This window comes from Coregonus clupeaformis, chromosome 6 (genome assembly GCF_020615455.1).
Source record: "Coregonus clupeaformis isolate EN_2021a chromosome 6, ASM2061545v1, whole genome shotgun sequence".
Classification (NCBI taxonomy): Eukaryota; Metazoa; Chordata; class Actinopteri; order Salmoniformes; family Salmonidae; genus Coregonus; species Coregonus clupeaformis.
Window position 1 is genome coordinate 49,553,570 of NC_059197.1, and position 72,089 is coordinate 49,625,658.

A 72,089-nucleotide genomic window follows, 5' to 3' on the forward strand; every position below is an offset into this window, starting at 1 on the left:
GTGTGATGGGGGAAAAAAGGCAGGCAGGCATATGCTTTTGAAAGCCTGGAAAGAGACAAATATGTTATGAAATATGGGTGAGCGAGAGAGAGAGAGAGAGAGAGAGAGAGAGAGAGAGAGAGAGAGAGAGAGAGAGAGAGAGAGAGAGAGAGAGAGAGAGAGAGAGAGAGAGAGAGAGAGAGAGAGAGAGAGAGAGAGAGAGAGAGAGAGAGAGAGAGCGAGAGTAATTTCCACAAGGCTGTGAACAATCAAAGAGACAAGGGAAGAAGGACCTTCTATACCATCAAAAGGAACATAAAATTCGACATCCCAATTAGGATCTGGCTAAAAATACTTAAATCAGTTATCAAATCAAATCAAATTTTATTTGTCACATGCGCATGTGTAGACCTTACCGTGAAATGCTTACTTACAAGCCCTTAACCAAAAATGCAGTTTTAAGAAAAATAAGAGTTAAGAAAAATATTTACTAAATAAACTAAAGTAAACAATAAAATAACAATAACGAGGATATATACAGGGGGTACCGGTACGTGGGTACAGGTTAGTCAAGGTAATTGAGGTAATATGTACACGTAGGTAGAGGTAAAGTGACTATGCAGTCAAAACTGTTCGCTGCTCTGGCACCCCAATGGTGGAACAAGCTCCCTCACAACGCCAGGACAGCGGAGTCACTCACCACCTTCCGGAGACACTTGAAACCCCACCTCTTTAAGGAATACCTGGGATAGGATAAAGTATTCCTTCTACCCCCCCCCCCTTACCCCACCCCAAAGAAAGAAAAAAATACATATTGTAAAGTGGTTGTCCCACTGGCTATAAGGTGAATGCACCAATTTGTAAGTCGCTCTGGATAAGAGCGTCTGCTAAATGATGTAAATGTAAATGTCAATGTAATAATAAACAGCGAGAAGCAGCAGCACAAAAAAAAAGGAGGGGGGGGGGTCAATGCAAATAATCCGGGTAGCCATTTGATAAGCTGTTTAGGAGTCTTATGGCTTGGGAGTAGTAGCTGTTAAGAAGCCTTTTCGACCTAGACTTGGCGCTCCGGTACAGCTTGCCATGCGGTAGCAGAGAGAAGTCTTAGTCCCAGGGTCCTTAGCTTTGTGATGAGCTTTGAGGGCACTATGGTGTTGAACGCTGAGCTGTAGTCATTGAACAGCATTCTCACGTAGGTGTTCCTTTTGTCCAGGTGGGAAAGGGCAGTGTTGAGTGCAATTGAGATTGCATCATCTGTGGATCTGTTGGGGCTGTATGCAAATTGGAGTGGGTCTAGGGTTTCTGGGATGATGGTGTTGATGTGAGCCATGACCAGCCTTTCAAAGCACTTCATGGCTACAGACGTGAGTACTACGGGTCGGTAGTCATTTAGGCAGGTTCTAGGGCACAGGGACTATGGTGGTCTGCTTGAAACATGTAGGTATTACAGACTTGGCCAGAGACAGGTTGAAAATGTCAGTGAAGACACTTGCCAGTTGGTCAGCGCATGCTCGGAGTACACGTCCTGGTAATCCGTCTGGCCCTGCGGCCTTGTGAATGTTGACCTGTTTAAAGGTCTTACTCACATCGGCTATGGCGAGTGTGATCACACAGGAACAGCTAGTGCTCTCATGCTTGCTTCAGTGTTGTTTGCCTCGAAGCGCGCATAGAAGTCGTTTAGCTTGTTTGGTAGGCTTGTGTCACTGGGCAGCTCGCGGCTGGGTTTCCCTTTGTAGTCCGTAATAGTTTGCAAGCCCTGCCACATCCGAGGAGCGTCGGAGCCGGTGTAGTAGGATTCAATCTTAGTCCTGTATTTATGTTTTACCTGTTTGATGGTTCGTCTGAGGGCATTGAGGGTAAATGCCTAAATTGCTACCGACCCGTAGACTTCCTTAATATTTGAATTCGCGCACACAGCTGTTATTGACAAATAGACACAGACCGCCACCCCCTGTCTTACCGGAGGCAGCTGTTCGGTCTTGCCGATGCACAGAAAAACCAGCCAACTGCATATTTTCCATGTTCAGCCACGACTCAGTGAAATATAAGATATTAAAGTTTTGAATGTCCGGTTGGTAGGATAGTCTTGAACGGAGCTCATCCAGTTTATTCTCCAATGATTGCACGTTGGCCAATAGGACAGATGGTAGAGGCGGATTACCCACTCGCCGACGAATTCTAACAAGGCACCCAGACCTGCGTCCCCTGTATCGGCGTCTTTTCTTCATGCAAATGACTGGGATTTAGGCTTGGTCCGGTATCTGGAGTAAATCCTTCGCGTCCGACTCGTTAAAGAAAAAATATTTGTCTAGTTCGAGGTAAATAATCGCTGTTCTGATATCCAGAAGCTCTTTTCGGTCATAAGAGAGGGTGGCAGAAACATTATGTACAAAATAAGTTACAAACAACGCGAAAAAACACACAAAATAGCACAATTGGTTAGGAGCCCGTAAAACGGCAGTCATCTCCTCTGGCGCCATTCTAAAAACCTATTGCCCTCTAGAACCCATTGCCCTCTATGCTTGTGAGGTCTGGGGTCCACTCACCAGCCAGTAATTCACGAAATGGTACAAACACCCAATTGAGACTCTGCATGCACAATTCTGCAAACATATTATAATGACCCGGGCTGGACCCGGACACCAGATGTGCAGGGCAGAACACAAGTTTATTCCTAAACTGGGCTATTGTTCAGGCCACAGCCCACGCCGCTAAATTCCGAACGTACACAAATACACAATGTAAAGTTAAGCGGCAGATTCATAGGAGCCGATCAAGATCCCAAATCGAAATAGAGAGATGAGACAGTAGCATTTCAAAACCCTGCGGGATTACCCATCATACCCCCCCAACCTTTTCGTCTGTCCTGGCATATTTAACCCCTGCTAGCACCCATGAGAACAATAACACACCCACGAACACAGAACACAATACCGGGTCATTACATAGCCCCCCTATTTCTAAACCCTAGCCCCTAGGGTTACACAAAAAAAATCCTTAAAACGACCCGGAGGTCGCATCAGTCTCTTCGGCCTCCCCGTAGCTCTCACCGGTGGACCCCCAGAACACTCATCGGCCCCAATGTCATTTCCAGCTCCCTCCGAAGAGGCAGCCCCCTCCCCAGGCTCAGGTTGCACTTGAATCTCTTCGTTAGACTGTTCCTGTGAGCTCACAGCAGAGTCCTCACTCCCATTCTCCACCGTTTTCCTCCCTCTGTAGGGCGCCAATCGATCCCGGTAGACCACCACCTTCCTGCTCCGTGGGGGAACCTCCACACGGTACGTCACCTCACCCACTCTCTCATCACCAGGCACGGCCCACCCAGCCACTGTCCAGCTTTGGGCACCGCCCCTTCTTGCGCGTGGGGTTGTGAAGCTACACGCATTCTCCCACTCCAAAGTGCCTCCCCCTAGCACGCGAGTCATAGTGGCGCTTTTGGCGCACCCCTGTGTTCTCGAGTTGCTCTCTTGCGAAGGTGTGAGCTGCTTCTAACCGGTTCTGCAGAAAGACAAACATAGTTCGGGCCGGGCAAAACCGCGTCGTCATTATCAGGAGGGTGGCCAAACGTCAGTTCGGCTGGGGTGCGCAACTCACGACCTAACATTAGTAGCGCTGGGGAGCGCGCAGTCGATTCTTGAACAGCCGACCTACATGCCATAAGAATAAACGGTAAGTGGGTGTCCCAATCTCTCTGGTGTTTTGAGGTGACGATAGCCAGCTGCTGCGCTAATGTTCTGTTCAATCTTCTCCGCGCCTAACCGTCTACACAACTCTGAGAACACCCGTGACTCAAAGTTTCTCCCCTGGTCGCTGTGAATAGACTGTGGCACCTCAAACTGACTGATTATTCCTCCTATCAACACATCAGCTACTGTCTCTGCCTCCTGATCTGGGAGAGCGTAAGCCTCTGGCCACTTGGTGAAGTAGTCCATAGCAGTTAGAATCCACCTGTTACCGCTGTCTGTGGTTGGAAACGGCCTCACTATGTCTACCCCCAGTCTCTCCATGGGCTCCCCTACTGGGAACTGTTGTAGGAGGGCGTGTGACTGACCCGGAGGTCCTTGTTTAGCATCACACTCGTCGCACTGCCTACAAAAGTCCTCCACATCCCTCCTGTGCATGGCCCACTAGAAGCCTTTACGCACACGCTTTAACGTTTTGGAGACCACAAAATGCCCCGCGCCTACTCCCCTGTGAAGCTGCTGTAACACGCTCCCCTGCAGCCTTTTGGGCACCACTACATGCAACGTAATTTCTCCAGTAGCTGGCTTTTTCCACCCCCTCTGGAGCACCCCCTCAGCCACTCTAAGGACTGTAAATTTAGCCCACAGGCCTTTGGTGACTGGTGATAGAGGGGCTACTTCCCCCCATGGCAGACGTCTTCTCTCTTCCACCTACCGCAGCACAGGACGCAGCTCTGCATCCTCCTCCTGGCGACGCCTCCACTCCCCGACGTCCACAGCCTTGAGGTCCCGGCACTCTGTCACCCCCAGCTGACTCACCGTGGCCGTGACTCCCTCCTCCGTGCACAGTTCTCTCTCTTGCTCCACCCATTTGAAGCAGTACCCACAGCCGTCCTCAGCACACGGGCGGCGGGACAAGGCGTCTGCATTGCTGTGGTGAAGGCCATCTCTGTGCTCCACCTGGAAGTCGTAGGGTTGCAGCTCCTCCAGCCAGCGGGCAATCTGACCCTCTGGCTCCTTGAAGGAGAGAAGCCACTGCAGGGTGGAGTGATCCGTCTGGACCACAAACGGCAGGCCCCCCAGGTAGTACTTGAAATGGCGTACTGCTGCCATGACAGCCAATAGTTCTCTCCTTGTCACGCAGTAGTGTTTTAATAAACTACTATGTGTTCCCCATCAGGACCACGCTGAGCCAGCACAGCCCCCAAGCTCTCATTGCTTGCGTCGGTGTCCAGGATGAACGGACGGTTAGGGTCTGGTGAGGCCAGGACAGGGGCCTCGACCAGGGCATGTTTGAGGGCTTCAAACACCCACTGGTGCTCTTCGGTCCACTGAAAAACAATGTCCTCCTTGAGAAGGTGGTTTAAAGGAGCCGCTACCCCCGCAAACATTTTTTACATTTACATTTTAGTCATTTAGCAGACGCTCTTATCCAGAGCGACTTACAGTTAGTGAGTGCATACATTTTCATACTGGCTCCCCGTGGGAAACGAACCCACAACCCTGGCGTTGCAAGCGCCATGCTCTACCAACTGAGCTACACGGGGTCTAAACCCCTTCACAAACCCCTTCACAAACCTACGATAGTAAGATGCCAGCCCCAAGAAGCTCTTAATCTCTTTTTTTTCCCCCTGGAACTGGCCATCCCCTCACACCTCCACTTTGTCTGGCATCGTGCTGATGCCCTCACCACCCAGCTGATGACCCAGGAACGCCACCTCCCTTTGCATGAAATGGCACTTTCCCGGATGTAATTTTAGCCCCGCCCCCGAGATCCTCTCCAACACTCGCCTAAGTGCCCCCAGTGCCCACTCGAACGATGTGCCGTGCACAAATATGTCGTCTAGGTACACGACACACTCGTCTCTAGGAACCCCAGCCAGCACTCTGTCCATGAGCCTCTCAAAGGTGGCAGGAGCATTACAGAGGCCGAAGCACAGCACCTTGAACTGCCAATGCCTCCTATCCGTGGAGAAGGCAGTGTTTTCACGTGCCCCTGGCGAGAGGGGCACCTGCCAGTAGCCACTGCGCAGATCAAGGGAGGAGAACCACGGGACCCTCTCACGTGGTTTAGCGACTCGTCGATCCTCTGTAGGAGGTAAGATTATTTAGTGGTGACAGAATTTAGGCCCCGATCGGGCTGATGGGGTGAAGAAGCCAGTGTGTTTTGGGCTACTGGGCTGCTTGCACCGTTATGGGGAGTGAAGACCGTCGCCTCCAGAGACAGCTGCTGGGATGGCACAACGACCAACGGAGCAGCCGGGACGACCGGTGGAGTTTCGGCAAGCTTGGAGGAAGACGGAGGGACAGCCCTGGCCATCCCGAAGGCGACATCCCCACTGTGGGCCCCCCTGACAGCCTCAAAGTGCCCGAAGCTAAGTCCAACTGAGCCCCACAGAGTTCATTCCCAGTATATAGGGGTCCTGCACCGCTGCTATCCACACCGGACACCCCACAGTTCTCCCCCCGCAGTCACAGACAGCTGACACTTCCCTAACATGGGGGCTAGCTCCCCCGTGACAGTCCGCAGCTGGACAAGGGTCGGCTCCACCCGCACCCCAACAGGTAGTATGTCTGGTCTCACCAGGGTTACTGTAGAGCCTGTGTCGACCAGGGCCGAACATTCCACCCCTTCTACCTTGACGATGACATTACAGAAGTCCCCCACGGTGGTACAGGTACCTCCCACCACAACTACCAGACTAGGAAACGTGGCGGCAGCTACACCCTGGGGGAGCAGGTCCCCACCCTCTTGCCTGCACTGCTGGGTACATCTTATGCTAACTGCGGGTTCGGGGTGGGGGGTGGCCCCTGCGCGAGAACCCACTGTCGATTCCCTGGTGATGGGAGAATCTGCCACACTCCCGCTGAATGTGGCCAAGCTGGCCACAACCCCAGCAGACAATGGGAGTTGAGCTAACGCTGCAACGTTGCCTGGAGCACCTCTCAATGACAAGCAAAGCAGTCTTGACTAAACCGCCCAACTCGTCGACCCACTCTGGTTTGGCGACCCCCGGCACCCCGGCCGCCGCTGCTCTCACCTCCGGTTGACTGGCAACCTCCACTCTCACTCCCTCACCCCAGATCAGCTCCCTCTTCCTGGCTATCTCCACTGCAGCCCGCAGAAACGGTGGGTCCGCCATCTGAACATGCTTACCCAGTTCGGTGGAAGAGAGCGCTCTAATAAAACTGTCCCATGCCAGCTCGTCTTGCACCCCAATCGACATAGTTGCATAAGCCCGCCGGGTCAGGCTCAGAATACCACTCGCCAGCGCCTTTAACGATTCCCCCAGAAGTCTCTTTCTGTTACTCAGTTCAATCCGCAGCATGTTGGGCTGCGCGTCGCTGCCGAAACAGCCCCCCAATGCCTCCACTAGCGCATCGTAGTCGCCCCTCTCGTCCGGGGCTAGCATTAGCAGGCATTCCGACGTCTCCTCTGCCAGGCTCAGGGCAAGCTGTAACGATTTCGTCTCGTCAGACCACCTCCCGGCTCTAGCCAACAACTCGAATTGAGTGAAAAAAACGTCCCATTTACCTTGTCCATTGAACTTCGGTAGTTTAGCCACTACCGCTAATGGCAATAGAGCGCTGCCATCTTTGTTTACATAAGCAGGCCCAGCCATTTCCACACCCGGTGACGTTGACATCCCCGTTGCCGTGACATCTTCTCTGGTCGAGCGGTGCGAAGGAAAAGCCGCCAGTTCTGCCATTTTGCTGACAGACACCAGATGTGCAGGGCAGAACACAGGTTTATTCCTAAACTGGGCTATTGTTCAGAACGTACACAAATACACAATGTAAAGTTAAGTGTCAGATTCGTAGGAGCAGATCAAGATCCTGAATCGAAAAAGAGAGAGATGAGACAGTAGTCCCTATTTATGCATTTCAAAAACCCTGCGGGATTACCCATCACACCCCCCCAACCTTTCCGTCTGTCCTGGCATATTTAACCCCTGCTAGCACCCATGAGAACAATAACACACCCACGAATACAGAACACAATACCGGGTCGTTACAAAATACTTTGTGTACAACGCAAAGCTCCAAACAATGCATGCAGAGCAGAATTTGGACTATACCTGCTAGTTATCAAAATGCAAAAAAGAGCTGTTAAATTCTACAAACACCTAAAAGGAAGCAATACCCACACATCCCACTACAAAGCCCTCACCTACAGAGAGATTAACCTAGAGAAGAGTCCCCACAGCCAGCTGGATCTGGGGCTCTGTTCACAAACACAAACAGACCCCACAGAGCCCCAGGACAGCAATACAATTAGACCCAACCAAATTATGAGAAAGCAAAAAGATAACTATTTGACACTGGAAAGAATCAACCAACAAACATAGCAAATTGGAATGCTTTCTGGCCCTAAACAGAGAGAACACAGTGGCAGAATACCTGACCACTGTGACTGACCCAAAATTAAGAAAATCCTTGACTATGTACATACTCAGTGAACATATCCTTGCTATTGCACTTCCTAACCTCTTGCCAAATGTACAGTATCCACATTAGAGACACATATTTACCACAGATCACACAGACCTACAAAGAATTTGAAAACAATTCAAACATTGATAAACTCCCATATCTGTTAGTCAAAATACTTCAATGTGCAATCACAGCAGCAAGATTTTTGGCCCGTTGCCATGAAAAAAGGGCAATCAGTGGAGCACAAACAACATTGTAAATACCACCAATATTTATTTGTTTATTTATCTTTCCCTACTATTCGTACGCACAATGCACATTGCTAAGAAACAGTACATAGCTGATAATATAACACTTGAAATGAATTTATCTTTTTGAAATCTTTGTGAGTGCAATGTTTACTAATAGTTTTATGTTGATGTTGTTTTTGTTTATTCTCACTTTTGTTTATTGTTTATTTCTCTTGCTTTGGCAATGTAAACATATGTTTCCCATGCCAATAAAGCCCCTTTGAATTGAATTGAGAGACAGAGAGAGAGAGAGAGAGAGAGAGAGAGAGAGAGAGAGAGAGAGAGAGAGAGAGAGAGAGAGAGAGAGAGAGAGAGAGAGAGAGAGAGAGAGAGAGAGAGAGAGAGAGAGAGAGAGAGAAAGAGAAAGAGAAAGAGAAAGAGAAAGAGAAAGAGAGAGAGAATTAAACAAAAAACAGAGCAAACTGGAATGCTATTTGGCCCAAAATTAAGGAACGCTTTGACTATGTACAGACTCAGTGATCATAGCCTTGCTATTGCCGTAAGCAGACCTGGCTCTCGAGAGAAGACAGGCTATGTGCACACTGCCCACAAAATGAGGTGGAAACTGAGCTACACTTCCTAACCTCCTGCCAAATGTATGACCATATTACACACATATTTCCCTCAGATTACGCAGACCCACAAAAAATTTGAAAACAAATCCAATTCTGATCAACTCACATATCTATTAGGTGAAATACCACAGTGTGCCATCACAGCAATAAATATGTGTGACCTGTTGCCACAAGAAATGGGCAACCAGTGAAGCACAAACACCATTGTAAATACAACCCATATTTATGTTTATTTGTTTTCCCTTTTGTACTTCAACTATTTGCACATTGTTACAACACTGTACATAGCCATAATATAACATTTGAAATATCTCTATTCTTTTGAAACTTTTGTGAGTGTAATGTTTACTGTTAATTTCTGATTGTTGATGTCACTTTTGTTTATTATCGATTTCACTTGCTTTGGCAATGTAAACATACACTGAGTGTACAAAACATTAGGAACATCTTCCTACTATTGAGTTGCCCTCAGAACAGACTCAATTTGTCGGGGCATGCTCTACAAGGTGTCGAAAGCATTCCACAGGGATGCTGGCCCACAGTTGTGTCAAATTGGCTGAATGTCCTTTGGGTGTTGGACCATTCTTGATACACACGGGAAACTGTTGGGCATGATAAACCCAGCAGCATTGCAGTTCTTGACACACTCAAACCGGTGCGCCTGGCACCTACTGCCATACCCCGTTCAAAGGCACTTCAATTGTTTTGTCTTGCCCATTCACCTTCTGAATGGCACACATACACAATCCATTTCTCAATTGTCTGAAGGCTTAAACATTTCTCCTCCCCTTCATCTACACTGATTGAAGTGGATTTAACAAGTGACATCAATAAGGGATCATAGCTTTCACCTGGATTCACCTGGTCAGTCTGTCATGGAAAGAGCAGGTGTTCCTAACAGGGGCGGCCTGTTCAATAGGGCGATATGGGCGACGCACTGCCAAACGGGAAAAGGAAGGGATTTTTTTTCTAATCAATTATATCACGGCAACAGTAGTTATCAGTGTTGTAATCTATACGTCTGATCTGCCACAGTGCCACACTGCCACTAAATGTCGAATCAGGCTAAAGTCGTGCTTCAAATGGCTCCCCCCCCTTTTGGGGCGATTTCAGTCAGGTTGAAAATCGCCCAGGCCAGAAGTCTGTCATAGACTCCCATGTAAAATCTATTTTTTTAAAATTTCAGAGCCTTCAATACAATCTCAATGGGTGTCTGTGGGCTTGCACTTACGCGCTTTCGTCATACGTTACGTAACCATGAACGTAACTGAGAAAAGAGTGGATTGTTTGAAAGAAGTTCCTTTTTGTCGGCGAACAAATGAAGATAAATTGGCAACGAAACAATTAGGACCTCCCAGACCAAATTTAATAATTCAACAGGTTTCTACTAAAGGCGGAAAGTCCTACACCCGAGGATTTTCCAAAAATTGGTACGAACGAAAAAAGACATTGCCACTCACTCAACTGGATGACGAGGGATACAGGCTAGCTGTCCGCCGCCACAACGATGAGGTTAGTGTTGATAATCACAAGTTTACTGGAGAACCAACTGAGACCAAGTAGAGACTTTGGACAGGGTGGATATGGTGTAATAAAGGCAGTTTATTCAGAGGTAAATATATCTGGAATCGCGTTCACGGACCCGTTCGTCAAACTCTTAGGGAGCTATAAATTAAGCCCCATTACTTACCATATCAGATAAGAGAAATTGCTGCAGCTACATATATTTTACATCCTGGCCCTACATAGTTCACTATTTGCATCACTTACCAAAATATTACATGTGGTCATATATGCTTGGAAAGTGGAGATGCCATAGAACGTCAAAAAAGTAAACATTGCTGGAGACACATTGCCGTTTTGGAGAAGACATCGCGTTTGCTAGCGAAGAGATTTGTTGTGGCAAATGAACTTGGGCTGGGAATTGCCAGGAACCTCACGATAAGATATATGCATCAGCATTGCGAGTCTCATGATTCTATACGTATTGCGATTCGATACTGTGATTTTATTGCGCACCATATGTCTGTTGCAGAGGGATCAGAAAGCCATGAGAACGAGTTTTGATCAGTCATGGAAATAAAAGTGCTGAAAACAAATTGGCTCCCAATGTGAAAAGATTGAGAACAAGCTATGAAGGAACAATAATGGTGTTTTGGTGCAGGTACAGCCAACTAGCGCTAAAATATTGCGATATTGTCAATACAGTATATCGTAAAGTATCACTATGTAACTCGATTTCTTTCACCCCAATCCCTCAAATTAACGGTAAATAACTGAATTGTTTGCCCCACATTTAGCTAAGATGATTAGCTAGCCAGCTAAAATGTTTTATTTAGTTAGCAGTCACATCTACAATAGTTTACTATAACATGTCTCCAAAAATGACGTGGTGTCTCCAATTGTGTTGACATTTTACAATTGCGATGCGCATCCATGAGTATCCACTTTCTGTAGCTCAGCTGGTAGAGCATGGCGCTTGTAACGCCAAGGTAGTGGGTTCGATCCCCGGGACCACCCATACACAAAAATGTATGCACGCATGACTGTAAGTCGCTTTGGATAAAAGCGTCTGCTAAATGGCATATTATTATTATTATTATTATTATTATCTGAAGAGAGCCCCGAAACATTGTGTGCAGACATTTTATGCAATAAATGAAGTAGGTTCAATCTAGTAGTTCTGATCTTCTGATTGGTCCTGATGAGTTGGGCGAGGTCACCTCCAGGCTACTGTCACTGTTGCATTGGCTCTGAGTCGGGTTCTCTGTCTTCAAATGTTCAGCCTAAGAGAGGGGATTTTTGTGTGTGTGTGTGTGTGTGTGTGTGTGTTTAACAGTGATGATGTGTGTGTGTGTGTGTTTAACAGTGATGATGTGTGTGTGTGTGTGTTTGTGTGTGTGTGTGTCCTCAGAGCAAGAACTCGTGAGTTGGAAGAACTGAGAGGCCTATGGCGTGGGTGTTGTCCTTGGCCACCTGCTGACAAGATAGGACCCTTTTGTCCATTGTTATTGGATAGGAACAGAACTTATAACCAGCTCCTGACCTAAATAGATCTTAGCACAACATTTTACTCAACATATCATATTCCATATTCACTATAACAAATATATTTACTACGACATTAGCAAGAACCGCCACATCCTCAGCCGGCTAATCCAGTGTGTGAAGTTTTGCGGAGTGTTTGAGTTAGCTTTGCGAGGCAAAGATGAAACTGAGGGCTCCACCAACCCTGGTAAGCCAACACTTTTGAGATCAGTCAATAAATGCTTCTGGTATTGACTTATATGCTGCCCCTGTCTTCATGTTGTTGCTGGACATATATTTTTTAAAATGTGTGTAGGTCACCTAAATCATCAGAAAAATTGCCCCTCCTGAGAATTTTTTCAGGAGCCGCCACTGGTTCCTAATGTTTTGTACACTCAGTGTATGTTTCCCATGGCAATAAAGCCCTTTGAATTGGAGAGAGAGAGGAGAGAGAGAGAGAGAGAGAGAGAGAGAGAGAGAGAGAGAGAGAGAGAGAGAGAGAAGATGGTAACGTGATGGAAGAGATTTGCTTGGTGCATGCCCTGCATTTAGCTAGTTTCCATGGAGATCCTCTCATCTGCGTTCTTATGTCTGTATTGCAATATTTACTTCGGGTAGAAAAATTAAATATCCAGTTCACTCACTGGCTCAATGGCTGAAACGGATGATAAATTAGTAGTTGTACAGATATTGAATTTTTATGCATAATTCGTCGATTACATTATTATCTATATTGATAATATAGCACATCATATTTTACCTCTAAAGCGCTATAGGACATGTTTCCGCGGGGGCTGTAAAAACTGATGCACATGCTTACACTGGGGCATCACGTGACACAGGCAGGCGGATGGAAATGCAATGTGCCAGAGATTTGTGTAATGTGCTGGTTTCAGCTTGCTAGTATTACAGTGTTTTTGGTTGAACCCTTTTCGAATTACAATATATAATGCAGTTTAACAAACGAATCTTTTGCTGTCATGTTTAGAACTATAATGTTTGCTGACTGGTTAGCCTTCGACGAACACGTGGACATTGTTGTTGTTAGCCTTGTGGCTAGCTGTCATTTATAGGCGACGAAACGGTTAGATAGCTACAATTCTGGTAATGAAACTACCTTGCTCAGAAATGTAATCAGAAGATGGTTGTTTTCTCATCATGACAAGTGAACATAGACCTCAGAAAGACTGGTATTCTATACTTGAATCCAGTCCATCAGATGGGCTACAAGACCTCAAACAGAAGTACCAAAGACTGGCCTTAATGGTATGTGTAAGCTCTACTCTGGCGGTCTACTGTGTCATATATTTTCAATTTTACTGATGGATAAACTGCTGTTAGGTTTATTTTCATCTTGATGAACCATGTCAAAAGAGGTCCCAAGAATTGAGTAAGAGACAGGGTGAGAAAGTAGCTTGATATAACGTTACTGTTGGAGAAAGTAGCTTGATATAACGTTATTGTTGGTCCATTAGCCCCTAGCTTGTATTTCTAGAAAGTAAAACATTTTATGACTATAAACACACCCTCTATATCACACATATATTACCGACTGGGTGTTTATTTTTGGCCATCTGTGCAAGTCAAGACTACATTAAACCACTGCGCTGCAGCTTCGGCATGAGGTCTGGGAGTGTCTTCAAGATAAGTCTTCTAGGTTTCAGGCAAGGTTAGTCTACTTATCATGCAAGCTTAGATTGTCGATGTGATGACTGTATGATTAAGTATGAACTGCATCCTGCCCTTGGATATTAATCTGTAAATTTCTATTAATCCTTAACAGAAGAGTACAACATAAAATTGATTTGTATAATCCAAAACCCATTTTAATTACAGAAAACGCCTAGCAACTGCCAAATCAATCATGCTCTAATCAATAAGCTATAACCAAACAACTATTCAGAGTAATGTTTTTTTAAAATCTGAAAATGTTTTTGTCTGAAAATAGCTGCACTGTTCAATAAAAACAGGGTTTTGAGCAAGAGTATGTTAGGTCTGGTAATTAGGAATGTTTATTAGCGCACAGTAAGTAGGAGATATCACCATTAACTGATTACTGTGTATTATTTTGTCAGACCTTATGGATTCAAGGTGCTGTAGGATTTCACATAAACCTTAGGCTCTGTGCTTATCAATTGTAAAAACACTCAACAAACCTCAAGCTACCATCAATGTCAAAATGTATTTTTAAAAATATTAGACAAATCCAATGTTACTTTGAACCAAACATCCTAGACTTTGCTGTTGGCATTCCCCATCCCCCCATAGTAATGCCTGCTGGAGTCCAGCCACCCTGAGACATTAGGGGGCAGTAGTGTGATGATGGTGGCCTTTTGCGCTGCTCCTCTGCTCTCCTCTCCCATCCCGTGAATGCCTGCACAGCACACGCCTCAGCCTCGTGGTAGAAACAGGCGATCCTGATACAGCACAGAGAGGGAGGGAGGGAGAGAGAGAGAGAGAGATGATGCATGGTAAGAAGCGCCTAGTGCTCCAAATTGCCAGCGCTTTATATTGTGTTCCTGCCTCTCTAAGCTCCATTAGCCCCAGTAAATGAATATTTTACAATGTGTGCAAAGAGACATCAATTAAAGCACGTAACTCCATGGGAATGGAGGTTGGGCCATTTTATAAGAGCCAGGGCTTTTCATTGTGTTATGTATTTATGACAAAAACCTGAGCTGCATGGGGACTCAGAAGTGGGGGGAAGAATTACAGCAAATAGGTTTCGCTGCTGTAAAATGTCAAAATACTGTGTGGCTGGAATTTTTACAGTAGATGAAAATATGTTTAATTCTGAGCTTCAAATTTTCTGAAATAGCATTGGCAAATAGTCAATCACCAGGCCATAGTGAGTTAAAGCAGTCTCTTCAATGTAGAAGTTTTTCTTTAACCTGGGTGTTGTACAGGAGGCCTCCTGGTCCTGTGTTTGACAAAAGCAGCCAGGCAGGAAGATGTGAGAACTACTGTAGCAGCATGAGCTAGTGGGTCTGGAGATGGAGGGGTAGGTTATTTTCAAGCCTTTGATCCACAGCCAGATACTTCACACCTGTAAGCTTCCAGCGCAGAGCACTGTCACAATCAGATCACAAAGGGGAGTTGGACATGCACGCCCTGTGGGACTATATCACCACTGTGGAAACAAGCAGCTTCTCTAGGTTTGCTTTGATTTCCTTCAGGACTTGAGGGGGCCACAAAGCTGGTTCAATGGTGTGAGAAGGATTTTGTAATTTTCTTTAGAAAGATAACAATGTATTTTTCTATCAAAATGTTGACTGAGTCAGTTCCTCACCCCATCCATCAGAAAGCCAGACCCATTTCTTGAGCAGGAGCCTGGTCACATACATAGACTTGTCATTTGCATTGTGTGACCACTCTGAATGTTTTAGGAAATGACCTTCCCCTCTCAGCCTTCTGTTGAGTCTTTGTCCTTTTATACTGTAACACTTCCATTGCTGAACAATAATTTGAAATAGGCTAGATGATAAAGAGGTTGGCACTGGTGTTACAGGTTTCGTTTTTTCCATTTATGTTTTGAGGTTGGACTTTTAGCACATTAGCACATAGGGCGCACCGATTGGTGTCACCTCGTGAGTCAGTATGTGTTACACCTGTGCTAGCCCAGGTGATATTTAAGAGTGGTTGGCCCAGTGCTCCAGTTGTCTTGAGAGATGTGGAGGGTCAACACCTTAAATTGGCTCTCCCTATTAGATTGCTAGAAAAACATTCCTTGGTCTGATTTTCACTGTTTTTGTTTTGCTCAACTTTTTGGTTTGCTTCCTGTCTTTAAGTTTGGTGTGGGTTTTTCTTTCATTTGTCTCTTAGTGGGCACATTTAGTGGATGCTCATGGTGGGTGTCTTTTAGGTCCCAGTTGTTGTTACTAGTCAACTGTCAGTGGACACCCCCATGAGTGTCTTTCAGAACCCCTCCTAAAACCCTACCTTTCGTTTTGTTTGTTGTCAGTGACTCTTTGTTAATTCCTCCTTATGTTTGAGCGACATTTTGTTTGGTTGTATATATTTCTCTGTTTGAGCGGATTGCCACATCCCTAAAATGGTGGCGAGATATTTGGTCAATGCTCCTCCAAAGTGTTCTAGTGGGAAAAGCTCTGAAAGTGTACGCTGCTTTATCTCTTGATCAGAGATCAGATTATGACACTGTTAAAGTGTCACATTTTAGTGGCCTTTTATTGTCCCCAGCACAAGGTGCACCTGTGTAATGTTCATGAAATCCAGGGCAGATTGATTTAATTGACTATAAGAAATTAAGAAATGAGGTTAACAGGATGATACAGAAGGCCAAGAAATATTATTTTAATGACAAAATAGTTGAGAACAGGAACAATCCGAGTAAATGATGGAAGTGTCTCTGAAGCTGTTAGGTTACAGTAACAGATTAAAGACCAAAGCTCGAAATCTTAGCTTGGACATTGGAGGAAAGGTTACATCAGACAAGACCATGGTTGCAGACAGTCTGAATAGCTACTTTACAACTATAGCTAATACATTAGTTAGCAAGTTACCTTGTCAATCAGTTTGCTATGGGGAGAGACAAGTCCAGCTGTTTTACTCGTAGCAGGGGATTCAAGTAGATGCTTTTTCATTTGAAAAAGTGTCTGAGTCAACCATTCCAAAGCAACTGGCCTTGACAACATTCCTGCCAGATTTCTAAGTAATGCTGCAGTAATTATCACACCCTGCGTAACTCACATTGTAAATCTGTCTATTGAACTAGGGGTTTTTCCCAGTGAACTAAAACTCACAAGGCTCATTTCTCTATATAAAAAAGGGAATAAGTTAGATCATGGAAACTATCGGCCGTCTCAATCCTGTGTGTTTTATCAAAGGTCATGGAAACTATCGGCCGTCTCAATCCTGTGTGTTATATCGAAGGTCATGGAATCTATCGGCCTGTCTCAATCCTGTGTGTTTTATCGAAGGTCATGGAAACTATCGGCCGTCTCAATCCTGTGTGTTTTATCGAAGGTCATGGAAAAGATTATGTGCGAGCAGATTGACAGTTATATTTCCTTACATAACCTACTATATGAGCTCCAATCTGGCTTTAGGAAATCCCATTCCACCGACACTTGCCTACTATATCTAACTGACCACATCAGGAAGGAAGTAGATAGAGGGACATTTTGTGGTATGGTTATGTTAGATCTCCAAGGCGTTTGATACACAGTGGATCATGAGATTCTGTTAATCAAACTAAGAGCCATGGGCTTTAACAACTTAGCCGTAAAATGGGTTAGCTCTTATCTGCAAGGAAGAAAACAGATGGTGGATGTGGTTGGGACCCTGTCTAAACCCAAAATCTTGAACTGTAGGGTACCCCAAGGGAGTGTGCTGGGCCACTTTTCTATCTGTTGGATATAAATGATCTGAAATCTGCCTGTACATGTGACCTTTTCCTCTATACAGATGATTCTGCACTGTTGGTTTCCCACAAAGACAAAACTGTGGTTGAGAAAGCCCTCAGTGCTGAACTTGTGAATGTCAGTAAATGGTTATATGACGACAAGCTGTCACTTCACCTTGGAAAAACAGAGTCCAAAGTGAAACTAAGGAAATCCTTGGATTTTAAGGTGGTAGTAGGTTACTTAGTAGTCACAGCAAAAGACTCTGTTAATTATCTTGGATGTGTGCTAGGTAACTTTTTGTGCCATGTTCTCTCCTGTCACATTGTTATCTCCAAGGTGAACCATCAAATTAGGTTTATGGCAAGAACCTCCAAATATCTGAATAAGAATGCAATGGTGGCATTGGCAGGGGCTCTTCTTCAGTGCCACTTCAACTATGCGTGCTCTTCCTGGTACAATGGTGCCCCCAAGATAATAACAAATAAATTGCAGACATCTCAGAACAAATTTGTCAGGATTATTCTTAAACTTCCAGCATGTACTCATCTTGACCATTCCCACTTTGAAAGCCTTAGATGGCTCAAAGTGGAGGAGAGCGTATCTCAGATTAAATTGTGTCTTGTACATAAGGTTGTCCACAGTATGGTCCCCAGGTACCTATGTAACTACTTTAACTTGGTCCGAGATAACCATAATTATTCCACAAGAAGGAGTGAAACTGATGTTGTTCCTTTTAGATTTAATATGGGGAAAGAAACTTTTTTGTACTCAGCTGCCATTCTTTGGAATAGTCTTCCAAATAGTTTGAAACGTATACCTTCAATGGGGGGTTTCAAGTTCTCACTGAAAAAATTGCTAAATAGTAGCATGTCTCAAAAGTGAGTCATAAGATTATAGTACATGGCTGAGAAGGAAATACCTGGGATAGCATATTGTGATTGTCTTGTATATATTAGGGGTTGATTGTTGTATATATTAGGGGTTGATTGTTTTATATATTAAGGGTATGTGAGATGTAAATGTCCATAGTTGTTTATTAGGAAATTGAACTGCACTAATTAGCTCATTTTATGAAACAAACAACAATTTTGTCTGTTGTCACTGCAGTTGCCGCCTAACCTTGCTACATTCCCCCCTTCCCCCTCAAAAAGGACCACAATGGAAATAAGATTTTTAGCTTTATTGTGTTATCCTTGATGATTTTTCTTAGATTGTATGTGGAGGCGTCACCGGCTGGAGTGCCATTATGTATGTATAAAAATATATATATATACAGTGGGGAGAATAAGTATTTGATACACTGCCGATTTTGCAGGTTTTCCTACTTACAAAGCATGTAGAGGTCTGTAATTTTGATCATAGGTACACTTCAACTGTGAGAGACGGAATCTAAAACAGAAATCCAGAAAATCACATTGTATGATTTTTAAGTAATTAATTTGCATTTTATTGCATGACATAAGTATTTGATACATCAGAAAAGCAGAACTTCATATTTGGTACAGAAACCTTTGTTTGCAATTACAGTGATCATACGTTTCCTGTAGGTCTTGACCAGGTTTGCACACACTGCAGCAGGGATTTTGGCCCACTCCTCCATACAGACCTTCTCCAGATCCTTCAGGTTTCGGGGCTGTCGCTGGGCAATACGGACTTTCAGCTCCCTCCAAAGATGTTCTATTGGGTTCAGTTCTGGAGACTGGCTAGGCCACTCCAGGACCTTGAGATGCTTCTTACGGAGCCACTCCTTAGTTGCCCTGGCTGTGTGTTTCGGGTCGTTGTCATGCTGGAAGACCCAGCCACGACCCATCTTCAATGCTCTTACTGAGGGAAGGAGGTTGTTGGCCAAGATCTCGCGATACGTGGTCCCATCCATCCGTCTGAAGTTTGCCAATGACCATCTGGATGATCCAGAGGAGGAATGGGAGAAGGTCATGTGGTCTGATGAGACAAAAATAGAGCTTTTTGGTCTAAACTCCACTCGCCGTGTTTGGAGGAAGAAGAAGGATGAGTACAACCCCAAGAACACCATCCCAACCGTGAAGCATGGAGGTGGAAACATCATTCTTTGGGGATGCTATTCTGCAAAGGGGACAGGACGACTGCACCATATTGAGGGGAGGATGGATGGGACCACGTATCGCGAGATCTTGGCCAACAACCTCCTTCCCTCAGTAAGAGCATTGAAGATGGGTCGTGGCTGGGTCTTCCAGCATGACAACGACCCGAAACACACAGCCAGGGCAACTAAGGAGTGGCTCCGTAAGAAGCATCTCAAGGTCCTGGAGTGGCCTAGCCAGTCTCCAGAACTGAACCCAATAGAACATCTTTGGAGGGAGCTGAAAGTCCGTATTGCCCAGCGACAGCCCCGAAACCTGAAGGATCTGGAGAAGGTCTGTATGGAGGAGTGGGCCAAAATCCCTGCTGCAGTGTGTGCAAACCTGGTCAAGACCTACAGGAAACGTATGATCACTGTAATTGCAAACAAAGGTTTCTGTACCAAATATTAAGTTCTGCTTTTCTGATGTATGAAATACTTATGTCATGCAATAAAATGCAAATTAATTACTTAAAAATCATACAATGTGATTTTCTGGATTTTTGTTTTAGATTCCGTCTCTCACAGTTGAAGTGTACCTATGATAAAAATGACAGACCTCTACATGCTTTGTAAGTAGGAAAACCTGCAAAATCGGCTGTGTATCAAATACTTGTTCTCCCCACTGTATATATAAAATAAATTCAATCAATCAATGCTGTTTAATCAGCTTCTTGATATGCCACACCTGTCAGGTGGATGGATTATCTTGGCAAAGGAGTAATGCTCACTAACAGGGATGTAAACACATTTGTGCACAGAATTTGAGTGAAATAAGCTTTTTGTGTGTATGGAACATTTCTGGGATCTTTTATTTCAGCTCATGAAACACGGGACCAACACTTTACATGTTGCATTTATATTTTTGTTCAGTGTAATTGCTTGCCAGTCTTCCAGTTACTTAACATTTTAAATATAATTGCGGTGGACAGTAATTGGCCTATCCGAGACCGTTGGTTATTGTAGTTCAGTATCACCCCATGCATCATTACCCGTTCTGGAAGAGGTTCAGCTTCTGAACTACAGTGACCATACAAGAACACACACACACGCAATGGTCTGCTTGCCAGTGACAGATTATAATCACCATTCATGCGAATGCTTGCTAGGAAGGATCTAAGTTTTCCAAAAGCCCCACCACCACCGCCACCTCCCTCCTCTCCCATAGGCAGATCAGGAGCCCGTGATCCATCATCCTGCTAACCTCACCAATCGGTGGCCGAAGCCTGTACTCCATAGACCTGCAGGAGGACATTAGAGCTGTCCCATGTGCAAGGAAACACAGACAGGGCTGTCAGTATCCACTAGAGAGCTGGGACATACCTCAGGGCCAGTTTGAGCATTACATGAGGGGATCCTTCCATATTGATATTAATCAACAGATTACATAATGCGGATATCGCTATACCCTCTCCTCCCCCCTAACAAAACAACAATGAAACGCAAAAGAGAGCAAGGGTGGTATCGCTGCTGTATTTGGCCAGAGGTGTCGTGGGATGGCCTGTGCCCTCTTCTCCAGCTCTCTGCCCAAAGCTGTCTGGGCTAACGGATCTGTCCTCTCTGATGTCTCAATCTAGTTGTGTTTGCTGTACTGTACGCCGCCTCCTCTGGTAAATTGTCCAGAAGAAAAGCATTGGTCCATCAGCAAATTACCCAGAAAATGATGTCAGTGCAGGTTGTGACATGGGCTTTTTTCCCACTGGCAGATTGTCACCGACTACTATGGTCTAATTAACCTAGCTTCTGTCTAGTGTGTCTGAGCCACCATCACCCCTCTTAACCCACACACCCCTCTACCATCTCAAACAAAGTACAGGTTCAAGGGACTGATGGCTGCTGTTATTTTGGTCATTGTTTCTGTTGTGATGGCTGTTGTCAGTCTTGTCATTGTGGCTGTCTCTAACCTGTGTTTATCCTGTCCTCTGTACTGGCTGACAGTATCACCCTGACAAGCGGGGCCCAGATGTGACTGTGACTGAGGCAGAGGAGCACTTACACAGGTTCATTGAGGTCGACCAGGCTTGGAAGGTCCTGAGCAACCAGGAGACAAAGAGAGCCTATGATCTGCAGTTACGTGGTAAGTCGTCCTCCTTCCACAGTTCAGAGGAACTGTCTTTCAGAGGAACACACTACAATCCAGGAGGGCTCCGTTAGGAAACATTCACTCTCACGTAATGTACATTACATTTACACTAGCATATTGTGCTCCCACTCTCACCACTTTCTGATGCTCTTCTTACAGCCACCATCTCATCCCTTCACTCTTACTTTTGATAGCTCTCCTGTGATTCATTTGAACATGAAACATGATTTTTCATTTCATTACAAGTTTTGGAATTTTATGGCTTTATTTATTCTTACTGGTTGGTTCATGCTCAATTAAATCCCATAGCAATTCCCCTTGGGACCATCCCTTGCTTAATATTGAGTGATGAACAGTGACGCTGTGTGAAGTCACTAAGGCCACATATAACTAGTGGGCCTATGTGGTGTCTGAAAAGGTCACACTAAATGAGGCATGAACCAATCCAGTTTGCATAACTTAAATTCTATTTCCATTTCCAAGATTTCCTTAAAACTTTAAAAGTCAGAAGCAATAATAGAAGTCTCTAGTTTCGACCATTAAAAACAACTGGCCTGTTTTTCGAAGTATGTTCACGTGATCGTTTCTCAATGATCTGGGTGCTCGAGAAAGGGCCGAGAGTGTTGTGCAAAGACCTACCACCATCCACCCACTCACAGACCCACCACCATCCACCCACTCACAGACCCACCACCATCCACCCACTCACACAGCCAATACAGGAATAAAACGAGTAACAGATGGTCATCAAAAAGAAAGGAGGACCAAGGCACTCTTCATATAATTAATTAAAATGCCTGTATTTGTATGGCATGTTCAATAGAAACGCGTTTCGGCTGCATGGCCTTCGTCAGGGAGTCAGATGGTGTCCGGCTCCTGACAATGGTTGTTCTCTGCCATCTCTGTCCCTCATAAAAGGACAGAAGAGGGGAGGAGAGCAGGGGCTTCTGGGATGAGGAGGAGGAGGAGGAGGAGAGGAGAGGGGGGAAATGTAGGTCAGACCTGTTACACACGGCCTAGCTTTACATGAAGTGATATGCTCCCCCGATCCCAGGAAAGAGGTTCCCCTAGCTAGCTCTCCATTAGGACCTTCAATAACTGTACATCCAGGCCCTGTGTGTGTGTGTGTGTACCATTAGTAGGGGAGAGCTCCCATCGCCTTTGGGGGGCAAACACTCAGCCAGCCAGCCTCAGCACAGTGCCACTCTGTAAGACAACACACTCCAGCCATAGCACTGAAATATAGAGTGTCTGTAGTAGAACGAAACCCCTGTCTGGTCCTCATAGATGGTATTGACTTTGTCTTCCATTGTATGCTGCCTTACAATAACAACCCCCAAAGAATCCCTCCGTAAACACCCCATCAAACATTTTAGATCTCCAGGGACAGTTTGTTATCCATTATAATAATAATAATAATAATAATATGCCATTTAGCAGACGCTAAATAAATTATGACCTAACAATGGATATTTTGATATGCAATTGACTAAGAAAGAGGTGAAGGTTGTGTTTTCATGTAACAATACTTTTTTTATTCCAGCATGAATACTTTATATCCAACATACCTTTTTTTTTATAACAGACAAATCAGAGTTTATCTGTTGAATGTGAAATCTGGGCCTTCTTTGATGGCTGATCTGTGAGAGTATTGGTTGTCCCTCATGGCTGGTTGCAGGCTGATTGTTTTAAGCACCCAATAGCAGAGGTGTACAAAAGTATTCGCTACATTTTGAATGCTTAGCAGATTTGTAAATTATGTCTGATTGTTGTGTGACCCTGGCTATCCGTACATTTTATTTAAAAAACAAGAAAATGGTGCCGTCTGGTTTGCTTAATATAAGGAATTTGAAATGATTTAAACTTTTCGATACTTAAGTATATTTCAGCAATTATATTTACTTTTGATACTTAAGTATATTTAAAACCAAATACTTTTAGACTTACGCAATTAGTATTTTACTGTGTGACTTTCACATTTACTTGAGTCATTTTCTGTTAAGGTATCTTTACTTTTACTCAAGGATGAGAATTCTGTACTTTTTCCACCACTTCCCAATAGGGAGGGTGGGGTAGCAGACTAGCAGCACACAGCTCCCATCTGTCTGGCTGCTGTAGATCTCCAGTACCTACCAGTAAACATCACCATAGTGTTTAATGTTGCCCAGCCATTCAGAAGGACTGGCTCATTCTCCACTGTGATCAAGTGGGGCTGATAATTAAGACAAACACGACAGATGCCAGCTCAAAGGCCTGTTTCATCCAGATTTCACAGAGGAACTCAGTCAGTCCTCCTGTTGTTTATCAGAGGGAGATGTTGCTAGGCCCTTTTGAGTCATGAGTGGATTGTTTTATCTTCATGCTCATTATAAGTGAAGGGGAATGGATATTCATCCATTATAATCCCCATGTCTATTACAACTGATAATAAATAGCCTTTCCCTCTTCAAAGTGATGTTCAATACCAGTACGACAAATAAATAGTTAAAAGCTGATAGTCTCAAAACATTAGGAACGAATCCCATGTTGGCTGTCAAACAGGCTATATCATAAACAACCGGCTTTGCAATTCAGCTTGGTACTGAGACCGGGGTTGCATTTTCCTGTGTTCAGGCAGACATGTATGGTAATTACTAGGGGCGGTAATTGTGTTTTGTGGTGGAGGGAGAAGTGTGCGTGTGTGAGCAGGGTGGACCAGGTCTCTGACACACTGTGGGGTTGTCTGGGAGCGATGTGCAGCCAGCCCTGACTAATACTAAATCATCTCATCCTTAATGTGCACCACCTCCACCGCCAAACACATAGTGGCCATCTTCCCGGGTTGTTTCAGGGCAACTTGCAGCAGCCCACTGGAGAGGCGTGTTTTTCCACCCTCACCTCCCCAACACTGAGACCAGTGATCTCCGACCGCGCGCGCCACTAGGCAAAATATATGCTTTAGTTTGTTAACACTATCTGCTCTAATTCGCTCACAAAACAGTAATTAGGCTACGTAGGCCTACATCAGGAGTCAGCAACAGGCGGAGTGATTTTTTTACTGGTATTGTCTCAATGTAATCAAGGTATGAAGTGATTGTTATTTTGAAATGCAATCTCTTATTGGGCTTAGTTGTGGTCAATGTGCAGTGTACAAATTATTATAATTATGTTCCGGCCCCCTGAACATCTGCTCCGACAAAAATCGTCCCGCGGCTGAATCTAGTTCCCTACCCCTGGCCTACATAATTCAAGATTATTTAAATGCACATTCCCATGAAACTGATTGAGATCAAATGATTGACTTGCAGATGCAGTTTGGACGTTTCACCTGTAAAACGTGAAGAATTATCATTCATGATTAACAGTGATGATGGCCCATTTTGAAATGAGGTATGCCTAATTTGGTGTTTGAGGGTATTAAAAATAGAAAAATGTATTGCGAAAATTTGTGTGGATCTAGGCAGAGGATGCATTTCATGCACATTCTAAAATGATATTCAATAGGCTACATCTGTCGATACAAACTTTGAGAAATGCTGACGTCATCAAAAATAGTGCTCCAGCACCCATCTGTCTGGCTGCACTACACCACTGCAAACGGTTAATAACGCTTTGATGATATTGTTCATGTGACCTGGCAGAGCCTCCTTGGGATCTCTCAGTAGTGACTGGCTGTCGTCTGGGCCTTCTGGGCAGGGTGCATCAACTGGCTGAGTCACCCTATCATTAGGACATGGTCACTCTGACTCCCTCAACACTAGCAAGACTACAGTGTCCCGTCAAGACTACAGTGTCCCGTCAAGACTACAGTGTCCCGTCAAGACTACAGTGTCCCGTCAAGACTACAGTGTCCCGTCAAGACTACAGTGTCCCGTCAAGACTACAGTGTCCCGTCAAGACTACAGTGTCCAGTGTAGTTGATCTACTTTTGTTCCTTTCCAAGTCGTATTGAGGCTCAGATCAGGCATGGAAATCTATTAGTCCTATAGTGTTAGCTTAACTGTTGAAGCACTGTGACAAAGGGTCCCAGTGAATGTATAGCCTCGTTCTGTATGATGTATTGAATCACCTAGATGTAGGCCTATAATTTGCACCTGACCACTGGCACATTAAGAAACTATGGTCTCACAAGATTGCAGTAACAACGACGGAAGTTAATCAAATCCACATTTTGATTGGTGTATCTGTCATTTGAGCCTCATCCGTCAAATGGTACAGTATATCACGAGGATGAATTAACAGACACCTTTTACTGAGAATTTACTGACACCTTTCCTCAATCTCACTGTACCACTTCTTAAAAAACTAATGAGAACAGCAGGTGAAAATTTCTTCACCAAATCTATCCAATGATATCCATACATAGCTGTGAGGTAGGCCACTTAGGCTAGTCTCCTGTCTAATTAAAGACCAGCATTAAAGAGTGGCATCAAAATGTGCTAATTACCGTTTCCTCACAAAGGCTGGTGAAGAGGTACTGTACTGCAAGAGATGGAGTGAAGTGTTAATATCTATTACTGTAGTTGTCTGTCTGTCTTTGTTTTTATATTAACAGTAGGCTGGCCTATAACGTCAAATGTCCGACTAAGTTTGAAGTACATTACAGATAAGCCTAGGCTATATGCACTATTATAAACCAGGTAGTTTGAGTCCTGGATGCTGATTGGCTGAAACAGCATTTCAGCCACGTGTATATCAGACAATAATATATTGTACCACGGATATGACGCAAAAATACTTGTTAACTGCTCTATTTATGTTGGTAACCAGTTTATAAAAGCATTAAGACACGTGTGTGTGGTATATGGGCAATAAACCACACCCCCTCGGGCCTTATTGCTTAAGTGGATACCTTTTTATAAATTCATATCTGAAAGCATCTTGACTGTATGTTCCCCTAATTTCAATCCATACTGAGACATATTTTCATAATTATAGTTCATCCATCCTTTGCAGGGAGGTATATCTGCATCTTGCATATTCAGCAGTATGTGGCCTAACGTTACCTTAGAGCTTGATGGGGAATTGTCACCAAAGATGACCTCACTACTCTGCATACTTCTAATCTCAGTTAGTGGTTCTGCTGCGTCTGTCCCTCTCCAGAATTATCACCTCAATATTGAGTGTTGATTTAAGAGATTTCATATATGCACCATTACTAGTGTCCCTATTGTGTCAAAGTGGCTGTAAGCTGTGAGGGGAAACTGTCAAAACCTATGAATCAATGAACCTAGATAAGACCAGTGTAGCTTAATTAGTCTCTCCAGGATTCTGCGATCGCAAAATGTTAAATAAACAATTCCCCGCATATTACGCACAAAACAGTCAAATCATCGCAATATTATCGCATAAAACTGACCCATCACCGCAGTACAAAAAAACGCAGTATAAAAAGATGGCTCGCAATTTCAACCAATCACCGCACATTTAACACATATCGTTCAGTCAAGCCACTTGTCAACAAACTTTCTCCCTCGTCAGCGCATTTTCACGACAAGTTGGACAACATCATCGCATGTTGCCATGCAAAATGTCAGAATTGCCACAGGAAAATCAAGCATGTAGACAGAGATTCATGCGAGATATCAATTGTCTTTCCCAAGAAACGACCATTGTATGAGATCAGTCTGACATCTCACATCCTCTCATCTCATCTCCCTTCCATCTACCTTTCATTTGTGTGCCTGTGACACTCCTGTATCTCCTGTATCACTCTCTTAACCGCTGAATGTCACTGGCACAACAGTAGCCTACAAACATTTATCTGAGAGCGTCAATGTGGTTTTTAAAATCTGTATTTTGTAATGTCAATTATTGTATCATTGTGGAGTGACATTTTCATAGATTTGTGACATTTTCATGTTTCTCCTGTCTCAATGCAGCCAGCGAACTGAATCAGAGTTGGCCAGTTGACGCCCGTGTCTGTCTGGACGACATGACTTTGGATGAAGGTGAGTCAAGTCATCGTCATCTTTCTTTATCTTCCTTATTTAATCATGATCTCTTCTGTGCTGCTATTGAAGTCATAGTAGGTACATCCATAAAGTTCTACTCCACCTGTCTCATCCCATGTACCCCTCTGCTCTCAGCTGTTTGACAGTGTCTGTGTTCTCTTTTCAGATAACGAGGTGTACACGTATGGCTGTCGCTGTGGAGGGGAATTCTCCATTGGAAGAGAGGAGGCGGAGGAGGAAGAGGCCATTGTGTGCTGTGACACCTGTTCACTCAGCATAGAAGTCAAGAGGACAACCTGACTGACTGTCTCATTGTTGGCCGGACTCCTCTGAATCCTGAAGAACTGGATGACGTCAAGGAGGTCCATAGTTTTCTTTTCATCTACGTCCACCTTCTATTTAAATGGGCACCCCCATGGGGCCTTGTGCACATGTCTATTGGCCAATGAAAGGAAAGTAGATTTTGCTCTCTAACAGACAAGCTCGTCTGTGCTTTTAAATGTCATGCAATAAAATCATGGTGCAAAATTCAACTAACAACCAATCAAGTGAACTGTGTCTCATGATAATGGGTATGTGGGTCTCACATGCATGTAATTCATATAATGGGCTCTATTTTAACAAACCAAACGCAATGTTAAATCTATGTCAGGCGGTAGCGCTATAGGTTCAGGGGTGTGTCAGAAATAGGTTTGCTAATTTCACTATCAAAATTATCAGCGCACTTGCTGGCGTTGGCGCGAAAGGGCTGGGTTTTGATGAATAAACAAGTTGTGGGTGTGTAGAGGCTTGGCCCCTCACTGGCCAATCAGAATGTGCTCCATGGCAAAATATTTGGTTGCTTCAAGTTGTGTATTTATGGTCTTTTATGTATTTCCTTGAAATCAACTCCAATTCCAATGTAAGTCCGTTATAATTTTTTTGATGGCTTACAGAAACAAAATAAAATAATGTAGACCTATCTTTGCTAAATACATTAACTTGAACCCATTTGCAGTCCACATTTTTCTAAGTAATTGCATGGCTTCAATAGCATTCACACTGATTTAGGGGCTAGGCCTACTGTAAATTGCATTATGGCTGAGCATGGACATGTCTAACATTGTCAGTAAGCAAGATTCAATTCATTATTGATGAGGCATAAAAAGAGTGAATAATTTGAATCAAATTCTAAATAAAAAATAAAAAACTTGTTTTAAATAGGCTATGTCACACTTACAGGCACCATAATTTCTCCCTGTGGGCATATACTCCTGAGTGGCGCAGTGGTCTAAGGCACTGCATCGCAGTGCTAACTGTGCCACTAGAGATCCTGGTTCGAATCCAGGCTCTGTCGCAGCCGGCCGCGACCGGGAGACTCATGGGCGGCGCACAATTGGCCCAGCGTTGTCTAGGGTAGGGGAGGGAATGGCCGGCAGGGATGTAGCTCAGTTGATAGAGCATGGCGTTTGCAACGCCAGGGTTGTGGGTTCGATTCCCACGGGGGGCCAGTATAAAAAAAATATGTAATCACTAACTGTAAGTCGCTCTGGATAAGAGCGTCTGCTAAATGACTAAAATGTAAATGTAAAATATAATTTTAAAACAACGTAGACTATGGAGGGTTTTACACACATCCAAACCTTTCACAGGAGCTGGACAAAGATCCAATATAAAGAGAAAGGGAGAACGTCCGCTCCAAAATAGGCCTATGTTTTATGAACATAATCAGAACCATCTTACAGGTCAGATCACATTCAGATTGGGGGTTTTACGCACGTCCAAAAAAGGGGACCTGCATGGCGAAAATAATGTGGGCCTGCCTACAATGCATACATAAAAAGGGAATGTCAGCTCACTGTTTTACTCCTCTCAAACTTTAATAATTTACCTCTTTAAGATTTATTTCCAAGCAGTCTCAGGAGCCAAACCCTTTATCGACAGTATTGACTACTTCGCGATTGCATGGGGCAGGACAAAAAAAAGCCTTCATTGAGAGGAGGGGAGGCTATGCTTTATGTTTCTAAATACGAAGTATACTGGCACCAAAAGCACATTAGGATACCCTTGTTCCATGTGCATATGGGCAGTGTGCGTCATGGCTGAATAGGCTGCGTTTTTGCTGTCAATATTCATGCCGTAACCAACTGAGTTACCGCTAAAACTAGCTTTTGGTTGGTCTTAAATATCCCTATCAGCACTGCCTGAAATTAGCACTTTAGATCATGTTTTTAAAGACACCAAATATTTCCACCTCCCATCTGAGCGGAAGCGAGCTGATATAAGACAGGTAAATTGCTGAACCTGCCGTTAGGGCTAGAAAATGCCAGTGCGCCAGTTTTTACATGACAAAATTGCCACCTTAACGCCAACCGAAAATAGAGCACTTAGTCTCTGGTGGACCCTGAAGTCCTTTTGAGGAAAATAATCTGCAGTTTGTTTGCAACCCCCTTCCATTGTGAAAAGCAAATGGCTCGGTAACCTGTTAGCTCTTGTTAACTTTGTTTGCATGTAAATAAATATATTCTTTTCGAAACTCACAATGCAGTTACAAACGGCCTCCACACTTCACCACAGAAGAGCCCTCTAGTGAATGCCAATTTTTTTTGTCTTATTGTCCCTCGGCCTCCATGTTGGCAGATAGGAGAGTTTACAGCAACGGGACGGGGTCATTGGTTCATTATACTTCAGAGTCATTAGGCTGTTTGCTAAAATCTATCCTCTTGTAGCAGAAACCGCTTGAGCGGGGCGAACCTCGCTTTTCACCAATATCCCGCATTCTGAACCAGGGCTAGACCTGCCAGTGGGCCAGCAACAGACCAAACCCTAATCCATTGTGACATCAATTAGGAATAATCTCATCACTTTTAGAGTGGGCTTGTCAAAGCTTTAATGAAGTTCTCTATGTCCCTCCTATATAGTGCAGACAAGATCAACAATACATTATGGTGTAGTGATGGACATTAGAATCCCAGAGGTTTTCAATTGGTTTCAAGTCAGAGATGGCCATTATAAAATGTTGATTTTGTGTCCAATTAACAATTTCTTTGTGGATTGTGATGTGTGCTGTTTTCTGCTCATGCATTCTCATTTTGACCCCAAACCCACCACTGGTGTGTGTGGCCAAAGAGCTCTATTTTCATGTCATTCAACAAATGTAAAAGCCTGGTGTTTGCTAAAAGGCATTGGCACTTGGATTGAAGCCAGTTCTTTGGTCAAATGACATGAAAATAGAGCTCTTTGGCCACGCACACAAGTGGTAGGTTTGGTGTCAAAATGAGAAGACACAAGCAGAAAATAACCCCATACCTACTGTAAAATATGGTTGTGGCTCTTTGATGTTATGGGGCTATTTTGCTTCCACTGGTCTTGGTGCTCTTGTTAAGGTCAACGGAATCATGAACTCTACCAAGTAACAGGACATTTTAGCCAAAATCCTGGTTGCCTCTGGCAGGAGGCTAAAACTTAGCCTGAAGTGGATCTTCCAGCAAGGCAATAACCCCAAAACACACATAAAATTCCAAGTGTTATTAGTCAGATGTACAGGATACACACGGTATATACTGCCCAATGAAATGCTTACTTGCAGGTTTCTTCTCGACAATGCAACAACAATAAGAAATAATGAAAGATAAGAATATGAACATGAGGTAAATGGCTCAGTAGAATAGAACAAACATTTTAGCATAAGTATAATACAGGAAGGCACAATTTATAGTCCAATATTTACACGTTTTGGGGAAGGGAGGATTGGAGGGGCAAGTGTTTAAATTGTGCATTATTAGCAATAGTAAATAAACGTCTGGTAGCAGCAGTTGTGATGTGTGTGTGCGTGAATGCATGTGTGCTAAGGTGTGCAGTCAGTGCAGGTGGTAAGTTCAAGTGTTCAGCAGTCTGATGGCTTGTAGATTCTGTCCATTCGGAAAGTATTCAGACCCCTTGACTTTTTCCACATTTTGTTACGTTCCAGCCTTATTCTAAAATGTATTAAATTGTTATATTTCCTCACCAATCTACACACAATACCCCATAATGACAAAGCAAAAACAGGTTTAAATTTTTTGGGGCAAATTAATAATAAATAGAAAAGCTGAAATATCACATTTAAATATAAGTATTCAGACCCTTTACTCAGTACTTTGTTGAAACACCTTTGGCAGCGATTACAGCCTCAAGTCTTATTGGGTATGACACTACAAGCTTGGCACACCTGTATTTGGAGTTTCTCCCATTCTTCTCTGCAGATCCTCTTAAGTTCTGTCAGGTTGGATGGGGAGCGTCGCTGTACAGCTATTTTCAGGTCTCTCCAGAGATATTAGATCGGGTTCAAGTCCGGGCTCTGTCTGGGCCACTGAAGGACATTCAGAGACTTGTCCTGAAGCCACTCCTGCGTTGTCTTGGCTGTGTGCTTAGGGTCATTGTCCTGTTGGAAGGTGAACCTTCGCCCCCGTCTGAGGTCCTGAGCGCTCTGGAGCAGGTTTTCATCAAGGATCTCTCTGTACTTTACTCCGTTCATCTTTCCCTCGATCCTGATTAGTCTCCCAGTCCCTGCCGCTGAAAAACATCCTCACAGCATGATGCTGCCACCATGCTTCACCGTAGGGATGGTGCCAGGTTTCCTCCAGACATGACGCTTGGCATTCAGGCCAAAGAGTTCAATTTTGGTTTCATCAGACCAGAGAATCTTGTTTCTCATGGTCTGAGAGTCCTTTAGGAGCCTTTTGGCAAACTCCAAGCGGGCTGTCATGTGCCTTTTACTGAGGAGTGGCTTCCGTCTGGCCACTCTACCATAAATGCCTGATTGGTTGAGTGCTGCAGAGATGGTTGTCCTTCTGGAAGGTTCTCCCATCTCCACAGAGGAACTCTGGAGCTCTGTCAGAGTGACCATCGGGTTCTTGGTCACCTCCCTGACAAAGGCCCTTCTCCCCCGATTGCTCAGTTTGGCCGGGCGGCCAGCTCTAGGACGAGTCTTGATGGTTCCAAACTTCTTCCATTTAAGAATGATGGAGGCCACTGTGTTCTTGGGGACCTTCAATGCTGTAGAAATGTTTTGGTACCCTTCCCCAGATCTGTGCCTCGACACAATCCTGTCTCGGAGCTCTACGGACAATTCCTTCGACCTCATGGTTTGGTTTTTGCTCTGACATGCACTGTCAACTGTGGGACCTTATATAGACGTGTGTGCTTTTCCAAATCATGTCCAATCAATTGAATTTACCACAGGTGGACTCCCAAGTTGTAGAAACATCTCAAGGATGATCAATGGAAACAGGATGCACCTGAGCTCAATTTTGAGTCTCATAGCAAAGGGTCAGAATACTTATGTAAATAAGGTATTTTAAAAACCTGTTTTCTCTTTGTCGTTTTGGGGTATTGTGTGTAGATTGATGAGGGGAAAAAAGTAATTTAATCAATTTTAGAATACGGTTGTAACGTAACAAAATGTGAAAAAAGTTGAGGGGTCTGAATACTTTCCGAATGCACTGTAGGAAGTGTCTCTGAGCCTGTTGGTATCAGACCTCATGCTCCGATACTGTCTGCCCGACGGTAAGGGAGAGAATAGCTTGTGGCTGGGGTGTGTGGGGCCCTTGATGATGCTGCGGGACTTCCTCAGGCACGGTTTCAAGTAGATGTCCTGGATGGGTGGGAACACAGCCCCAGTGATGTACTGGGCCGTCTTCACCACCCACTGAAGGGCCTTGCTGTTGTGGACAGAGCCATTCCCATACCAGGCCATGATGCAACAGGTCAGGACGCTGTCGATGGTGCATTGGTAGTATTTGGAGAGGACTGGGGTGGCATGTCAAATTTCTTCAGCGTGGTGGTGTTGTTGGTCCATGTCAAGTCATCGAGGAACTTAAAACTGCTGACTCTCTACTGCGGTCCCGTTGATGTGGATCGAGGCGTGTTCCCTCCTCAGCTTCCTGAAGTCAACAATCAATTCCTTTGTTTTTCTGACGTTGAGGGAGAGGTTGTTGTCCTGTCACCACAATGCCAGTTCACTTACTTCCTCCCTATAGGCTGACTCATCATTGTTGGTTATCAGGCCTACAATTGAGTTGGTGTCATGCAAAGCCATGCAGTCGTGGGTGAACAGGGAGTACAGCAGAGGACTGATGACACACCCCGAGAAGGGTGTAATTGCAGAACCCAATTTGGGGCATTTTCAAATATTGGCATTTCTTAATGTCAAGTTACACCCATTGATGCTCGCCATTGGTCCGTGGCCATTTATTTCGCGTCGGGGACAACAGTTGTTAACAACTGTAGCATTGTAGCTAAGCCTAACCCTAACACCATTCCTAACCTTAACCTCATTCTCCTAACCTGCCACTGTAATTCACCTAACCTGCTAAGTTAGTTATCCTAACCTGCTATGTAAACAAATCATCTGTGTTGAGAAACCGTCAGTCTCATAACAACGGAACTGATCAATGGCAGGTGTCATTGGGCGTTTCCTGATATCAAGGAACGCCCACATCAAGAAACGCCCCGAATTGTAGTCTGCAATTAGACCATATTGCACCCCCCTTGGGGGCCGCTGTGTTAAGAGTCAGTGTGCAGGAGGTGTTGTTGCCAATCCTCACAGCCTGTGGTCTGCCCGTCAGGAAGTCCAGGATCCAGTTGCAGAGGATGGTGTCCATACCTAGGGCTCTGAGCTTGGAGGGAACAATAGTGTCGAATGCTGAACTGTAGTCAATGAACAGCATTCTCACATAGGTGTTCCATCTCTTGTTGAGATGTGTTAGGGCTGTGTGAATGCGATGGAAATATGATCTTCCACAAATAAATGGTTAATTGGCCACCAAATCAACATTTTACAATGGCCATCTCAGTCTCCGGACTTGAACCCCATTGAAAACATGTGGTTTGAATTGAAGAGGGCAGTCCATAAGCGCAGACGAAGAATATCAAGGATCTGGTAGGATTATGCATGGAGGAATGGACTAAGATCCCTCCCAATGTGTTCTCCAACTTAAAACATTTTAGAAAAAGGCTCAGTGCCGTTATCCTCGCAAGGTGAGGTATTGAAAACAGGGGTGTCAATAATTGTGACCCCAATCTTTTTAAGAAAAAATTATATTACTTGTTAAACAAAATCTAATATAATTTACCAATTTTTTTGAGCATACAATATAGGTCAGTATTTTGAATGATTTATATAAGACAGTCATTTTGGGTGTCAATCATTTAGAATTTCACAGTAGGGGAAAAAAGTAGAGCTGTACAATATTATAAGATCACTTGGCTCCTAAGAAAACGTCCAGAGAAAGTAAGTACTCCTCTCTCCGCTAGTTGTTGTCACGATATTGGAGGAGAAGGAATCCTGTGGCGCTGGGGCTTTCTGTGTGAATGGCAGCCGTAACCTGAAACCCCTGTCAAGTGTGAACAGAACGAAGGAGAGCGTTTCACAGATCTCCTTCCAAGTTCACAGGTATCTTTGAAAAGAACGCCTGAAAGGGAGGCTCACACTCAAAGGGGGAGTGAGAGAAAGCCACTCTTTCTCCTAATCAACCTCAATGGATTTTCTTCCCTGGTTTTTCCTCTGGAACTCCGACTTAATCTCAGACGGACAAAGGAAGGACCCCAACCCCCCCCATCTAATTCATATCCCAACACACTGAGATCTGTAGAAGTAGCGCTCCTCTATTATGGCCACAAATGGAATTGCCTCTCCCAGAGACTGGGTGTTAGCTGGACAAAAGGTGGGCTTTACAGTACACTGCAGGTGTTACTTAGTTTGAAAATCACATGCAGTAAAACAGTAGGATTTTTTAACACTCTTATTAGTGTAAGATCGATATTAGAAACCGCTTGTCTTCTAGCACAAATAACTTATTAATAACTTTGGTAATTTTTAAGTACTCATTATTGTTGGACCACTGTTAAGAGAAGTACTCATGACCATCAGATCATCTTATCGGCAAGTCAATTGTTTGGCAATATGTACAATACTCCCTACTTTCAGTTAAGTGAAAGTCTTGTGTTGTGCTATCTAGTACCTCCTCGACATGGCTTAATATAAAACAACACTGTCTCAGAGAGAACAACCCTAGTAAATGCTCTGCTTATTATTTGGAGTTTGTCTGAAGCAATGTGTTAACACTGGGGCTTGTTTGATAGCGAGATAGACGTGTTGTCAGTACCTCAACCCACCATGCTCCTCCCCATGTTTGCCATAGAGCTCAGTGGGCACCACTCTTTACACAGAGCCCCTCTTAAACCAGAGCGTAAACAGAAGCCTTCCACAATGTGACATTGGCCCCATGCTTTAGCCTAGCTGCCTGGAGGGGACAGGCAGAAGGCTGTAGAGAGAATTGAAAAGTCTACTCTGTTTGACTACTACCGCTAAATGAAGGCCAGAACCAATACACAGATATAAAACCCACCGTTGGAACCATTGATTTCGCTTCAGGTAGAGGAACAATAATACGGTACAACCTCTTTCAGAATGACATTTTAATGACTAATCAGAATCGTTAAGGTTAAGTTGGTACTTGGTTTGGGTTGTTAAGTTTAGTCCTTTTTAATTACCGGAGCTGTATTGTAGTTAGATGGGTAAGGCCAGTCAGTAAGTAATGAGACAGCTATAGCAGTCTAAGACTGTCTCTTTGTTTATGGCTGAGCCTATTTCAGAGCCAGAGGTTTACTACCCATCCCATCAGCCTGTCTACTCAGCTGGCAATAATACTAACAGCCCTCAATGCAATTGCAGACCTGTGTGTGTCTGTGTGTTTTGAAAGAGGAAGTGAAAGGGATAGATGAATGAGAACAGGATTAAAACATTACTGGTCTCTAGTTGAAAAATAGATTTCCAAAATAACATTTCTAAAGGACTCATTGCACTGTTGGTTGCTTTCTGATGTAGGGTGTCTGATACAAGTTTTCATATTATTTTAGTCTCTATCTACAGCTGCTGTGAGCAGAGTCTAATATTGTATTATTAGAAAATTATAATATATAACAAGATCTTCCCATAATTTGGAGGACAGGGGTTTTAAAAGCAATTTCCTGGTTGAACTCCCCTATGTACGCTGAGGCAGAGTGAGCGAAAGCCATATTGTTTAGAGAAGCCAACTAACCCTTGGGAACTTTAACATTGCGGGAGTACTGGTGAGGGTAGGCATACCTGGCTGAACTCCCATATGTACGCTGAGGCAGAGTGAGCGACAGCCATATTGGTTAGAGAAGCCATTTAACCCTTGGGTTTTGCCTGCTACATGTCAGGACCTGCAGGTGAACATAGCTGCAGCTTGTTAGTGACACGCAGCCCCCACCCTGGCATCCCCAGCTGATAACTAGCCTATTTAGAAATGTTCATTATACCCTAACTAACCTTACACCTCACTGTTACCACACTACAATCCTGTAGCCCAGTAGATACAATAGGATTTACTTCATCCTACAATTTAACTGGCGCTAGTACATCTACTGACATAAAAAAAAGTAGTCCTCTATAAATGACATTTCATCCCAATGTGTAGGCTGTATTACAACCTGTTCCCATAACACACTGTAACCTCTCCCCCCAGTTTGGGTAGGAGGATGACGCCTCATCGGCTTGTTATTGTGTCAGGGTAATGAGTTCTGCACTTTTCTCCACATTGCTCCTGTTGATGGCATTAACTAAAGCAAGCAGAGCGGAAACCACCGGGAGCTTTATGAATGACATCCTACAGATGGGAACGGATTAGGACTTGCTCTCTTCGTTACAGCGCCAGGTGGCTTTTTTTCTCCAGCAAAGGTGTTACACTTAATCCCATTACATCGCTGCTAAATCTCACAGACATCAAAATGATCACCTACCTCTCTCCTCCTCCTCTCCCGCCCCCCTCACAACCTCCCTCTCTCCTCCTCCTCTCCCTGCCCTGCCGCCCTCCTCACAACCTCCCTCTCTCCTCCTCCTCTCCCTGCCCCCCTCACAACCTCCCTCTCTCCTCCTCCTCTCCCTGCCCTGCCGCCCCCCTCACAACCTTCCTCTCGCCACCTCCTCTCCCTGCCCTCCCCTGCCCCCTCACAACCTCCCTCTCTTTTCCTCCTCTCCCTGCCCCCCTCACAACCTCCCTCTCTCCTCCTCCTCTCCCTGCCTCCCTCACAACCTCCCTCTCTCCTCCTCCTCTCCCTGCCCTCCTGCCCCCTCACAACCTCCCCCTCTCCTCCTCCTCTCACTGCCCCCCTCACAACCTTCCTCTCTCCTCCTCCTCTCCCTGCCCTCCTACCCCCCTCACAACCTCCCTCTCCTCCTCCTCTCCCTGCCCCCCTCACAACCTCCCTCTCTCCTCCTCCTCTCCCTGACCCCCTCACAACCTCCCTCTCTCCTCCTCCTCTCCCTGCCCCCTCACAACTTCCCTCTCTCCTCCTCCTCTCCCTGCCCTCCCGTCCCCCTCACAACCTTCCCCTCTCCTCCTCCTCTCCCTGCCCTCCTGCCCCCTCACAACCTCCATCTCTCCACCTCCTCTCTCTGCCCCCCTCACAACCTCCTCCTCCTCTCCCTGCCCTCCTGCCCCCCTCACAACCTCCCTCTCTCTCTCTATCCTCCTTATCTTCCTGCCCCCCATCACAACCTCCCCCTCTCTCCTCCTCATCTCCCTGCCCCCCTCCCATCCTCCCTCCTCCCGCTCACTTTCCATCCCTTCTCTTTCCAAGTGACTGGAGGTGGCTTCACCTGAAAGGAGTCAAAATCTTCAGGCAGCTGCTGTTTTAGCTGGCGCGCCGACTCGCTGCGAATGCCAATCTTGATCCAATTTCAGCTCGCTGGTGGCCCCTTATTCCCCCGTCCAATAACGTGTCTGCTAGAAAAATCCCACTGCTACAAATCAAGTCTATAATCCTAGCAAGGGACCTCATGTCAATCTTGTCTTACAAACCCATGCTGCAGGTTTCCCCCTTTCTCTCTCTCTCAGTGTATTGCCGGTTGGCCTCTGGGGACAGTCCTTAAGTCCCACATCTCCTCAGAAGAATAGATCAGGGATCACAAAACATGACCCCCCAGAACCTTGATATCACAATATTGCGACCCTTGGGGCATAAGACATAGGTGAGGATTAGGACTTTGCATAATAAGATTACACGCTGACTGGATGAAATCAAGGGAGGATCCATATGTGGCCGGCTGGCTCACTGTCACCTGCTCTAGGCTGAGGGATACATGTCGAAGGGGGGGACAGGCAGCCGAGGAGCTGCTGGAAATCAAATGGGATTGTGTTCTGAATTAGCTGGCCATTCCCAGCCACTGGTGTCCCATACTCACAGGGTCGTACTCCATCTCCCACAGCTGCATGTGTGGTGGTAGGCTGGCTCACATGTACAGTCCACTTACTCATATGTAACCTACTGCCCACAACTACAGGTCAATGTCAAGTCAGCTTCACCTATAACCCACTTGAATTTGGTTTACCAATGAACAGTTAAGGAAGCAAAATAGAGGTGATTACACAATGTGTCACTGTTATCGTTTCTCAGTGTCTTTAGAATGTGACATCCAGTGTATTTGCCATTGTTGTAGTCTCTGTAAATATATACAAAATGAATGCTTTATTAAATAAATTGTATAACCTACTATGAGCCAAACCTTTCTCCTCTTTGTACCAGGTGTGTGACGTTCTTCCTGCTCCACCGCAGGGTGACCACAGGGTGTGGGAAATGGGCCTGCCCGTCCCCTCCATGAGCAGATCAATAAGCACTAGACACCATCCACCCGCTGTCCCCCAAATGACCAACAGGGAATGAGCCTTGGTCAGCAGCTCACAGTGTTCTACCACTGGTGGACACACAGGGCAAGGTAAACACTCTCAGGCAAGGAACACAGATCAGTTTGAGTCAAAACGGAACACCTAATATAGTGGGTAAAATGGTTGACTGCTGAACAGTTAGAGGCTTAGTTAGAATTCTAAAGGGCGAAGTGTGGTCTATTGTTAACAGGATCCTATTTTGATTGTATTTGTGTGTAAAGAATAATCAGCCAATGTGTTTGATGTTTCCCAGACTGAGTTTGAAAGAACTAGACTAGAAGGCAAAATCATGAAGTTGACCATAATCTCTGATCTTTAAAGGCTGTTTTTAAATAACACCCTTCCAAATGAAGGTCACGGCCTACAATCATGTAATCACAGGATCTTATGGTAATCAGGGAGATAAGAGAGTAGAGATGGCCGTCTTCAGCCTATCTGTAGGATCACCTGTGTTCCCCTGATGTCCCCCCTAACCTCCCGAGTGGCGCAGTGGTCTGTGCCACTAGAGATCCTGGTTCGAATCCAGGCTCTGTCGTAGCCGGCCGCGACCGGTAGACCCATGGGGCGGCGCACAATTGGCCCAGCGTCGTCCAGGGTAGGGGAGGAAATGGCCGGCAGGGATGTAGCTCAGTTGGTAGAGCATGGCGTTTGCAACGCCAGGGTTGTGGGTTCGATTCCCACGGGGGTCCAGTATGAAAAAAATAAAATAATAATAATAATGTATGCACTCACTAACTGTAAGTTGCTCTGGATAAGAGCGTCTGCTATAAAAAATAAAAAAAAGTCTGAGGTGGATCAGTGGTAACCAGAGAGAGAGAGAGAGAAGAGGGATTGCAGATGGAAGTCTACAGAACTTGATTAGCAACAGGAGGAACGTCTGGCACAAGTTACATTGACTATTGACATGGTGTTGAGGCTATTTGTTGTTTATTAGTTGTGTTTAGACAATCTTGTACAAACCCTATGTGGACTGACATAATGTTGTACATATTCAGTACTGTTCACCATAACTCATTTGTTAGACATTATCTTGGGCCAAATTAGTTTTTTCTTCAAGTGAAATGATCTGTTAATTCATGTGTGATCTCCCTCTGCGGTAGTACAAGGTGTTACTCCCTCTTGGTCACAGCTCTGTGTGTGTCGAGGCTGAGATGAGATGTTCCCATACTGTAGACAGGTTGGTCTAATCATGGCATGTGGTTTTAAGGTGGGGCCCAGGCTTCCTGTGGTGTTCACACTACTTGGTGGATGGAAGGCTGTCAGGGGAGGGAAGCAGACACCTGCCGGGTGCCTCAATTTCCCTCAGTGAAGTGCGCACTGCACAGTTCACCTGAAAGTTAGCCCAAGTGTTCACACTTTCGCACTAAAGCCAGAACCCTGTTTTCCTTTGGCTCTGAGAGGTTTAAGAAATTACATATTGTCCTTAGCTATTGTTTGATTGATACTTAACATCGTAAATGTGGACTGCAGGAGCTTGGAAAATTATTTTGTAATTCGATAGCTTAATGTATGATGATGAGATATGTCATTAGTTGCCAGAGTACAGAATTGACAGGTGGTGGAAAGATAATGTGGGCTAATAATTTCCCATTGATGCTGTGGACTCTAAACCTATGGTTGTTGAGACTGAAGAGACTGACCTAAACAGGTCTCACAACATCACTAAAGTCTCTGGCCTCCGGCGCTCTTTTGTAAAGCCCAACCAAGTGTTTATTCCCAATAGCAAAGCAATGTGAGAGTGAAATGAGCAAAGCATTTTTCCTGAGAAAGGAGACAGTCTACAATGGTTGAGACGACTGATCTGTGGTGGAGACTGTCATCAGTACCCCACATGAGAGGAGTTGCCACCCCTAAAACAATCCCGGGCCTGCTAATGGCTCCTGCAGTTTTCATTTGTTAGACGCCGTAGAAAGCCCACCACAATAGGCACCATCTTGAGAAGGCCCATCTGGGGGGCTTTTAGATCCTTTGAACAGCACAAAGGGTCGCTGACCTAGAAACCCATCAATAATAGACAGTCCCTCCGAATCTCTTGTCTTTCTGCCTATAGCTAGCTCTCCTCGGGCGTGTGGATGACACAGAGTGCTTGACTGTCCCATCCATCACACAAACCTCTCACTCCAGTATAGGCTGTCACTGGTTGTATGTTACTGTCACTGGTTGACAGTCAGTGGGTTGCCCATTGGATATGTGTGTGACCCCACTTCCACTGTACAGTCGTGGTCAAAAGCTTTGAGAATGACATTGGTCTTCACAAAGTTTGCTGCTTCAGTGTTTTTAGATATTTTTGTCAGATGTTACTATGGTATACTGAAGTATAATTACAAGCATTCCATAAGTGTCAAAGGCTTTTATTGACAATTACATTAAGTTTATGCAAAGAGCCAATATTTGCAGTGTTGACCCTTCTGTTTCAAGACCTCTGCAATCCGCCCTGGCATGCTGTCAATTAACTTATGGGCCACATCCTGACTGATGGCAGCCCATTATTGCATAATCAATGCTTGGAGTTTGTCAGAATTTGTGGGTTTTTGTTTGTCCACCCGCCTCTTGAGGATTGACCACAAGTTCTCAATGGGATTAAGGTCTGGGGAGTTTCTTGGCCATGGACCCAACATTTCGATGTTTTGTTCCCCGTGCCACTTAGTTATCACTTTTGCCTTATGGCAAGGTGCTCCATCATGCTGGAAAAGGCATTGTTTGTCAACAAACTGTTCTTGGATGGTTGGGAGAAGTTGCTCTCGGAGGATGTGTTGGTACCATTCTTTATTCATGGCTGTGTTCTTAGGCAAAATTGTGAGTGAGCCCACTCCCTTGGCTGAGAAGCAACCCCACACATGAATGGTCTCAGGATGCTTTACTGTTGGCATGACACAGGACTGATGGTAGCGCTCACCTTGTCTTTTCCGGACAAGCTTTTTTCCGGATGCCCCAAACAACCGGAAAGGGGATTCATCAGAGAAAATGACTTTACCCCAGTCCTCAGCAGTCCAATCCCTGTACCTTTTGAAGAATAATAGTCTGTCCCTGATGTTTTTCCTGGAGAGAAGTGGCTTCTTTGTTGCCCTTCTTGACACCAGGCCATCCTCCAAAAGTCTTCGCCTCACTGTGCGCGCAGATGCACTCACACCTGCCTGCTGCCATTCCTGAGCAAGCTCTGCACTGGTGGTGCCCCGATCCCGCAGCTGAATCAACTTTAGGAGACGGTCCTGGTGCTTGCTGGACTTTCTTGGGCGCCCTGAAGCCTTCTTCACAACATTTTAACCTCTCTCATTGAAGTTCTTGATGATCCGATTAATGGTTGATTTAGGTGCAATCTTACTAGCAGAAATATCCTTGCCTGTGAAGGCCTTTTTGTGCAAAGCAATGATGACGGCACGTGTTTCCTTGCAGATAACCATGGTTAACAAAGGAAGAACAATGATTTCAAGCACCACCCTCCTTTTAAAGCTTCCAGTCTGTTATTCTAACTCAATCAGCATGACCGAGTGATCTCCAGCCTTGTCCTTGTCAACACTCTCACCTGTGTTAACGAGAGAATCACTGACATGATGTCAGCTGGTTCTTTGTGGCAGGGCTGAAATACAGTGGAAAGATCACTCTTCATAACATTCTGGAGTATATGCAAATTGCCATCATAAAAACTGAGGCAGCAGACTTTGTGGAAATTAATATTTGTGTCATTCTCAAAACTTTTGACCACGACTGTATAGGATGTGATGAGATGCTGTGTCACTGTATAATAGTTCCCCAGTTCTGTCACAGGGTTGTTGTGACTGTCTCGTTTGAGACATCGTTCCCTCACCTCCGATGCAGCGGGGACCCGCACAGTATGGTGCTAAATCATGTTCCTGTTCGTCCTCACCTTTACCTTTGTACAGTAGAATCTCTCTGGGCTCCCTGTCACAAGAAGCAATCCCTCACACACAATTGTTTATGCCACCAACACATACTGTAGGACATGGGTCTCAAACTCAATGCCCGGGGGCACAAAATGCTTTTTTGTGGCCCCAGAATGACTGCTTCGGAAAGCAGATATCCAAAACTTGTTGTACAGATTAAACTGAACCATTGTTATGAAGCCTAGTGCCCATTTTGTCCTTTTTTAGACCAGTTCAAGTAACATGGGCACAGTGTCAAGTACTGTTTTCACGATAGCAGAATTTTGACTTTGATACCGGTACCAGGTTTAGTATCACGATAATCGACACCGAAACGATACTCAATACCAAAACGATACTTGATACCGAAGCGATACCATGGCAAAAATAAAAATAAAGCGTATTAGCTAAAGTCACAGAATAACCACTGGGCTTTATTTTTTAAAACATTGAACAATATGTTGCTAACTGGTAGAACAACTAAAATAACAAATAGAATAAATTTGATTCTATATTACAGATAAATAATTGAATATATTAAATTGTGTCATGGAAAGAGCTAATGTTTTGTATACCCAGTGTATATAAACGCTGGATTGCTGATGTATTGGCCATTGAGAGGTTTTGAAGCCACCGGTCGGCCATATTGGCACTCCCCAGTAAGAGGAGTCCTCCATAGGAATTAATGGAATTCTACAGTATTTCAATATAATGTTTCAAGGCCAAAATTACATGTATTTAGGTAATTTATCCATTTTAGAATAAGGCTAAACCGTAACAAAATGTGGAAAAAGTCAATGGGTCTGAATACTTTCCGAATGCACTGTATGTTCATGTCATTGTCACACAATAACAATTCGAATTAAGTTGCTAGTAGAATAATGTTACAATGGAGATGTCATGTGTAAAATAGTTTTTTATGTCGTTTTTCAACTAAACCATAGTTGTTTCGGTGGGCTATCCCTCATCATCTGCACTGTACGCAAAGTATTCCTATAGTTCGTATGATGTTCTCGTTAGAAGAAGTCATGCTGTCTGCATTTTCTTTCTCCCCTCGCTTGCTTCTCAGAAGTGGCTTGTGCTGTGTCCGCTGCATGCGCAAGCACAAGTAGCCACTAGCCTGGCTAGCTTACTACTCCTCCCTTGAGAAGATTCAGACAAATTACTAGACAGACTCGATCCTCTCAATCCGCATATGATGTGAGACACATTTGACAGAAGTACCGAAAGTTTTTTTTAAATGGTGGTGGATGGGTTAATAATAATACAAAAATAATATATATATATATATATATATATATATATATATATATATATATATATATATATATATATATATATATTCTAGTACCGAACTGTTTTTCATGTTCTAGTATCGAAAAGGTACAGAAGTTTCGGTGTACCGTGCAACACTAGTGTTAAGTGCTTTATCATTTACCATCCATATATCAAACTAAATGTACATATGAATCATTAGTCAACAGTGTCATCTTAGTTTCTAACTGTCTATAATATGTTCTAGCATTGTATGACGTCAACAAGCTCTCACAGACTCACTGCAGAATCCGACGTTTGTCCATAAACATCACATTTCGAAAGTTAAGTTTAGTCATTAATTCAGAATGGTTAAGTTAAGGGTGAAGATTTGGCATAGGGTTAAAACAAAAAAGACTCCACGGTTAGGTTTAAGCATTAATTCCGAATTGTTAAGTTAAGGGTTAGGGTTTGGGATAGGGTTAAAACAAACCAAAAAATGTACGAGTGCCTAGCACTGGGATTGAACACGCAATCCTCGGAGCCGGAGCTCGCGGCTTACGCCCATCCGCCATCCCCGTCCACAAAGCCCTTGCAAAACCCAAGCCTACTTGATGGTAATAGCACCCACTTTGAAGGCATCTCCCGACATCCTGGTGACCTGGACGGATGTCGAATTTCGAAGTGGATCTTGAGCGACCTGGCTGGTGCTGACCCCTGGAGGGAGACAAGGCTGGGTCAATGATTGATAATCAACTTGGTATTTCCCTAATCGCCAAAATGCATGGGGATGAACAGCGGAGATTAACTGCATATTTAAGGGCAATTGTATGTGTCTTTTGAATAAACAGTACATTGTAAATTATGTCCCCTGTAGCTCAGTTGGTAGAGCATTGCGCTTGCAACGCCAGGGTTGTGGGTTCGTTTCCCATGGGGGGCCAGTATGAAAAAAATTATGTATGCACTCACTAACTGTAAATCGCTCTGGATAAAAGCCTCTGCTAAATGACTGTAAATGTATGGTTCAATCAGGACTCTTAATTACCTTTTCTCTTTTTTTGGTCAGTAATCAGTAAAGGTCATCGGTGATCGCCTGTCTTTTCTGTGACATTGCAACAATAATGCGAGCTGGCAACAGATGTTAATTTTTGGACCATTACTGTCCCTCTCCCCCTATTTCCCCCTGTTGGATGAGCCCTATATGAGCCCTATGACAAACAGCGTTGCCTCTCCCATGTTGTGAGAGAGACAATCTAACAGACTATAATTACCACTCTGCTATGAGACTGATGGAGATCAGACCCATTACCATCACCTACCTTAGATATCATATTTCACTAACCACCAATTTATCCATCATGGCTGAAAGCATTCAGGGTGTCTCTTGTTGTCAGAGATGAGATGACGGAACGCAGACGGTGGGATTTCAATCTTCAGAAATTACACCGTTTTGGTAGAAAGACAAATGTGTTGGAAGAGAGTGGGCATGCCTGTTGGTGGCGCTTTTATCTTCACCTATATGACTGGCAGATCTTGGAACAACCATTGTTTTTTGAGGCTCCAAAGAATGTATAGAATACTTAGATATACTATTGTAAGACTGCATGGCATATTGCTAATATTTGGACATTGTGTTTGGCATTAGAAGTTTTGGCCTACATGACATTATTGAAAATATTTGCAATAATTTTTTGGTGTGTTGCTACCACCATTTTTCTTGCATTAATTATAATCATGGATCACAGCATGGATGTTATTTTTCCAACTCCTTGCTCCATACATATACAGATGTAGGATCTTAATTTGAGCCAGTTTGCTACAGCGGGAAAATAATCCTGCAGCAACAGGAAATGTGAATTATATGGATTATAATGAATGGACATTTTGTAGGGGTTAATAAAACATTTGTTACAGCAAATAAAGTCTAAAATGGAAATTACAAGCTTTAGAAGCCTTTTTAAACCAGGAAAATTCTCAGCAACAAAAGAGTGATCAAATTAAGATCCTACATCTGTAGGCCTATCTGTTCTCACATACCTAATTGGTACGGCACTTGTGACCATGGTGAAGCATTGAAACATATACTAACGTTCAAAAGTTTGGGTTCACTTAAAAATGTCCTTGTTTTCCATGAAAACATACATGAAATGAGTTTGAATAGGGAATATAGCAAAATGAATAGGACATGTAGTCATTGACAAGGTTAGAAATAATGATTTTCTTATTGAAATAATAATTGTGTCCTTCAAACTTTGCTTTCGTCAAAGAATCCTCAATTTGCAGCAAAGACAGCCTTGCAGACCTTTGGCATTCTAGTTGTCAATTTGTTGAGGTAATCTGAAGAGATTTCACCCCATGCTTCCTGAAGCACCTCCTACAAGTTGGTTTGGCTTGATGGGCACTTCTTACGTACCATACTGCTCCCACAACAGCTCAATAGGGTTGAGATCCGGTGACTGTGCTGGCCACTCCTTTATAGACAGAATACCAGCTGACTGCATCTTCCCTAAATAGTTATTGCATAGTTTGGAGCTGTGCTTTGGGTCATTGTCCTGTTGTAGGAGGAAATTGGCTCCAATCAAGCGCTATCCACAGGGTATGGCATGGCGTTGCAAAATGGAGTGATAGCCTTCCTTCTTCAAGATCCCTTTTGTAAAATCTCCCACTTTACCACCACCAAAGCACCCCCAGACCATCACATTGCCTCCACCATGCTTGACAGATGGCATCAAGCACTCCTCCAGCATCTTTTCATTTGGTCTGCGTCTCACAAATGTTCTTCTTTGTGATCCGAACACCTCAAACTTCGATTTGTCTGTCCATAACACTTTTTTCCAATCTTCCTCTGTTCAGTGTCTTTGTTCTTTTGCCCATCTTAATCTTTTCTTCTTATTGGCCAGTCTGAGATGTGGCTTTTTCTTTGCAACTGCCTAGAAGGTCAGCATCCCGGAGTCGCCTCTTCACTGTAGAGTTTGAGTTGGTGTTTTGCGGGTACTATTTAATGAAGCTGACCTGTGAGGCGTCTGTTTCTCAAACTAGACACTCTAATGTACACTGCTCAAAAAATAAAGGGAACACTAAAATAACACATCCTAGATCTGAATGAATGAAATAATTTTTTTCTTTACATAGTTGAATGTGCTGACAACAAAATCACACAAAAATGATGAATGGAAATCAAATGTATCAACCCATGGAGGTCTGGATTTGGAGTCACCCTCAAAATTAAAGTGGAAAACCACACTACAGGCTGATCCAACTTTGATGTAATTAAAGTCAAAATTTGGCTCAGTAGTGTGTGTGGCCTCCCTACAACGCCTGGGCATGCTCCTGATGAGGTGGCGGATGGTCTCCTGAGGGATCTCCTCCCAGACCTGGACTAAAGCATCCGCCAACTCCTGGACAGTCTGTGGTGCAACGTGGCGTTGGTGGATGGAGCGAGACATGATGTCCCAGATGTGCTCAATTGGATTCAGGTCTGGGGAACGGGCGGGCCAGTCCATAGCATCCAATGCCTTCCTCTTTCAGGAACTGCTGACACTCCAGCCACATGAGGTCTTGCATTAGGAGGAACCCAGGGCCAACCGCACCAGCATATGGTCTCACAAGGGGTCTGAGGATCTCATCTCGGTACCTAATGGCAGTCAGGCTACCTCTGGCGAGCACATGGAGGGCTGTGCGGCCCCGCAAAGAAATGCCACCCCACACCATGACTGACCCACCGCCAAATCGGTCATGCTGGAGGATGTTGCAGGCAGCAGAACGTTCTCCACGGCGTCTCCAGACTCTGTCACGTCTGTCACATGTGCTCAGTGTGAACCTGCTTTCATCTGTGAAGAGTACAGGGCGCAAGTGGCGAATTTGCCAATCTTGGTGTTTTCTGGCAAATGCCAAATGTCCTGCACGGTGTTGGGCTGTAAGCACAACCCCCACCTGTGGACGTCGGGCCCTCATACCACCCTCATGGAGTCTGTTTCTGACCGTTTGAGCAGACACATGCACATTTGTGGCCTGCTGGAGGTCATTTTGCAGGGCTCTGGCAGTGTTCCTCCTGCTCCTCCTTGCACAAAGGCGGAGGTAGCAGCCCTGCTGCTGGGTTGTTGCACTCCTACGGCCTCCTCCACGTCTCCTGATGTACTGGCCTGTCTCCTGGTAGCGCCTCCATGCTCTGGACACTACGCTGACAGACACAGCAAACCTTCTTGCCACAGCTCGCATTGATGTGCCATCCTGGATGAGCTGCACTACCTGAGCCACTTGTGTGGGTTGTAGACTCCGTCTCATGCTACCACTAGAGTGAAAGCACCGCCAGCATTCAAAAGTGACCAAAACATCAGCCAGGAAGCATAGGAACTGAGAAGTGGTCTGTGGTCACCACCTGCAAAACCAGTCCTTTATTGGGGGTGTCTTGCTAATTGCCTATAATTTCCAGCTGTTGTCAATCAGTGTTGCTTCCTAAGTGGACAGTTTGATTTCACAGAAGTGTGATTGACTTGGAGTTACATTGTGTTGTTTAAGTGTTCCCTTTATTTTTTTGAGCAGTGTATTTGTCCTCTTGCTCAGTTGTGCACCAGGGCCTCCCACTCCTCTTTCTATTCTGGTTAGAGCCAGTTTGAGCTGTTCTGTGAAGGGAGTAGTACACAGCGTTGTACGAGATCTTCAGTTTCTTGGCAATTTCTCGCATGGAATAGGCTTCATTTCTCAGAACAAGAATAGACTGACGAGTTTCAGAAGAAAGTTATTTGTTTCTGGCCATTTTGAGCCTGTAATCGAACCCACAATTGCTGATGCTCCAGATACTCAACTAGTCTCAAGAAGGCCAGTTTTATTGCTTCTTTAATCAGCACAACAGTTTTCAGCTGTGCTAACATAATTGCAAAAGGGTTTTCTAATGATCAATTAGCCTTTTAAAATGATAAACTTGGATTAGCAAACACAACGTGCCATTGGAACACAGGACTGATGGTTGCTGATAATGGGCCTCTGTACGCCTATGTAGATATTCCACAAAAAATCAGCCGTTTTCAGCTACAATAGCCATTTACAACATTAACAATGTCTACACTGTATTTCTGATCAATGTTATGTTATTTTGATGGACAAAAAAATTGCTTTTCTTTCGAGAACAAGGACATTTCTAAATGACCCCAAACTTTTGAACGGTAGTGTACCTGCTTATTATAGCTAATCGTCCAATTCCTACTTTAACTAGCTATAGTTATACTCCACCATTTACCCAGAGGAATAGTCTTGTTAGTCCCATAAACGGTCTCACATAAACACCCTTGGCCATTGACTCTTGACACAGTGAATCAGTCGGGCTGGTCTGAGGGGTCTAAAGCTCATTAATAGTGCTCTTGTCATATGGCTTCTTTTTAATGACACCCCAGAGTATAGAGTGGAGTGAAGGGGTCACGTTGTGTCTGTATTTGCCAGGACGCTGGAACAGGGTGGTGGAAGCTGGTGCACATCAGCAAGCAGATGGATGGCCATTGTGGTGTGTTTGATTGATAGTGGGTGGGGTCAAAGCCTAGCCTCCTGGTTCCTATATAAAATATGGAGAGAGGTGATGTGGCATAAATGTGTTTGTTTCTTCCCTTGATATGCATTTTATAAATAAGTATGTTATATAATTGTTCATATGATAGACTGAAGAGCGTGCAGTTGTGTGTGGGTGGGTGGGTGGGTGGGTGGGTGCGTGGTATTTTGGTGTAGCCTTTTTTTGTGTAATAACTAATAAGAGAAAAGCGTACTACTCACGTGTGCAGGCTGCTCAGTGAAATTAGTTGAGCAGGCCTGTCTCACCTTGCCCCCCCTTTACATTACATTACATTACATTTTAGTCATTTAGCAGACACTCTTATCCAGAGCGACTTACAGTTAGTGAGTGCATACATTTTTTTCTTTTTTCATACTGGCCCCCCATGGGAATCGAACCCACAACCCTGGCGTTGCAAACGCCATGCTCTACCAACTGAGCTACACGACCCCGCCACTGTTTTGTCACATTAAACTTGACCACTGTAAAGAGTGTTATCTCCTATTGCAGCCTCTATCTCAGGGCTGCAGGGCAGCATGGGGGATGAGGGGAGGGGGTGGGAAGCAACAGGTGAGCCCCCTTACACACACACACACACACACACAGAGAGAGTAACAATGACCAGCCCTGGGAGTTAGATGAGCATTTAAACAGGAATTATTTTAATGATGGGCGACAGGGCCCCGTTGGCCCTGGCTGCTGATTGGTCCTGGCCTCTAGCTGGACTAATGAGGGGGAGCTGCTGTCAGGAAATGTGGCTGCACTAATTTAAGGTGTTATTTGCGCGACAATAACTTGTTATTGCATTGGAAAGGTGACGCTCTCTGGGACTTTGAAGCATCTCTCATCTCTCTCTCTCGCTCCTCTCTGTCCGTATCTGTATCGGTGAGGACACTGATTACTTCAGGCCACAAAATATGCCTGTGTGCTGCCCAGGTTTCCTGTTTTTTCATGTTAACTGAGTGTCAAAATGTGCATCTTGTGCATGTTAAGACGCATTTGTTTTTGTAAGTACTTTCCTAGCTATTTATTTCCTGAACACATTCAAAGCAGCAAATCAGCAGTTCTCTGTGCTATGGTGTCTTTAACTGCAGCAGTTTCCCCAGAATTCTGTTTGTTTTACTGTAATAGCAGCTGAACGCTTGCCACAGTAGATCAGCCGGGTTGATACCAGATGATTTATATGAAAATGTGTCTCAATGAGGACGCGGCTAAAGTTGTTAGCGTGTTCATTTCCCATTAAAATAAATGGAGTGTTGCCTCAGCAGCCACTCCCAGTCAAACACAGAGCCCCTCATGAAGATGACTGAAAGCGCTGAACAGACATTCATCCACGTGAATTACACATAATGACCCAGACACAAAGCGGTGCAGGCAATTGACTTTGTGATCAACACTGGAGCACTGAGCCCTTTCTGTTGCTCAAATCCTCTAGGAGTCATATTTTTTTGTGTGAAATGTTTGCAGTGGGTGAAGGTGTAGTGTGGTATAATTGTGTGTAAAGGGGGTGGGGGCATGGGGGGGTATGGGGACTTATAGTGAAGAGCACAGAGGGGAAGAGGTCCACTGCACTGAGGACTGACAGCATGGCTGGCCCACTTTATAAAACAATTACGTATGCTTGCAGGTCCTGGTTCTGTTTTGCTACTTAATCTCACTTTACTGGCCACAATTGGACAGGCATATGAACAAGAGCTATAACACATTGTTGCATGACGCGCCTTTTTCTGTTTCTTGGTTTCTATGCAGTTTTCTGAACATAAAGAAGAAACAAAATCTGAATGGAGCTAATAATATGTTTTATCCATGTGCTGGAGAGTGTGTGGGGAGCACTTGGGATTTGTCCCATACCACTGCACCCTCTGGCTGTTCTGGTGGGTGTGATACTCAGAGGCAAAGCGTATTTAACTTGCATTTGTTGCATTTATTTCACTGCACAATCTGTTCACTCAGGGGTCATTACAACCTGTTCAAAGAACAATGGATACGGCTCTTGTGTCAAAAGTCAATAATTGAGTGGATTTTGCTACATACAGGCCTGACAACCATTATTGCAGGACCAGTTCCATAAATGAATTACCCACCTACAGTGTGTAACCAGGCGGTTAAGGATACAGTTGAAGTCGGAAGTTTACATACACTTAGGTTGGAGTCATTAAAACAACTCGTTTTTCAACCACTCATCTCCTAGAGAAAACTTCTGACCCACTGGAATTGTGATACAGTGAATTATAAGTGAAATAATCTGTCTGTAAACAATTGTTGGAAAAATTACTTGTGTCATGCACAAAGTACAGTGAGGGAAAAAAGTATTTGATCTCCTGCTGATTTTGTACGTTTGCCCACTGACAAAGACATTATCAGTCTATAATTTTAATGGTAGGTTTATTTGAACAGTGAGAGACAGAATAACAACAAAATAATCCAGAAAAACGCATGTCAAAAATGCAATTTAACTTCTTGTTAACAAACTATAGTTTTGGCAAGTCGGTTAGGACATCTACTTTGTGCATGACACAAGTAATTTTTCCAACAATTGTTTACAGACAGATTATTTCACTTATAATTCACTGTATCACAATTCCAGTGGGTCAGAAGTTTTCTCTAGGAGATGCGTTCTGTCTCCTAGAGATGAACGTACTTTGGTGCGAAAAGTGCAAATCAATCCCAGAACAACAGCAAAGGACCTTGTGAAGATGCTGGAGGAAACAGGTACAAAAGTATCTATATCCACAGTGAAACGAGTCCTGTATCGACATAACCTGAAAGGCCGCTCAGCAAGGAAGAAGCCACTGCTCCAAAATCTCTATTAAAAAGTCAGTCTATTGCTTGCAACTGCACATGGGGACAAAGATCGTACTTTTTGGAGAAATGTCCTCTGGTCTGATGAAACAAAAATTAAACTGTTTGGCTATAATGACCATCGTTATGTTTGGAGGAAAAAGGGGGTGCTTGCAAGCCGAAGAACACCATCCCAACCGTGAAGCACAGGGGTGGCAGCATCATGCTGTGGGGGTGCTTTGCTGCAGGAGGGACTGGTACATTTCACAAAATAGATGGCATCATGAGGAAGGACAATTATGTGGATATATTGAAGCAACATCTCAAGACATCAGTCAGCAAGTTAAAGCTTGGTCGCAAATGGGTCTTCCAAATGGACAGTATCCCCAAGCATACTTCCAAAGTTGTGGCGAAATGGCTTAAGGACAACAAAGTCAAGGTATTGGAGTGGCCATCACAAAGCCCTGACCTCAATCCTATAGAAAATGTGTGGGCAGAACTTAAAAAGCGTGTGCGAGCAAGGAGGCCTACAAACCTGACTCAGTTACACCAGCTCTGTCGGGAGGAATGGGTCAAAATTCACCCAACGTATTGTGGGAAGCTTGTGGAAGGCTACCCGAAACGTTTGACCCAAGTTAAACAATTTAAAGGCAATGCTACCAAATACTAATTGAGTGTATGTAAACATCTGACCCACTGGGAATGTGATGAAAGAAATAAAAGCTGAAATCTCTACTATTATTTTGACATTTCATATTCTGAAAATAAATTGGTGATCCTAACTGACCTAAGACAGGGAATAATTTTTACTAGGATTAAATGTCAGGAATTGTGAAAAACTGAGTTTAAATGTATTTGGCTAAGGTGTATGTAAACTTCCGACTTCAACTGTATTTCTAAATGAAATTAAAGGTGCTGTTTTCTTTTCAGTAAGACATTTGTCTACTTGAGGCAATATATAAACTGTCACAGCATGAAATAAATGTTCTGCCTTGGTTCATTTCAAACGAGAGGTTTCTAGCACATTAGGATCGCAATTAGAGGCCTGGGCTATCATAGGCTAGTCTCTCTGAGAGCGCCATCTCCACTACTGACACTTTCATTCCTCCTTTCTTCTCTCCTCGACCGTCCCTCTAAGAAGGTGACAGGCACGCAGCCTAATCGGTCGCTGATAATAAATTTATCAACTCTTAAACTCCTGAGCGCTGAATGGGCTTCACCCCTGCCATTGAGCGAGAGCAGATTACTCACGCTTAGTTGGCTCTAGGTAGGCTTTTGCAAGCTTCCCCACCAGGCCTGGGAATCGGCTGCATTGAGGCCCATTCATAGACCCCTGACACAGAGCATGCTTTTATTGCACACTGTTTTATTATGAAGGAATCCCAGCCGCCCACCCCAGCTTGTCCCTGCTATAGTCTTTCTTCTGCATTAAGAAAGGTTATCCCCTACCTTAATCCATATTGCTATGTGGATTAGAGGGAGGGGGGCACTGCCCACACCTCAGGATTCCCTTAGAGTCCCTCTGGGACCCTCTCTCTCTCTCCCTCCTTTTTCCTGCTTTTCCTCCTTTACAAAGTGCCAATAATCCTCGCAGAGGATTTGCATCTGAAATGGGCAACCCGGAGCTCCCCTCAATGAAGACATCGGATCAAAGTTCAGCCAGTCAAGGCCTTGCTAAAACGTTAAGGAGGCCGGCCCAACACAAAGGGAAAAGATGAGCGGTGACTAAAACACATTGGGATCCCTTATCCAGATTAAGAGTGGATTATACCATCCACAATAAAACAGTTTTATTTGAAATCTCAGAATTAAAAAAATAAAATAATCCAGCCCTAATGAAATACCTATACTCTTGTGGTCACGATGCTTGCTTTTGCAATATAATGTTGGTGTGACAATATCTTGAAGAATAATTCATAATTGATTATGCATTTGAGGTTTTGTTTGAGCATAAAGTGCCTTCAGAAAGTATTCATACCCCTTGACTTATTTCACATTTTGTTGTGTTACAGACAGAATTTTTATTTTTATCTACACACAATACCACATAATGACGAAATGAAAACATGTTTTTAGAAATTGTTGCAAATTTTAGAAAATGTACATAAGTATTCACACCCCTGAGTCAATACATTTTAAAATCACCTTTGTCAGCGATTACAGCTGTGAGTCTTTAAGAGCTTTGCACACCTGGATTGTACAATACTTGCTCATTATTCTTTAAAAAAATATTCAAGCTCTGTCAAGTTGGTTGTTGACAGCCATTTTCAAGAGCTTGTCATAGATTTTCAAGCCGATTTAAGTCAAAACTGTAACTAGGCCACTCAGAAACATTAAATGTCACATCTGGCCTTGTGTTTTAGGTTATTGTCCTGCTGAAAGGTGAATTTGTCTCCCAGTGTCTGTTGGAAAGCAGACAGAACCAGGTTTTCCTCTAAGATTTACCCTGTGCTTAGCTCTATTTTGTTTATTTTTATCCCAAAAAACCTCCCTAGTCCTTGCCGATGACAAGAATACCCATAACATGATGCAGCCAAACGCAACGCAATAAACGTTGTTATTCTGGCTGCAGAGGTCGTGAGTGTGTAGCCATTGCTAATTGGCTAGCTAGCAGCAAGCAAGTGATAAGAACGTTGCCACTGAGCATGGCAACGGAACATAAAGAACGAACAACTGGGTCGCTTCCGTAAATATCGAACTACTCAAATGAACGACTGGCTCGCGTCTCTAGCAACCAAAAGATGAGAAGGTATGACGAAACTGTTCATTACAAGGAGATCGCATTGCATATCAAACACTAAGCTAGAAGCTACTTTAGCTAAATAGTTTGTTGCTAGCAAACCTGCGTGTGTACATATAACAACTGAATTCCAAGATATCAGTTGCTGAAAACAACTCGTCAAACTAGAAACTTGTGGGAGGATTTTACAGCATAGTGCCACGTGTGTCATGACTGCAACAGTAGGGACCTGAGAAATTAATGTTCATCCCTCACCACGTTAGGTCATCAGATGCTCCAAAAAAAAAGAAGTCTCTGGATAAACAAATCAATGCTGGAAGTTTGTCCTTGTTGAACCTGCGTTTACAATGTATCCAATTTCGGTTTGTGTGGTTGTTGGTTTAGCTTTCTGTAACTTTGTAGCAAGTACGGTCTGCATGTGTAGGCGCATATTGCATCATGATTTCAACATGTCGCGATATATTTTCCAACTCTCCCGTTATCTTGCCCATTCTAGAATGCCCTTCTAGCAATCAGAAATGAGTATTCAACAACGCTGTTGTATAAAATAATATTATATTATGGCTGTACCAGCTGTATTCTAGTATGTGTGTCTTTCTGAAGCTGTCCAGCTAAATGACAGAACCCCACACTTATCTGACAGTGTGAGCCCTGACAGAGGCCCCTCATCAGCCAGACAAAATGACAGCTCATTGACCAGAAATTAATCCTTTAGCTGTTGCCTCCAACACATGGCAATTGCCCCATGTTGATTCCTTGGCTATTAAATTGGGTTATTTTATGATATGGTGTAATTGGTATAAATTGCTCTCCAGGTGATTTGTACCCTGTTGTTTAAATGGGTCCCTTTTTTCCAGACAATGGAGGCAGCAGAGCCGTGCCTTGCAGTACTGTACCCTGACGTCTCGCCATCTATAATCTTAATTAGCTCACATGTTTGCGCTCATGGATTTTCACATAGCCTAGCTAGCTTGTGTCATTATCTATAGGAAATACACTCAGTGGGAAGGCCATGATACAATATATTACTCACAAAGGCAACTGTGTGAAATGTGTGCTTTTCTCCCCCAGAACACAGAGAGCAGAGAAAGAAGGTTGAGCACTTTTCTCCCATTTAATTCAGGACCACAAGGTGATGTTTAGCACAGCAGGCTCAGTGGGCACCATTGTTTGTTTGTCAAAAGTAAAAAATGCTTTTCCTTGAAGGGGTCCTCGAGTGTTTGAAGTGATAAGGCCAAGTGTCATTCTAAATGTGTATTTGTGTCACAAAATGGAGTGTTAAAATTCACTATAATTGATGGCTCTGCTGGACGCTAGCTGGGCGCCACAATGAAAACGTGGCCAGCAATTCAACTTACGTTGGAAAGACCTGGTTAAAATCTAAGAAAGGCCCTCTCCATTCGTCAAAACTAAACACAGAGGGAAATGTTAACTTTCTGTGACTATCTATTAGGATGGAATGAATATGACATAGATGTTTTGTATCTGGCGGCTTGCGTAAGGCTTGCTGAGATTCAGTCTTTACCTGCAGCATAAGCTGAGCCCATATGTTGGTGGATATATTTGACATTCAACAAATGTCACCTGTCAATATAATTGAGTGTCTGCTCCAGATAAACTACGGACGTCTGATGTGGATGTGACTCATGATGAAGGGGTTCTGATAAGGTCTCTGCTTCGGACTTTATTGTCTATTTCATTTACATTTAGTGATACTGAATGACAAAATAATACATTGTTTCATTGGTTTGAAAAAAAAGTGTGTGTGTGTGTGTGTGTGTGTGTGTGTGTGTGTGTGTGTGTGTGTTCGCACCTGCATCTGTGTGTGAGTGTATTTGTGCACATTCAGGTGTGTGTGCGGCGCGCTTATCCTTGTTTGTGTTTGTGTGTGTGTGTGTGTGTGTGTGTGTATGTGTGTGTGTGGAAAGCGAAGGTGGGGGTTGTTCAGGTGTTGAGTAGCCCTCATTAATGGATTGTTCATTATGTGTGATTTAGCACTGAAACACGGCGGCTGTGTCATCTCTTAACTTCATTAAATCATTAATTCTCCAGAAGTTAAGTGAGCCAGGCATAATGAAGCCATCACAGTCTCAGCAGAATTCTCCCTTTATTAAGTGCTGGGCAGAGGGAGAGAAAGACTTCCTAGATGATGTCTCAGGCCATTCAATTGATTTGTTAAATGGAGTTATCAATACCTAGGATCCCTGTCAGGATAACACTACGGCCGTTTAGGGGACACCTTTACGGTAGCAATGTTATCCCAACATGTGACCGCTTTCTCAAACATACACTAAATCAGTGTGACAAGGGGCAAATATTTCCTCTCTATAGCACAAGTGAGAGCATCTTATTCCTCAAATACATCTCATACATATTATTTCAGTAAAGTGCTAGAATAATGTATTTGAGAGATAGGCCTTATAAGTAAGCCCATTGTTATAATAGTGCTATAATATAATAGTGTTATAATAGTGTTATAATATAATAGTGTTATAATAGTGTTATAATATAATAGTGTTATAATATAATAGTGTTATAATAGTGTTATAATATAATAGTGTTATAATAGTGTTATAATATAATAGTGTTATAATATAATAGTGTTATAATAGTGTTATAATATAATAGTGTTATAATAGTGTTATAATATAATAATGTTATAATATAATAGTGTTATAATAGTGTTGTAGTGTTATAATATAATAGTGTTATAATATAATAGTGTTATAATAGTGTTATAATATAATAGTGTTATAATATAATAGTGTTATAATATAATAGTGTTATATTAGTGTTATAGTGTTATAATATAATAGTGTTATAATAGTGTTATAATAGTGTTGTGTTATAATAGTGTTATAATATAATAGTGTTATAATAGTGTTATAATATAATAGTGTTATAATAGTGTTATAATATAATAGTGTTATAATAGTGTTATAATATAATAGTGTTATAATACAATAGTGTTATAATAGTGTTATAATATAATAGTGTTATAATATAATAGTGTTATAATATAATAGTGTTATATTATAATAGTGTTATAATAGTGTTATAATATAATAGTGTTATAATAGTGTTATAATATAATAGTGTTATAATAGTGTTATAATATAATAGTGTTATAATAGTGTTATAATATAATAGTGTTATAATATAATAGTGTTATAATAGTGTTATAGTGTTATAATATAATAGTGTTATAATATAATATTGTTATAATATAATAGTGTTATATTAGTGTTATAGTAATATAATAGTGTTATAATAGTGTTATAATACAATAGTGTTATAATATAGTAGTGTTATAATAGTGTTATTTTACATTTTACATTTTAGTCATTTAGCAGACTCTCTGATCCAGAGTGACTTGCAGTTAGTTTCATACTGGCCCCCTGTGGGAAACGAACACACAACCCTGGCGTTGCAAGTGCCATGCTCTACCAACTGAGCTACAGGGGACTGTTATAGTGTTATAATGTAATAGTGTTATAATAGTGTTATAGTGTTATAATAGTGTAATAATACAATAGTGTTATAATAGTGTTATAATATAATAGTGTTATAATACAATAGTGTTATAATAGTGTTATAATACGATTGTTATAATAGTGTTATAATAGTGTTATAATATAAGTGTTGTAATAGTGTTAAAATATAATAGTGTTATAATAGAGTTGTAATATAGCAGTGTTATAATAGTGTTATAATAGTTTTATAATAGGGTTATAATATGATAGTGTTATAATAGTGTTATAATATAGCAGTGTTATAATAGTGTTGTAATAGTGTTATAATATAATTGTGTCGTATTATAATAGTGTTATAATTGTTTTAATAGTGTTATAAAATAATAATGTTATAATAGTGTTATAATGTGGTAGTGTTATAATAGTGTTATAATATAATAGTGTTATAATATAATAGTGTTATAATAGTGTTATAATAGTGTTATAATATAAGTGTTGTAATAGTGTTAAAATATAATAGTGTTATAATAGAGTTGTAATATAGCAGTGTTATAATAGTGTTATAATAGTTTTATAATAGGGTTATAATATGATAGTGTTATAATAGTGTTATAATATAGCAGTGTTATAATAGTGTTGTAATAGTGTTATAATATAATAGTGTCGTATTATAATAGTGTTATAATTGTTTTAATAGTGTTATAAAATAATAATGTTATAATAGTGTTATAATGTGGTAGTGTTATAATAGTGTTATATTATAATAGCGTTATAATATAATAGTGTTATAATAGTGTTAATTGTGTTATAATAGTGTTATATTATAATAGCGTTATAATATAATAGTGTTATAATAGTGTTAATTATGTTATAATAGCGTTATAATAAAATAGTGTTATAATATAATAGTGTTATAATATAATAGTGTTATAATAGTGTTATAATACTATATTAACAGTACAAACTAATGAGGGCGAGAGGGTGCTCTGAGGGTCCTCACCTCTTCACCACCACCAACAGACCTCCACTGTTATCTAGTTACTAATGTTGTTTTCTATGGCCCCAGGGGAGCCTGCCGTGCCTGAGCCACCAGGGCCTGCCTGCCTGCCTGTCGTCAACAACAGTGAACAAGCTGTTTCCAGGCAGCACACAAGTAAACAACTAGAACCAAGACAGAGCGCCTGCAATATGTTCTCTCTCATTAGCTTCCCTTTCCCTTTCCCACAGACTACTGTCAGCCCTACACCTCCCCGTACACTAGCAGCTAGCCTGTTTCTCTCATAGTGGCTTATAAGCTTCTGTTGTGCCATTTTCTTTACCTAACTTTACTAGGTTTGTTTTTGTTGTCTACTACTGAACATGGCCTTCATTATGAACTTTATGTGAAAATATTTTTGGGGAAATTGGTGAGGTATAATCTTTATTTAGAGTGTACCTTTGAAACCTTGTAGAAAGCCTCCTTTGTCCTTTGTGGTGTTGTCTTTTCTGGTTTTGGATGTTGTGTTCCGTTCTTGTGTTATTGTTCTATTATTGGGTTAGTGGAGAGCGAAGACCAACTCTGACATGTGTAAAGTGGACTTCGGGTCGAGGACAATGCATTGAACCCGACAGACAACTCAACTTGTCAGATTTGCGGGAGAATTAGCGATCTTGTTGTACTTGATGTGACATCATGACTTTGTGATCCTTCCGAATGTTAATAATGTCCCCAGACCTTGCTTCATGAAAAGGCTTGAGTATTATCCCATTGAGGGGTTATCTCTTCTCTTCTATAGGACAGAGCTGTATACAACAACATGAATCACTTTGCTCCCTCTTCCATCTTGATAATTAAATGTTGATGGTTCCAAGTTTAGATTTTTTTAACATGGTATCTGCTCATCAAATAGTAGGAAGTATAAGACATGGAAAGTTTTCCAAAGTAAAAACAACCAAAACATGTATTGAATTTCAGTTGTGAGAGTTAGGGCTGACAATGTTGGCATGAGTTCCATGTGATTCCTCTTCTATGGCCTGTAATGTGTGCTGGTGAAATAACAGCCAGCTCTCTGGTGCATGTGATGTTTGCACTTTGACCTATTTCAGTGGCTCTGGATCCAGGCATGGTGTGGATGTTTGGAATGGGTTCAGAACAGACTAGTATCCTCTGTAGGGAGTCCTGTACTGTAGATCCCTCTGGATGAGGAGTAAATTGGTCCTCAACAGGCTCCCCTCACCCCTTCCTCTCCCTTTTCCCCAGGGGTTGTCATAGCAACAGGCATGTCATAACAGTTCCTTACAGTGTCACAAGAAAGATGGTGACGTCTCGTTTCGGAGCATTACACACACACACACACATACACAGACACTGAGATCTTACACATTTAGCAACTTAACCAATAAAGAACAAACATTAGCAGGAGAAGGTTATTACGATTAGATGTGTTGGACGTGCTAACTGTCAGCTCCATCTGGCCAAGCTGTGAAGAGAGACCGTAGACCTGTCAGACATCTACATTAGAAGGTGACACTATTTCTCCTTTGTATTATATGGTCCGAGGTGACACTTTGTCTACCAGACTTATTACTGGGCTTCAGAAAAATTGTAATGGTTTGGCCATGTAGTACAGTACAGTAGGTGAGACATTGGCTCCAATGTGTGGAAGTATTGATCTCCCCTCAGGCCTGAGTCGATAGTGGAACCCAACAGAATGTTTCGGCACAGGACATCCAGAGGAAAGGGGCCTGCCAGCCTGCCTTCCAGCCCGTCCCCTTTTGGCTTCCCTCACTCCCGCCGCTGATTGTTTTTATCTTCCTCAGTGCTCTCATCAAGAGCCCTCAGCCGCCGCGCACACTTGATGTGCCAAAAATGTGAGCCTTGCTTTTGTAAGTGATCTGACATTTTGAAAGGGAGTCTAGACTGCTTTTTACACTGTCATCATGGCATTGTCTACTGGCTCCTTGACTGAACAATTGTTCCACATTTAGTTTTTATTCAAGTGTGCCAAAAAGTCCCCAAAACATGCCTGGCTGTCATTCTGAAGTGGAAACATTAAATAAGTGGCATCGTAAAACAACAAGCGTAACATTTTTGATAAGACACTGATTATTTATGTGCAACTGGGTGTACTTGGGCATCTGAAAAACTAATGTAAGAACAGGAAAACAATTGCCTGTTTACTCTGTTATATGTTTGCTTAAAATAATGTTTTAAGCAAATGGAAAATGCCCAAAGATAGAGTGTCAGGTGCAGGGAAATACTACGTTGCCTAGGATATCTAGCTTTAGATACTTTTTTCCAGCTGGCTCCAAAACACCTGTACATTTCAGAAAGAGTAATACTTAAGTTGTAATATACTTGTAATAAATTAAGTTGTTTAAAGAACAAAAAGGAAAGAGGCTGGGGGGGAGATGAGGAACGGTGGAGGAGTGAAAGGAAAAGCAGAGGAAATTGGAGAGTGGTGGCGTCCGGAACTGGTCTGTGGTGCTCTTCTCCCAAAACTCCTGCTGTGCTGTTGTTTAAGAGCCCAATCCCTCCCCCTCTCCCTCACTCTCTCCCCAATCCCTCCATCCTCCCTCCTCCACAAAACCCCTCTGTCCTCATGGGCCAGTGGGAAAGCCTCCCTGTTAAGAGTTAATTGGAGAGGATGGATGGGATGACAGGACAGAGGGATAAAAAGATGAGTGCAAGGCCCTGTGGGTGGACAATGTCATTAAATACATCTCTCTGGTTACCTTTCGCTTATAGTTGGGAAGGAAGAAAGCAAAATAATACATTATTTGTCACAGATGCATAAAAAAAAGGTAGGGGTGTGGATCAGAAAACCAGTTAGTATCTGTTGTGACCACCATTTGCCTCATGCAGTGCGACACATCTCCTTCACGTAGAGTTGATCAAGCTGTTGATTGTGGCCTGTGGAATGTTGTCCCACTCCTCTTCAATGGCTGCGTGAAGCTGCTAGATAGTGGCGTGAACTGGAACACGCTGTCGTACATGTCGATCCAGAGCATCCCAAACATGCTCAATGGCTGCCATGTCTGGTGAGTATGCAGGCCATAGAAGAACTGGGACATTTTCAGCTTCCAGGAATTGTGTACAGATCCTTGCGACATAGGGCCGTGCATTATGATGCTGAAACGTGAGATGATGGCTACGGATGAATGGCACGACAATGGGCCTCAGGATATCGTCACGGTATCTCTGTGCATTCAAATTGCCATCAATAAAATACAATTGTGTTCGTTGTCCGGAGCTTATGCCTTCCCATACCATAACCCCACCGCCACCATGGGGCACTCTGTTCACAACGTTGACATCAGCAAACTGCTAGCCCACTCCGCTGCCATCTGCCCGGTACAGTTGAAACCGGGTTTCATCCGTAAAGAGCACACTTCTCCAGCGTGCCAGTGGCCATCGAAGGTGAGCATTGCCCACTGAAGTCAGTTACGACGCCGAACTGCAGTCAGGTCAAGACCCTGGTGAGGATGGCGAGCACACAGATGAGCTTCCCTGAGACGGTTTCTGACAGTTTGTGCAGAATTCTCAAACCCACAGTTTCATCAGCTGTCCGGGTGGCTGGTCTCAGATGATCCCGCAGGTGAAAAAGCCAGATGTGGAGGTCCTGGGCTGGCGTGGTTGCACGTGGTCTGCGGTAGTGAGGATGGTTGGACGTACTGCCAAATTCTCTAAAGCAACGTTGGAGGCGGCTTATGGTAGAGAATTTAACATTCAATTCTCTGGCAACAGCTCTGGTGGACATTCCTGCATTCAGCATACCAATTGCACACTCCCTCAAAACTTGAGACATCTGTGGCATTGTGTTGTGTGACAAAACTGCACATTTTAGAGTGGCCTTTTATTGTACCCAGCACAAGGTGCACCTGTGTAATGATCATGCTGTTTAATCAGCTTCCTGATATGCCACATCTGTCAGGTGGATGGATTATCTTGGCTAAGGAGAAATTCTCACTAACAGTGATGTAAACAAATTTGTGCACACAATTTGAGAGAGATAAGCTTTTTGTGCGTATGGACAATTTCTGGGATCTTTTATTTCAGCTCATGAAACATGGGACCAACACTTTACATGTTGCGTTTATATTTTTGTTCAGTGTATAAAACTTATTTGCTTCTCCTCATGAGCTAATGACTCTCCTCCATTCAATATGCTACTTTCCATTTTCCATTTGATGTATTTAAATATTTATCTCCTACAATAGTAATGCCTTGGTGCCTTTACTAGCAACCACTGTGAATGGAGAACTCACGGAAAGCACTAATGGCAGAGACTATGCAAATTTGGGCTGAGAGCCATATAGTTTGTTAATGACAAAACTCTCCCGCTGAATAAAATACTACCTGATTTAGGCATCAATTTATTAATGATATCAATTTACTAGAAGGACCTTTTCTATTACCATCAAGTTTTCTGCCATTCTGTTTACTGTTAATGCCATAGTGTGGCCAAACATTTGATGGAGTGTGTATGCTCACTTGTGTGCATGTTTATTTTTGTTTGTACACATTGTATACATTTGGTTGAGTGTGGGTTATCCCTGGGCCTGGGCTGGGGTCAGAGTGTGGATGGAGAGGGAGTCATCTGGTAAGGCATATGGATGTCTTGGCTGCTGGTGCAGACAGACTGTGAACAGCCCTGATTCCAAAGTTGTGAACATCTGTTCTATAGGCGGAAGGCAGGGAACCCCTATACTCACCTCTCTCAGACAGCCTAGGAGGACCCCCGTTAGTCTGAGCAGCACCGTCTCCAAAGATCTGTTGTTCTGTCTAATTAGCAACATCTTTACATTTATTGGAGGTGAGGTGGATAGGAGTGTAGTTGGGGTTTTTCTTTATTTTATGCCAAGTCGAATTTGTTGATTTTTCGTCTTCATCAAAGGCATTGATGTATCCATTGAGATCTTTCATAAAATTATTAAAGTTGGTTAAATATTGTGCCTGAGCGGAATTAATAAACTTTTTAAACTGCATTTAAGTGGGGTCCAATCTTTAAATCACAAACATGAATGAATGAAACTGTGTAACTTAAACTTGTGTTGTGTGTGTTGAATTAGTTTCCTTTAACTAGGTCCTGCAGTGAACACAGATAATGAAAAGTATAAGATAAAAAACTCTGCAGCGCTAATGCAGCTCTCCCCATGAATGTTTGATCAGCAGCATGCAGCACTATATGCTGAAAGCTTCTCACAGAGATGCTAGTGCCACAATTGACCTTAAAGTTGAATAATAACTCGCTCACGAAGCTGCTGGGCTGTGGTCTAGCCTAGCCAGGGCCTCCTCTGCACGGCCCTGGGAGAGTAGGGGAGAGCAGGGGAACAGCCAATCAAATGGCAGGCCAGCCGCGGCGTCCTGGGCTGGGGCCTTCTGGAGTGGCAGGGTGGGCTGGAGTGGCAGGGTGGGGCAGGGTGGAGGGGCAGGGTGGTGTTGGGTGGAGGGGCAGGGTGGGGCGGGGTGGAGGGGCAGGGTGGTGCGGGGTGGAGGGGCAGGGTGGTGCGGGGTGGAGGGGCAGGGTGGGGTTGGGTGGAGGGGCAGGGAGGGGTATGGTAGGGTGGGGCGGGGTGGAGGAGTAGGGTGGGGGCGGGGTGGTGGGGCGGGGTGGAGGAGTAGGGTGGGGCGGGGTGGAGGGGCAGGGTGGGGTGGGGTGGGGGGCGGGGTGGAGGGGCAGGGTGGGGCGGGGTGGAGGGGAAGGGGCAGGGTGGGGTTGACTGGATGGTCTGGGTTGGGCCTGGGCCAGAGCAGCAGCCAGGTTTCACACAAGAACAGTGGGGGAAAGAAGCTTCCTCGTCCTGCTCTGGGAGGGGCTGGGCACTAGCCAACATCCTAGTGTCAAAAGTCTGCTTACTTACTCCAACAGAAGGCACTCCTATGTAGAGTGGGTGAACAAGAAGTAGACTACTAAACCAAACAGAAGTGACTTTGTTTTTTAGGTTACTGACAATTTGACCTCTGGTGTCAGTATCAAATAGTTACTGGAGTTTGATTTACCTTTATAGAGCTAGGCATTTTAAATATTTATGTTGGGGGGGGGGGGGCATATGGGACATACTGTTAGTTTTTGCTCTATGATTATGTTTATCTTCAATGTTATGTTATGTTAGGTTGATTACATTTACGTCATTTAGCAGACGCTCTTATCCAGAGCGACTTAAATTATTTTTTTTCATACCCCCTGTGGGAATCGAACCCACAACCCTGGCGTTGCAAAAGCCATGCTCTATCAACTGAGCTACATCCCTGCCGGCCATTCCCTCCCCTACCCTGGACCAATTGCGCGCCGCCCCATGGGTCTCCCGGTCGGGTACAACAGAGCCTGGATTCGAACCAGGATCTCTAGTGGCACAGCCTGCACTGTCTTAGACCACTGCGCCTTAGACCACTGCGCCACTTGATTGCTACAACAAATCTACTTGTTCTACTTTGCTCCAATTTTTCTATCAATCATAAAGACAAATCTCCATCTCTGGTGTGTGTGTGAGTGATCTTAACTACAAGGGACCAGATGCACAGGTAGATTGGTCATTGTATTTCATGCCTCTCTGGTGCAAATTTCCCAAAATACACTAACTGCAATGGACCCAAATCTTCACAGTAGCAGTGTTCATGTTTTAAACTAGGACAAAAACATTTTGGCATGAAAATCGCATTGGGCCAGGGCAACAAACACATGCATGTGAAATATTGAAGAGGAGTTGAATTATTCAGGCCGTCCAGTCATGTGTAACAAACTGTATTTTTTTGGGGGTGGAGCAGGTGAGAGGCTGGGCCAGCAGGGGGAGCGCTTCCCTACCAGACCCTGAGCCCTCCCTGGTCTGATCCGGCCCCCGGCTCCCTGCCCTTGTGGACCCTGGCCCTGGTACACCTGCCTAGGGTACGCCCTCTCTCATCTGGACCAGAATTGACCTGGCTGCTGCCCCTGTCATGTCCCTTCCACTGCAGGACAGATCTCGGGGAGGCCCATTACAGGACAGGTCTTGGGGAGGCCCATTGCAGGACAGGTCTCTGGGAGGCCCATTGCAGGACAGGTCTCGGGGAGGCCCATTGCAGGACATCTCTAGGGGAGACCCACTGCAGGACAGGTCTCGGGGAGGCCCATTGCAGGACAGGTCTCGGGGAGGCCCATTGCAGGACAGCTCTAGGGGAGGCCCATTTTATGACTAGGGGAGGCCCAGACCCGTCCTCACCAGGTGGACATCCATCTTTATGTCTGACATCAAAACACACCAACACCACTTCAAATGAATGACAGCGCATTCTCACCTAAAGTCTCCTCTGTCTTCTCTCCCTCTCCACCCTGCCTGAGTGCCCCAGACCTGAGGAGAGATTGGGACTGGACTGCCACCCAGAGAGCAGCGTGAGCTACTTTAGTGTGAATTGTGTGATTTTCAGACTTTTATTGCACATAGTACACTACAGCACAGATGGCACTATTATTAGGTGGATATCTTGTTCTAACAGAACCCACCATGTGGATATCTTGTTCTAACAGAACCCACCATGTGGATATCTTGTTCTAACAGAACCCACCATGTGGATATCTTGTTCTAACAGAACCCACCATGTGGATATCTTTCCCCCAATTCTTCTTCCACCCTAAGTCTGATAGTAAGATAATAACAACCTGACAGTTCCCTGTAGGATGGTGGATATACAGCTGCTTTATTGAGCGTCTACCTGTCTGCGTTTCACTGGGCAGAGCTATTATAGCAACATGTGTAACCAAGTTGAGTGATCCAGTCACCACTATTGAATCATTCAGATCACCAGGGAGACAAGTGTTGTGCTGCACTCCAATACAAATGCATGACGCAAGCACCCAAATGCACACACAACATATAATTTATTTATTATCGACAATTTACCATATTTTAAAAATGTTAAAACATGTTTTATAAATACCATCAATGATTGGAACATTGACTAGAAATAACCTCCAAAAGAAAACCATTGATTGAGGTTTCAGTTCCAGATCTGCATTTCTCAGTAGACCCCCTAATCCTCCATCCTGTCCCCCTGTCCCCCTGTCCCCCACCCGTCCCCCTACCCCAGACTTTCTCAAGTGAATGGGGGCCTCTCGCACACAAAAAAGTGCATTAGGGCTAAGAGGGAAACATGGCAACTGCTCGCATGTTGTCAAGACAGATTAGTGTGACACGACTCAATCAGATGTTGGCCTCAGCAGACAGGCTCCAGGGAATTCAGATGCTGCACGAGCCCCGTGCTCGCTCATCCTGTCCCTCCCCCATCCCCTCCCCCATCCACTGTAATTGTCAGCCAATCAATATCTTAATTATACTGAACATAAATATAAACGCAACATGCAACTATTTCATTGATTTTACTGAGTTACAGTTCATATGAAGAAATCAGTCAATTGAAATAAATTCAATAAGCCCTAATCTATGGATTTCACATGACTGGGAATACAGATATGCATCTGTTGGTCAAAGAAACCTTTAAAAAATTGGCCTCACAATGGGCCTCAGGTATTTTTGTGTATTCAAATTGCCATCGATAAAATGCAATTGTGTTTGTTGTCCGTAGCTTATTTTACATTTACATTTGAGTCATTTAGCAGACGCTCTTATCCAGAGCGACTTACAGGAGCAATTAGGGTTAAGTGCCTTGCTCAAGGGCACATTTACGTCATTTAGCAGACGCTCTTATCCAGAGCGACTCACAAATTGGTGCGTTCACCCTATAGCCAGTGGGATAACCACTTTACAATTTTTTTGGGGGGGTAGAAGGATTACTTTATCCTATCCCAGGTATTCCTTAAAGAGGTGGGGTTTCAAATGTCTCCGGAAGGTGGTGAGTGACTCCGCTGTCCTGGCGTCGTGAGGGAGCTTGTTCCACCATTGGGGTGCCAGAGCAGCGAACAGTTTTGACTGGGCTGAGCGGGAACTATGCTTCCGCAGAGGAAGGGGAGCCAGCAGGCCAGAGGTGGATGAACGCAATGCCCTCGTTTGGGTGTAGGGACTGATCAGAGCCCGAAGGTACAGAGGTGCCGTTCCCCTCACTGCTCCATAGGCAAGCACCATGGTCTTGTAGCGGATGCGAGCTTCAACTGGAAGCCAGTGGAGTGTGCGGAGGAGGGGGGTGACGTGAGAGAACTTGGGAAGGTTGAACACCAGACGGGCTGCGGCATTCTGGATGAGTTGTAGGGGTTTAATGGCACAGGCAGGGGAGGCCAGCCAACAGCGAGTTGCAGTAGTCCAGACGGGAGATGACAAGTGCCTGGATTAGGACCTGTGCCGCTTCCTGTGTAAGGCAGGGTCGTACTCTCCGGATGTTGTAGAGCATGAACCTGCAGGAGCGGGTCACCGCCTTGATGTTGGCGGAGAACGACAGGTGTTGTCCAGGGTCACGCCTAGGCTCTTCGCACTCTGGGAGGAGGACACAGCGGAGTTGTCAACCGTGATGGCGAGATCATGGAACGGGCAGTCCTTCCCCGGGAGGAAGAGCAGCTCCGTCTTGCCAGGGTTCAGCTTGAGGTGGTGATCCGTCATCCATACTGATATGTCTGCCAGACATGTAGAGATGCGATTCGCCACCTGGTTATCAGAAGGGGGAAAGGAGAAGATTAGTTGTGTATCGTCAGCGTAGCAATGATAGGAGAGGCCATGTGAGGATATGACAGAGCCAAGTGACTTGGTGTATAGGGAGAAAAGGAGAGGGCCTAGAACTGAGCCCTGGGGGACACCAGTGGTGAGAGCACGTGGTGCGGAGACAGCTTCTCCTCACGCCACTTGGTAGGAGCGACCGGTCAGGTAGGACGCAATCCAGGAGTGAGCCGCGCCGGAGATGCCCAGCTCGGAGAGGGTGGAGAGGAGGATCTGATGGTTCACAGTATCAAAGGCAGCAGACAGGTCTAGAAGGACAAGAGCAGAGGAGAGAGAGTTAGCTTTAGCAGTGCGGAGAGCCTCCGTGACACAGAGAAGAGCAGTCTCAGTTGAATGACCAGTCCTGAAACCTGACTGGTTTGGATCAAGAAGGTCATTCTGAGAGAGATAGCAAGAGAGTTGGCTAAAGACGGCACGCTCAATAGTTTTGGAAAGAAAAGAAAGAAGGGATACTGGTCTGTAGTTGTTGACATCAGTGGGATCGAGTGTTGGTTTTTTGAGAAGGGGAGCAACTCTCGCTCTCTTGAAGACGGAAGGGACATGGCCAGCGGTCAAGGATGAGTTGATCAGCGAGGTGAGGTAGGGGAGAAGGTCACCGGAGATGGTCTGGAGAAGAGAGGAGGGGATGGGGTCAAGCGGGCAGGTTGTTGGGCGGCCTGCAGTCACAAGTCGCAGGATTTTATCTGGAGAGAGAGGGGAGAAAGAAGTCAAAGCATAGGGTAGGGCAGTGTGAGGGCTTATGCCTGCCCACCACCACAATGGGATACTCCGTTCACGTTGACATCAACAAACCGCTCGCCCACACGACGCAATACACGTGGTCTGCGGTTGTGAGGCCGGTTGGACGTACTGCCAAATTCTCTAAAGCAACGTTGGAGGCGGCTTATGGTAGAGAAATTAACATTCAATTATCTGGCAACAGCTCTGGTGGACATTCCTGCATTCAGCATGCCAATTGCACACTCCCTCAAAACTTGAGACATCTGTGGCATTGTGTTGTGTGACAAAACTGCACATTTTAGAGTGCCATTTTATTGTCCCCAGTGCAAGGTGCACCTGTGTAATGATCAACAAACAAACACATTTGTGCACAACATTTTAGAGAAATAAGTGTTCAGTGTATATTGATGTCCCTCATCTCAATATTGTACAAAATAAATACATTATTGGGCAAAATAATCTGATGGTAAAGTTGGACAAGTGTACAGGGGAGTGAGGGATTCACTGTGTGCGCGTGCCTGCGTGTGTGTGTGTGTGTGTGTGTGTGTGTGTGTGTGTGTGTGTGTGTGTGTGTGTGTGTGTGTATGTGAGTACAGCTCTCTCTCCCTCTCCGCTTAAAGGTTATTTAATGCAGGCAAGATATTTTTAGACGAGGGTTGTTTTTTTCTGTCACCCTTTGCAATTTTCCTGTTTCCAGCAGAAAGGCCCATGCAGCCAGGTTGTGTGAGAGAGAGGAGTCTGCTGTGGAAATATCACGACTGGCCCGTCAAGGCTGGCCCATATCCCACTGTTTGTTTACTACTGGGATAATTTTATTACAGACAAATGTGATTGTCTAAAACGGCATGAGGAAATGTATAGAGCAAACTTTATTCTGTTTGTTCCATAGTCATATATGGATTTTATTTATGTTTTTTTACCTTGCCTTCACAAATATGAATTCAATCATTTTTATACAACATCATTTTCATATGTATGTAGTGTTGCATAGTCTCTCCATCATAACATTATTTGTGTATCATATTTATAAAGACATTCCTGCTCATACTAAACCAAACTACATAATGCATTTTAAAGTTTTATTTCCAAACAGTGCTGATTCAGGGCAAGCCCTTCTTGATTTAGCATGAGAATATTGTTGACCCATGGTCTTGTGAACTCATCTCTGTTTCCTTTGTGTGTCAGCAGCAGTTGTAGAGGGCTGTATGAAACATGCCAGCCTCCCTGTCAGATGATATCAGGCTGAAGGGACTCAGCGGATGCACAGGGCTGCCAGTACACAGAGTAACTTTACGTGTTGCGGTCCGAATCGTGTCTCCCATACCCCCTCCAGTTTCCCCCAGCCTCTCCCTGCATTCATCTCACACCCACTGCTGCTTTTGCTTTTCTAAATGTTTCTTCACATTGTGGGACAGAATAGAGTGGAGGTAGGAGACTGTGATTCTCCAGCCGTTCCCCCATCTCCTGCATAGGTTTTCCTGCTTTCCCCCCTTCTCTCAGCTCTCCGCGTGGTTCGTTCCGTTTGTGTTTTGGTAGCTGCCCACTGGTGCAGTTAATAAAATAAAGATGGCTGAGGCGTGCCCTGGGCAGGGTGCAAGGTGATAGCCAGATCTGCTTACTGTAAATAGTGTGTGTGTGTGTGTGTACGAGGGAGGGGAAACACCAAAATACTGTGCGGTTGTGACAAGCCAGCAACACAACCATCTTTTAAGATCCCACCGCTGCCACCAAACCCCCGAACACAATTAATTTTCTTCCTCTCCAACGAGAATGGTTGAGTATCTTGTTCTGCTTCATTACTTGAGCATAATCCCAATAGTTTGCTTCATTGCTTTAAGTGTTGAACTTGCTGTGCAGAAAATAAGGAGAGGGGAGGGATATGGTTTAGGGCTGCTGGGGGATTGGTTT

General features: G+C 44.0%; 1 protein-coding gene across 1 annotated transcript; it reads left to right on the forward strand.

Annotated features, from left to right (window-relative positions):
• Positions 1-12,809: 12,809 nt before the first annotated feature.
• dnajc24 (DnaJ (Hsp40) homolog, subfamily C, member 24) lies at positions 12,810-28,009 on the forward strand. The gene is made up of 4 exons (XM_041837886.2): positions 12,810-13,254; positions 21,388-21,526; positions 27,394-27,462; positions 27,632-28,009. Exons 1-4 carry the CDS (start codon positions 13,147-13,149, stop codon positions 27,763-27,765), a joined length of 450 nt encoding a protein of 149 aa, XP_041693820.1. The 5' UTR covers positions 12,810-13,146; the 3' UTR covers positions 27,766-28,009.
• The last annotated feature ends 44,080 nt before the right edge of the window (positions 28,010-72,089 follow it).

What these genes read in the sequence shown, in the direction of transcription:
- dnajc24 (XM_041837886.2), top strand. Translation starts at nt 13,147, where the DNA reads ATGACAAGTGAACATAGACCTCAGAAAGACTGGTATTCTATACTTGAA. An exon ending in CTATGATCTGCAGTTACGTG is followed by an intron (nt 21,527 to 27,393) that starts GTAAGTCGTCCT and finishes GTCTCAATGCAG; the next exon opens with CCAGCGAACTGAATCAGAGT. An exon ending in CGACATGACTTTGGATGAAG is followed by an intron (nt 27,463 to 27,631) that starts GTGAGTCAAGTC and finishes TTCTCTTTTCAG; the next exon opens with ATAACGAGGTGTACACGTAT.